We start from the raw sequence: 72,089 nt of genomic DNA, 5'->3' as shown, positions 1-72,089 counted from the left end.
GTGCCAGGCCTGGTCCCCACCCTACTGCTTAGACCAAGTGCCATGCCTGCCCTACCACCATATTCTGGGTATGCCCCCACCTTACCCCACACAGGGGAGGGAGGAAGTGTTCCCATTGGGCTGCTGGGTCTAGGGGTGGGTGAAGTGAGGAATGTCCTCAGTGACTATAGAGAGGGGGAGCATAGTGGCCTGTGTGCTCTGCTGCCTATGAACTTTCCACTGTATGCTCCCATTGGGCTGCTGGGCAGAGAGCTGGGGGATGTGAAAAAAAAATGTCATCAGGCACAGTAGAGATGGAGAAGGGAACATCTCCATCTGTGTCCCTCTGCTCTTTCTGGTAACTAAATCTGGGGATGAGGATGGAGGATGGGGGTGGCTGAATGTCCACAGAGGGTATTCTGGGTGCCATTTTTGGCACCCAGGCCATTGGTTTGCCATCATTGCCATAGGTACTGCCTCACATTTACAAAAATAGGTAATTGATTGATTTACACTCCCAACCCTGAAGTCTTGTGGAAATTTTCTTAAAACTTAGGTCTTGGTTCATGTCTTTGTTCTCCCCAGATGGTGAAATAGAAAGGCTTTTAGATATAGGACAGCTATTTATCTCTTCTATCAAAAAGAAACATTGAGCACATATGATCCACAAGAGCATGTTGACAGAAAAACTTAAAGCACATCAATCATAAACTCCTATAACGTTGACCTGCAGCTCAGTCTGCTCCAGACAAAATGAGCATTGGAATCATCCTGCAAACTCTATTAGTAGCCAGGAAGCTGAGAGCAGATGGGACCAAGTATGGTGGTATGGAGCAACTCAAGATATAACATAGCAAAGGGGGAAAAATTGTCATGAGGAGTTAACAATGAACCATACAATCAAGGGCATAGGAAAATTTCCATCCTTTCTCTCTCTCTCTCTCTCTCTCTCTCTCTCTCTCTCTCTCTCTCTCTCTCTCTCTCTCTCTCTCTCTCTCTCTGGCAGGAATTGACACTTAAATGAAAACAACAGAAAAAGTAGGGAGAAGGATGAAATTATAAGACAAAAAAATTTGAAGAGAAAACTCAGAATAGGTACTTTACAAGCTTTAATTCTAAGAGGAATGGAAAATATAAATAGGCATAAGGGACATGACACTAAGAATAAAAGTCTAAAATTGACAGAAAAGGAAGAAAATTAATAAAATAAAGGAAGAAAAATATTTAAGATAAAAAGAAATTATTTCAAAAACAAGAAAAGTTGATGGGGAGGATGAGAAGGGAGATTTTACTTATATGAGAGAAAAAAGAGGGGAAGAATTAAATAACTAGATGAAAGAAAAAAGAACTAGTAAGTTAAGTAAAACTCCAAAACTGAAGAAAGAAGTGACAAATAGGATAGAAGTATGAGGGGAAGAGAGTCTTTGGAAGTAGGGTTAACAAAGATTAAGGGGGAAAAACTGGAGCCAAAGTATTGCCTTTAAAAATGATGATAAAAATATGAATTTAGAGAAAAGAATAATCAACAAAATAAATGGAGTAAAAATCTAATTTTCATAACAGCAAATGTGAATGAATTAAATAAACTAATTTTTAAAAATATTAAGGCAGAAGGAGTGGCAAGGGGAAGGCAATTGTGGTTAAGTGACTTGTCCAGGGTCATTCATGGGAATGACCTCTAGGAATTGATGCAAAGTGAAAAGAGCAGAACCAGGAGAATCTTGCACACAGAGATGGATACACTGTGGTACAATTGAATGTAATGGACTTCTCTACTAACAGCAATGCTATGATCCAGGACAATTCTGAGGGACTTATGAGAAAGAACACTATCCACATCCAGAGAAAGAACTGTGGGAGCAGATACAGAAGAAAAACAACTGCTTGATCACATGGGTCATTGGGGATATGATTGGGGATGTGGACTCTAAGTGATCACTTTGGTGCAAATATTAATAATATGGAAATAGGTATGGATCAATGACACACATAAAACCCAGTGGAATTGCTCATTGGCTATGGGAAGGGGGTGGGAGGAGATGAGGGAAAGAACATGAATCATGTAGCCATGGAAACATATTCTAAATTAATACATTAAATAAAAAAATTTTCAGGAAAAAAAAAAAACATTCCAAACCACATGATTATTCCAATACATGTGAAAAAAGTTTTGGCAAAGTATGATACTCAAAAAGAAAAACCTACCAAGTGCTGATGTATCTTTTTTAATATCGTAAAAGTATCTATCTAAAATAAAAAGGTATGATATATAAAGAGGATGCATAAGAAGCTTTCCCAATAAAAGTGATAGTACAGCAAGAATGCTAACTATCCCCACTATTATGTAGTTCTGAAAATGGTAGTGATAACCAGAAGACAAGAGAAGGAAGTTAAAGATGTAAAGATAGGGAAAGAGGTAATAAAAATGTTTCTATCTGCTGATGACATCATGGTTTACTTTTTAAAAATCCTAGGAAATCAGCAAAGATGCTAATTGAGATGATTAAAAGCTTTAGCAAAATTGCAGGCAGCAAAATAGGCTCTCAAAACTCAACAGCATGCCTGTATAATAATAATATAATCAAGGCAGCAATAGCAGAAAGGGAACTCTTGTTCAAAACAATTATGAGATGCATAAAATATTTGAGAATCAGTCTACCAAAGCACACAAAAGACTTGCAAAGATTTAATTACAAAATTTTTCTTGAAGTAATAAAGAATAATTTAAATAGTTGGAAGAATATTGCTTGCTCATGGCTGGGCCATGCCAATATAATAAAATGATAATACTACCAAAGTTAATCTACACTTTTATCACGATGCCAAATGAACCATAAAAAGGATACTCCACAGAATTTAATAAAAATAATAATGAAATTCATTTGGAAAAGCAAAAGATCTGGATAATGGTCAAAGAATATATGAACAAGCTATTTTCAAAAGAAAAGTTGCAAACTATTAACAAATATATTTTTAAATGCTCCAGATCTCTAATAATAAGATAAGTGCACAATAAAGCAACCTTAGGCTTAAGTAGGCAAAGATGGAAAAAAGATGTCAATATATTATGCAAAGATAGGCACACTAGTGCCTTGGTGATGGAGTGTGAATCAGTACAACTCATTTTGGAAAATAATTTGGAATTATATAATGACTAATAAATATACAAATAAATGACTGAAAAGTAAAGATCCTCTGATTCAGAGATTCCACTACCAGATTTATACTCCAAAGAGGTCATTAGAAAGAAAAAAATAATAATGGTATCATTTTTATCATAGCAAAGAATTGGACATAAAGTAAATATCCATCAATTGGGCAATTACTAAACAAATGTGTGTGTGAATGAAATGGAACATTATTGTGCTGTAAGGAATAATGAAAATGATGACTACAGAGAAGCATGGAAAGATTTATAAAATCTAATGCAGCATGAAGGAAGCAGAGACAAAAAATAGTATAGATAATTATAACAATATGAAAGGAATGAACAACCCTAAAAAACCAAGAAGGGAACAAAAAGGGAGGGACCAGAAAGGGAAGTATATCAAGGGAGGGGACTAAGGGGATTGATTAAAAGTAAACCACTGGTTTAAAAGGATATAGCAAAAGAAGAAAGGACAGAACTAGGAGAGGATATCAAAATGCTAGGGAATTCACAAGTGACAATCATAACTTTGAACATGAATGGGATGAACTCACCCATAAAATGTAGATGAATAGGAGAATGTATTAGAATCCAAAATCTTACCATATGTTGTCTACCAGAAACACACCTGAGGCGGGTAGATACTCACAAGGTCAGAATTAAAGGTTGGAGCAAGACCTATTGGGCCTCAACTGATAGAAAAAGGAAGGAATTGCAATCATAATATCTGGCCAAGGCAAAGTAAAAATAGAGTTGATTAAAAGGGATAGGGAAGGTAAATGCATCCTGATAAAAGGGAGCATAGACAATGAGGAAATATCACTAATCAACATGTATGCACCAAATGGTATAGCACCCAAATTTCTAATGGAGAAACTAGTAGAATTGAAGGAGGAAAGAGATAGTAAAACTATATTAGGGGAAAACCTGAAACTACCACTATCAAATTTAGATAAATCCAATTAAAAAAATAAATAAGAAAGAGGTAAAAGAGGTGAATGAAATCTTAGAAAAATTAGAGTTAATATATGGAGAAAAATAAATGGGTACAAAAAAGGAATACACCTTCTTTTCAGCAGCACATGGTACATTCACAAAAGTTGTCCATTTAGTAGGTCATAAAAACATGGCATATGAATGCAGAAAAGCAGAAATAATAAATGCAACCTTTTCAGATCATAAGGCAAGAGAAATGGAGTCATGATGGTGGCATAGAAGCAGCAAAAGTTCAGACCTCTGAAAACCCTTCCTTACTGATCACAAACTGAATGCTCCTAAGGGACTGAAAATCAAACCTAACAACAAGACAGAGCCAAGGAAACCTCCTGCTAGACTCAATTCCAAAGGTATGACCCCCCCCCCAAAGCTGGAATCTGAGAACACTTGGGATTAAGGGGAAGGCAGAAGGAAGGTCCCAGGACCCCTCCCTTCCCACCTAGAGCACTAAGCCTCCAGTGGCAGCAGGAACCACTGGGTGAGCAAAGGCATTGATCTGAAGGGTTTACCTTGTGGGCAGGGCTGTGCCAGGCTCAGAGCATCGAACACAGGAGGAGGGGAAGGAGCTGGAGAGGGAGCACATAGCTGGCAGCCTGGACAGAGTGGCAGAGACCCTCCATATTACTCCAGCCTACCAGGAGGTTTTGGCCTCAGAGCACATCCAGACCAACCCAGCTGAAGTAATCCCATCAAAAGTCTTCAGAGCTCAGGGAATCCCAAGTTCCAACACCCCTCCCTCACAGACTGCTGGACTTTAATTAAATCAAAAGCCTCCAGAGGACAGGGAAACTCAAACTCCAACACCCCTCCCCCACAAACTGCACCGAGAGATCTGACAAAGCTCCAAGAGGGGAGACTGACAGAAAGCCCCCAAACCAAAAAAAATGAAAGGAGCAAGAGCACAGACAAATACAGGGAGCAAAGAAGGGGGTAAATATAAGCAAACAACAGAAAAATAAGAAAGAAATTAAAATCGACACCGTCTGTATGGGCTCATCAGAACAAAGAGCAAATGAAACAGAGGAGGAGGGATCACCAAACCATAAAGCAGAAATCCCAGCAAATTGGATACAGACTTTGGAAGAACTCAAAATGCAATTCAAAACACAATTAAGAGAGGCTGAAAACAATTGGGAAAAGAATTTAAAAACTAAGATAAGTCATCTGGAAACAGAAAATAGTGTCTTGAAAGTCAAAATCAACCAGCTTGAACATGAGGCAAAGGAGATGAGAGATGAATGATGGAGAGAGAATGAAAGATGACCTCCAAAGAAAATCAGACCAGAAGGAGAAGGATAACCAAAAAGCCAAGGATGAAATCCAGTCTTTAAGAACCAGAATACAACAACTAGAATTAAGTGACCTCACAAGGCAGCAGGACACTATAAAACAAAACCAAAAGAATGAAAAAATTGAGGAAAATATAAAGCATCTCATTCACAAAACAGAGAATTTAGAAAATCATTCAAGGAGAGACAATTTAAGAATCATTGGTCTACCAGAAGACTATGACAAAAGAAAAAGCCTGGACATAATACTATGTAAATCTTGAAATTTCTCAGACTTGTGAATGTTAAAAATTTTCCCCAATGGGGAATTCTTAATTGGAACAATTCCCTACAGGGAACATTCCCCATTTTGACTGTGAGAACTCGCCAGGATCAGAAATGGGAAGACCTCTACTCCACCCGTACTTAAGACTGCTTTAGGGGAGAAAACTCCTTGCTAAACAATGAAAGTACTTGGACCCATGCTTATGATGAGGCAGGGAGTTCTTTGAGCCATGCCTGTTTTTAGAATTGATACAATGGGATGCTAGGTACCTATAAAGGTCGGGCAACTTGTAAACTTGCCAGGAGCAAAGAGGTGAAAACTTAGTTAGAGGTATTCTCTTGAGGGGATTAGTCAACTCAGCTGTGTTTTCTCTGGTTCAGACTTACTGAGGGGATTAGTCGACCCAGCAGTGTTTTTTCTGATTCAAACTTACTAAAGGGATTAAGTTGACCCAGCAGTGTTTTTAGAATGGGTTGTCCTTTGGAAAACGTCTACAGTGATTGGTAGATGTAAGGACTTAGGGAAGGTGACATAGGAGAAAAACCCCTATATAAGAAAAAGCAAAATCTCTTGAAAGGGAATCCTTTTGGAGAAAGCTCTTATGAGGATCGCTTGGGAAGAATCTCTTGAGAGAGGCTCTGGAGAAGGGAAGCTCTTGGAGGACAATCTCTAAGGAGGTCTTGCTGGAGCTCCTCTGAGGGGACTCTGTCCCTCTGGAGGCTCTGGAGAGAGACCCTTTGAAACAGTCTCTGGCTGGATCTGTCTTTGAGGAGGACTCTGGCTAGAACTCTCTCTGGTGAAGTCAGCTGAGATGGAGCTGGCCTGGTGTCACTAGAATCCTTGCTTAGACAGACCTTGTGGTGAGTGATAAAAGACTGACTGACTGATCTCTCTTAAGATTCAGGTCTAGGCCATGTTGGCTTAAGGCCCTTCATACTTATTCCTTTCTTACTCTTTCTCTCTTTCTTTAATTCCTTATTGTATTATTAATTAAAGTCTCTATAAAACCCAGTTGACTTGGGTATATTCATAATTGGGAATATTTCCCTGGCAACCACCTTATATTTGATTTTAAACAAAATACTGTAGTGAAAACATATTTCCTGTGGTCACAATTTACTCACTCACCCTTATATCTATCATAATTTGTATCTTCCACCATTTTAACTCACTACAGTTTATAACCACAACAATTTTAAATCTAACAACTACAGGAAATTATCCAAGAAAACTGCCCCGATATTCTAGAACAAGAGGGAAAAGTGGAGATTGAAAGAATTCACAGATCACCTCCTATACATAATCCCCAACTAACAATGCCCAGGAATGTTATAGCCAAATTCAAGAACTATCTGACCAAAGAAAAGATATTACAAGCTGCCAAGAAGAAGTCATTCAGATACCATGGAACCACGGTGAGGATGATGCAGGATCTGGTTGCATCCACACTGAAGGACCGAAAGGCTTGGAATATGATATTCCAGAAAGCAAGAGAACCTGGTCTACAACCCAAAATAAACTACCCAGCCAAACTGACTATATTCTTACAGGGGAAAGTATGATCATTCAACAAAATAGAAGAGTTCCAAAAATTTGTAAAGAAAAAACCAGACCTGAACAGAAAATTTGATGCCCAAGCACAGAACTCAAGAGAATCATCAAAAGGTAATTTAAAAAGAGGGGAAAAAGAAAAACAAAAACAAAACCTTTTTTAAAAGACTCAACAAGTTAAAATAATATGTATCCCTATGAGAAAAGAGGTCATTGGTGACTCTTAAAAATTGTTATTATCACCTGGGCAACTAGAAGAATTACACTTAGAAGGATCAGTGACAAACTGTAGAGGATGAAATGACAAGACATAAATAGGTACATAGATATATGTATGCATAAATGCAAATACATTACATATATATGTATATATATACAACTAGAGCTAAAAAGAGGTTAATACTAAAAGAAATGGGGAAAGAAACAAAAGGGGGTAAATTTATATGTCACAAAGAAGCTCATGGCAGGAGGGGGGAGAACATCAATACACTGGAAGGGTCAAGAGGTTGGAGATAGGAAATACTCAACTCTTACGTGCATTGAAATTGACCCAAAGAGGGAAGAACAATACAACCCATTGGAGCAGAGAATAGATTTGCACCCTTTAGGGGAGTAGAAGGGTAACAAATGGACTGGTGGGGAGGGAAGCAGTACAAGGGAGAGAGAGGGTGGGGGTTAGTTTTAGAAAGACTACAGGGAAAATAAGGGAAGGGTATAAGAAGGGAGGGGGTAGAAAGGGAAGTAAAATAAGGGGGGATCTAGGGGGACTGATTAAAAACAAACACTGGTGTAGAAGGAAATAGTGAAAGAAGAAAAGGCAGGACCAGGAGTAGAAATCAAAATGCTGGGAAATACTCAGCTAGTAATCATAACTCTGAATGTGAATGGAATGAACTCACCCATAAAACGCAAGCTAATAGCAGAGTGGATTAGAATCAAAAATCCTACCATATGCTGTCTACAAGAAACACACATGAGGAAGGTAGATACACATAGGGTGAAACTAAGAGGATGGAGCCAAATCTCTTGGGCATCAACTGATAAAAAGAAGGCAGGAGTCACAATCATGATATCTAACAAAGCCACAGTAAAAATAAATCTAGTTAAAAGAGATAGGGAAGGTAATTACATGCTGATAAAAGGCAGTATAGACAATGAGAAAATATCAGTACTCAACATGTATGCACCAAAAGGCATAGCATCCAAATTTCTAAAGGAGAAAATAGTGGAGCTCAAGGATGAAATAGATGGAAAAACTATACTAATGGGAGACCTGAACCTTCCTCTATATGAACTACATAAATCAAACAAAAAAATAAATAAGAAAGAGGTAAGAGAAGTAAATGAAATCTTAGAAAAATTGGAGTTAGTAGATATGTGGAGAAAAATAAATAGGGACAAAAAGGAATACACTTTCTTTTCAGCAGCCCATGGTACATTCACAAAAATTGACCATGTAATAGGGCATAAAACCATTGCAAACAAGTGCAAAAGAGCACAAATAATGAATGCAACCTTCTCAGATCACAATGAAATGAAAATAATAATTAATAAGGGTACATGGAGAGGTAAATAAAAATTAATTGGAAATTAAACAATATGATTCTCCAAAACCAGTTAGTTAAAGAACAAATCATAGAAACAATTAATAATTTCATTGAAGAAAATGACCAATGATGAGACATCCTTTCAAAACCTATGGGATACAGCCAAAGCAGTCCACAGGGGGAAATTTATATCCTTGAGTACATATATTAACAAATTAAGAAGGGCAGAGGTCAATAAATTGGGCATGTTAATTAAAAAAACTAGAAAGTGAACAAATTAAAAATCCTCAGATGAAGAATAAATTAGAGATCCTAAAAACCAAAGGAGAAATTAATAAAATTGAAAGTCAAAGACCTATTGATTTAATAAATAAGACTAGAAGCTGGTGCTTTGAAAAAACAAATAAAATAGACAAAGTACTGGTCAGTTTGATTAAAAAAGGAAAGAAGATAACCAAATTGACAGTATCCAAGATGAAAAGGGAAACCTCACCTCTACTGAAGAGGAAATTAAGGCAATCATTAAAAACTACTATGCCCAATTATATGGCAACAAATATGGCAATCTATGTGATATGGATGAATACTTACAAAAATATAAATTGCCTAGACTAACAGAGGAAGAAATAAGTTACCCAAACAACCCTATATCAGAAAAAGAAATTAAACAAGTCATCAAAGAACTCCCTAAGAAATAATCCCCAGGTCCAGATGGATTCACAAATGAATTCTATCAAACATTCAAAGAACAACTAATCCCAATATTACACAAACTATTTGACAGAATAAGCCAAGAAGGAGTTCTACCAAATTCATTTTACAACACAAACATGGTACTGATCCCAAAGACATCAGGTCAAAAACAGAGAAAGAAAACTATAGACCAATATACGTAATGAATATAGATGCAAAAATCTTAAATAGGATACTAGCAAAAAGACTCCAGCAAGTCATGATGAGGGTTATTCACTATGACCAGGTAGGATTCATACCAGGAATGCAAGGATGGTTCGATATTAGGAAAACCATCTGCATAATTGCCCATATTAACAAGCAAAATAAAAAATCACATGATTATCCCAATAGATGCAGAAAAAGCCTTTGATAAAATATAACACCCATTCCTATTGAAAACACTAGAAAGTATAGGAAAAGAAGGGCCTTTCCTAAAAATAATAAACAGTATATATCCAAAACCATCAGCTAATATCATCTGCAATGGGGATAAACTAGATGTATTCCCAATAAGATCAGGAGTGAAACAAGGATGCCCATTATCACCTCTACTATTTGACATTGTACTAGAAACACTAGCAGTAGCAATTAGAGAAGAAAAAGAAATTGAAGGTATTAAAATAGACAATGAAGAGACCAAGCTATCACTCTTTGCAGATGCTATGATGGTTTACTTAATGAATCCTAGAGAATCAACCAAAAAGCTAGTTGAAACAGTCGACAATTTTAGCAAAGTTGCAGGATACAAAATAAACCCGCATCAATCATCAGCATTTCTATATATCTCCAACCCATTTCAGCAGCAAGAATAAGAAAGAGAAATTTCATTTAAATCACCCTAGACAATATAAAATACTTAGGAATCTATCTGCTGAGACAAACACAGGAACTATATGAACACAACTACAAAACACTCACCAAACAATTAAAACTAGATTTAAGCAATTTGGAAAATATTGATTGCTCATGGGTGGGGCAACAATCCTACCCAAATTAATTTACTTATTTAGAGCCATACCCATTTAACTACCAAAAAATATTTTTTTAATTTTTAAAAAATAAAACCCTTACCTTCCATCTTGGAGTCAATACTGTATATTGGTTCCAAGGCAGAAGAGTGGTAAGGGCTAGGCAATGGGGGTCAAGTGACTTGCCCAGGGTCACACAGCTGGGAAGTGTCTGAGACCAGATTTGAACCTAGGACCTCTAGGCCTGGCTCTCAATCCACTGAGCTACCCAGCTGCCCCCCCCCCAAAAAAAAACTTTTTTATTGAATTAGAAAAAAAATCACAAAGTTCATTTGGAAGAACAAAAGATCAAGAATATCCAGGGAAATCATGAAAAAAAATGCAAAGGAAGAATAACTTGCAGTTCCAGATCTCAAACTATACTATAAAGCAGTGGTCATCAAAACAATTTGGTACTGGCTAAGAGATAGAAAGGAGGATCAGTGGAATAGACTTGGGTTAAACGACCTCAGAAAGACAGTCTATGATAAGCCCAAAGATCCTGGTTTTGGGGACCAAAACCTACTATTTGATAAAAAACTGCCGGGAACATTGAAAGACAGTATGGGAGAGATTAGGTTTGGATCAACACCTCATACCCTACACCAAGATAAACTCTGAATGGGTGAAAGACCTGAATATAAAGAAGGAAACTATAAGCAAATTAGGCAAATACAGAATATACTTGTCAGATCTATGGGAAAGGAAAGACTTTAAAACCAAGCAAGAGCTAGAAAAAAATCACAAAATGTAAAATCAATAATTTTGATTACATTAATTTAAAAAGGTTTTGTACAAACAAAACTAATGCATCCAAAATTAGAAGGGAAGCAACAAATTGGGAAACAATCCTCAGTACAGAAACCTCTGACAAAGGTATAATTACTCAAATTTATAAAGAACTAAACCAATTGTACAAAAAATTAAGCCATTCTCCAATCGATAAATGGGCAAGGGACATGAATAGGCAATTTTCAGTTAAAGAAATCAAAACTATTAATAAGCACATGAAGAAGTGTTCTAAATCTCTTATAATCAGAGAGATGCAAATCAAAACAACTCTGAGGTATCACCTCACACCTAGCAGATTGGCTAACATGACAGCAAAGGAAAGTAATGAATGTTGGAGGATATGTGGCAAAGTCGGGACATTAATGCATTGCTGGTCGAGTTGTGAATTGATCCAACCATTCTGGAGAGCAATTTGGAATGATGCCCAAAGGATGATAAAAAACTGTTTGCCCTTTGATCCAGCCCTAGCACTGCTGGGTCTGTACTCCAAAGAGATAATAAGGAAAAAGACATGTACAAAAATATTCACAGCTGCACTCTTTGTGGTGGCAAAAAATTGGAAAATGAGGGGAAGCCCTTCAATTGGGGAATGGCTGAAAAAATTGTGGTATATGTTGGTGATGGAATACTATTGTGCTCAAAGGAATAATAAAGTGGAGGAAATCCATGGAGACTGGAACAACCTCCAGGAATTGATGCAGAGTGAAAGGAGCAGAACCAGGAGAACATTGTACACAGAGACTGATACACTGTGGTACTATCGAATGTAATAAACTTCTCCATTAGAAACAATGCAGTGATCCTGAACCACTCAGAGGAATCTACAAGAAAGAACACTATCCACATTCAGAGGAAAAACTGTGGGAGTAGAAACACGGAAGAAAAACAACTGCTTGACTACATGGGTGGAGGGGGATATGATTGGGGATGTAGACTCTGGGTCAACAACGTGGAAATAAGTTCTGATCAAGGACACATGTAATACCCAGTGGAATTGCATGTCGGCTACAGGAAGGGGTGAGGAGAGGGGAGGGAGGAAAAGAATATGATTCTTGTAATCGAGGAATAATGTTGAAAATTGACTAAATAAAAAAAAAGAAATATTAGTCATTTCATATTGCCATTAGGATTAATTAATTATGAAGTTGAATTACTACAATAACAGCACTATTTTGTTGTAGTCAAAACTTTGAAAGACTCAAGAATTCTGATCAATGCAATGGATTAGTGGCAAAGCATGCTGCCCTTGTAAACCTCAAATTTCCTTAGACTTATAAATGTTGGAAATTTCACCATTGGGATATTTCATACTTGGAAAATTTCTTACTGATTGTCTATTGGAATGGGAACTCCATTGGCATGGGAGGTTCCTTCTCTTCCCTTCTTAAGATTACTTTAGGACAGAAACCCTTTGCTGAACAATGGAAAGGACTTTGACCTATGCTTAAGCATAGAACAGGAATTTCTTTGAGTCTTGATTGATTTTAGAATTGATACAATGGAGATACTCCACCCTATTCAGTCCTAATAGGATTGAGTAAGGGCTGCAGCCTAGATCAAAATTTAATTATTCCAATCTCTACCATACTCAAGTTAACAGGATTTAGAAAGGGCTGTAGCAAAGGAGTATAGATTTAATCATTTGAAAAATATGACCTTCAACAGACATGTGCAAAAGCCAGAAACCTCTGGGCGGTCCTGGGTTAAGCGAGAGCCTCCATTGACAGGGAAATTGATGAAGAGTGATTGGTAGATGTGAGGACTGAGGGGAGGCAACTTGGATGGTTTCCTTAAAGATAGGAGGGTCTGGAGACTCGGAGGGGGTTGATTTTTTGGTCGGTGTGGTTCCTGGGCTCTGAGGAAGCTTGCTCTGAAGGAAGCTGAAGGTGGGGGCCTCTGAGACTGTTTCTCCATTTTGGACACGTGAGTAATAGGGACTGATCTCTTTTCTTTGCCCCAGCTATCTAAGGGCTTGGGCCTTTTGGCCCAGCCTAAACAGAAGGGGTATTTAAGCCCTATTCCCTTCTCTCCCCTTTCTCTCTCTCTATATATCTCTAATTCCTTTCTTTTTCTTTTTTTTTAATGTATTTTATTTGATCATTTCCAAGCATTATTCGTTAAAGACATAGATCATTTTCTTTTCCTCCCCCCCCCACCCCCCATAGCCGACGCGTAAGTCCACTGGGCATTAGATGTTTTCTTGATTTGAACCCATTGCTTTGTTGATAGTATTTGCATTAGAGTGTTCATTAAGAGTCTATCCTCTGTCATGTCCCCTCAACCTCTGTATTCAGGCAGTTGCTTTTTCTCGGTGTTTCCACTCCCATAGTTTATCCTTTGCTTATGAATGGTGTTTTTTTCTCCTGGGTCCCTGCAAGTTGTTCAGGGACATTACACCACCACCAATGGAGAAGTCCATTATGTTCGATGATACCACAGTGTGTTTGTCTCTGTGTACAATGTTCTCCTGGTTCTGCTCCTCTCGCTCTGCATCACTTCCTGGAGGTTGTTCCAGTCTCCATGGAACTTCTCCACTTTATTATTCCTTTTAGCACAATAGTACTCCATCACCAACATATACCACAGTTTGTTCATCCATTCCCCAATTGATGGGCATCCCCTCGTTTTCCAGTTTTGGGCCACCACAAAGAGCGCGGCTATGAATATTTTTGTACAAGTCTTTGTGTCCATTATCTCTTTGGGGTACAGACCCAGCAGTGCTATGGCTGGGTCAAAGGGTAGATATTCTTTTAGCACCCTTTGGGCATAGTTCCAAATTGCCCTCCAGAATGGTTGGATCAGTTCACAGCTCCACCAGCAATGAATTAATGTCCCTATTTTGCCACATCCCCTCCAGCATTCATTACTTTCCTTTGCTGTTATGTTAGCCAATCTGCTAGGTGTGAGGTGATACCTCAGAGTTGTTTTGATTTGCATCTCTCTGATTATAAGAGATGTAGAACACTTTTTCATGTGCTTGTTAATAGTTTTGATTTCTTTATCTGAGAACTGCCTATCCATTTCCCTTGCCCATTTATCAATTGGAGAATGGCTTGATTTTTTGTACAATTGATTTAGCTCTTTATAAATATGAGTAATTAAACCTTTGTCAGAGGTTTCTATGAAGATTTTTTCCCAATTTGTTGTTTCCCTTCTGATTTTAGTTATATTGGTTTTGTTTGTACAAAAGCTTTTTAGTTTGATGTAGTCAAAATTATTTATTTTACATTTTGTGATTCTTTCTATATCTTGCTTGGTTTTAAAGCCTTTCCCCTCCCAAAGGTCTGACATGTATACTATTCTGTGTTTACCCAATTTACTTATGGTTTCCTTCTTTATGTTTAAGTCACTCACCCATTTTGAATTTATCTTGGTGTAGGGTGTGAGGTGTTGATCTATTCCTAGTCTCTCCCACACTGTCTTCCAATTTTCCCAGGAGTTTTTATCGAATAGTGGATTTTTGTCCCAAAAGCTGGGATCTTTGGGTTTATCGTATACTGTCTTGCTGAGGTCGCTTTCCCCCAGTCTATTCCACTGATCTTCCTTTCTGTTTCTTAGCCAGTACCAAATTGTTTTGATGACTGCTGCTTTGTAATATAGTTTTAGGTCAGGGACTGCAAGGCCCCCATCATATGTGTTTTTTTTCATTATTTCCCTGGATATCCTTGATCTTTTGTTCTTCCAAATGAACTTTGTTATGGTTTTTTCTAAATCAGTGAAGAAGTATTTTGGTAGTTCAATGGGTATGGCACTAAATAGATAAATAAGTTTGGGTAGGATGGTCATTTTTATTATATTGGCTCGTCCTATCCATGAGCAGTTAATGTTTTTCCATTTGTTCAAGTCTAGTTTTAGTTGTGTGGCGAGTGTTTTGTAGTTGTGTTCATATAGTTCCTGTGTTTGTCTTGGGAGGTAGATTCCTAGGTATTTTATTTTGTCTAAGGTGATTTTGAATGGGATTTCTCTTTCTAGTTCTTGCTGCTGAGCTGTGTTGGAGATATATAGAAAAGCTGATGATTTATGTGGGTTTATTTTGTATCCTGCAACTTTGCTAAAGTTGTTGATTATTTCAATTAGCTTTTTGGTTGAATCTCTAGGATTCTTTAAGTAGACCATCATGTCATCCGCAAAGAGTGATAACTTGGTCTCCTCCTTGCCTATTTTGATGCCTTCAATTCCTTTATCTTCTCTAATTGCTACTGCTAGTGTTTCTAGTACAATGTCAAATAGTAGAGGTGATAATGGGCATCCTTGTTTCACTCCTGATCTTATTGGGAATGCATCTAGTTTATCCCCATTACAGATGATATTAGCTGTTGGTTTTAGATATATACTGTTTATTATTTTTAGGAATGACCCTTCTATTCCTATGCTTTCTAGTGTTTTTAATAGGAATGGGTGTTGTATTTTATCAAAGGCTTTTTCTGCATCTATTGAAATAATCATGTGATTCTTGCTAGTTTGCTTGTTGATGTGGTCAATTATGTGGATGGTTTTCCTAATGTTGAACCAGCCCTGCATCCCTGGTATGAATCCTACTTGATCATGGTGAATGATCCTTCTGATCACTTGCTGGAGTCTTTTTGCTAGTATCCTATTTAAGATTTTTGCATCTATATTCATTAGGGAGATTGGCCTATAGTTTTCTTTCTCTGTTTTTGACCTGCCTGGTTTTGGAATCAGTACCATGTTTGTGTCGTAAAAGGAGTTTGGTAGAACTCCCTCTTTGCTTATTATGTCAAATAGTTTGTATAGTATTGGGATTAACTGTTCTCTGAATGTTTGATAGAATTCACAGGTGAATCCATCAGGCCCTGGGGACTTTTTCTTAGGAAGTTCTTTGATGGCTTGTTGGATTTCAATTTCTGATATGGGATTATTTAGGAATTCTATTTCCTCTTCTGTTAGTCTAGGCAGTTTGTATTTTTGTATATATTCATCCATTTCTCCTAAATTGGTGTATTTATTGCCATATAATTGGGCAAAGTAATTTCTAATGATTGCCTTAATTTCCTCCTCATTGGAGGTGCTGTCCCCCTTTTCATCTTTAATGCTGTGAATTTGCTTTTCTTCCTTCCTTTTTTTAACTAGATTGACCAGTACCTTGTCTATTTTGTTTGTTTTTTCAAAGTACTAGCTTCTTGTCTCATTTATTAAATCAATAGTTCTATCACTTTCGATTTTATTAATTTCTCCCTTAATTTTTAGGATTTCTAATTTGGTTTTCTGCTGGGGGGTTTTAATTTGATCGCTTTCCAGTTTTTTCATTTGCATTTCCAATTGATTGATCTCTGCTCTCCCTTGTTTGTTAATATAAGCATTCAGGGATATGAATTTACCTCTGATTACTGCTTTGGCTGCATCCCAAAAGGTTTGAAAGGATGTTTCGCCATTGTCATTTTCCTCGATGAAATTATTAATTGTTTCTATGATTTCTTCTTTAACTAAACGGTTTTGGAGTATCATATTGTTTAATTTCCAATTGGTTTTAGATTTGGTTTTCCATGTACCATTACTAATCATTATTTTTATTGCCTTGTGATCTGAGAAGGCTGCATTCATTATTTCTGCTTTTCTGCATTTGTGTGCTATGTTTCTGTGACCTAATGTATGGTCAATTTTTGTGAATGTGCCATGTGGTGCTGAGAAGAAGGTGTATTCCTTTTTATCCCTATTTATTTTTCTCCATATGTCTATTAATTCTAATTTTTCTAAGATTTCATTCACTTCTTTTACCTCTTTCTTATTTATTTTTTGATTTGATTTATCTAAATTTGATAATGGTTGGTTTAAGTCTCCCACTAGTATGGTTTTATTGTCTATTTCTTCCTTCAATTCTCCTAGTTTCTCCATTAGAAATTTGGGTGCTGTATTATTTGGTGCATACATATTGATTAATGATATTTCCTCATTGTCTATAGTCCCTTTTAACAAAATATAATTACCTTCCCTATCCCTTTTGATCAGGTCTATTTTTGCATTGGCTTTATCAGATATCATGATTACCACTCCTGCCTTCTTTCTATCAGTTGAAGCCCAGAAGGTCTTACTCCATCCTTTAATTCTGACCTTGTGGGTGTCAACCCGCCTCATGTGTGTTTCTTGAAGACAACATATGGTAGGGTTTTGGATTCTAATCCATTCTGCTATTCGTCTACGTTTTATGGGTGAGTTCATCCCATTCACGTTCAAAGTTATGATTGTCATTTGTGGACTCCCTGGCATTTTGATTGCCTTCCCTAATTCTAACCTTTTCTTCTTCCGCTCTACCTTTTAGTCCAGTGATTTACTTTGAAACAGTCCCCCTTGTCCCCTCCCTTGATGTTTCCCTTTTTAGTCCCTCCCTTTTTGTTCCCTCCCCCTCCCCCCTCTCTTTCCCTCCCTTTTTGTTCTCCCTCTCCCCCTCCCCCCCTTGGTTTTCCCTTCTCCTTACCCTTGTTGGGTAAGATAGAATTCAAGATCCCAATGGATCTGGATGTTTTTCCCTCTCAGAGCTGATTTCCCTGAGATTGAGGTTTAAGTAACCCCCCACCCTCTCTTCCTCTCCTTCTTATAGGAGTTTTCTTCCCCTCCCCTTCCCATGTGAATCTTTGTGTGAGAATGATTATTCTATTTGGTCTTTCTTTACCCCCTATTTATACATTACATTTTCCCCACATGTTAGTATACATAGGTTGATATAAATGTAGTCCTTATAGAAGAGAGTTTGAGTAAAAGAAGAAGATAACATTTTCCCCTTTCCTTAATATTTACCTTTTCAGGTATTCCTTGCTCTTTGATTTTCGGTATCAAACTTTCCACAGAGCTCTGTTCTTTTCTTTGCAAAAAGTTGGAAGTCTTCTATTTTGTTGAATGCCCATACTTTCCCTTGGAAGTATATAGTCAGTTTTGCTGGGTAGCTGATTCTTGGTTGGAGACCCAGCTCTCTTGCCTTTCTGAAGATCATGTTCCATGCCTTACGATCATTCAGCGTAGAACTTGCAAGGTCTTGTGTGACCCTGATTGGCATTCCTTTATATCTAAATTGTCTTTTTCTGGCTTCCTGTAGGATTTTTTCTTTTGTTTGATAGCTTTGGAATTTGGCAATTACATTCCTGGGAGTTGTCTTTTGGGGGTTTAGTGTAGAAGGTGTTCTGTGAGCTCTGTCAGTGGCTGTATTGCCCCCTTGTTCTAGAATCTCTGGGCAATTTTCTTTGATTATATCTTGTATCACCATGTCCAGTTTGGTGTTTATTTCTGGCTTTTCTGGGAGTCCAATTATTCTTAAATTATCCCTTCTCCCCCTATTTTCCAGATCTATCACCTTGTCGGTGAGATATTTTATGTTCTCTTCTAATTTCTTGGTATTTTGGCTTTGCTTTATTGATTCTTGCTCTTTTACACGATCGTTGTCTTCCAGCTGCCTGATTCTGGCCTTTAAAGCCTGGTTTTCTTTTACAGTTTGGTCAAACTGGTTTTGTAGATGCGTGAATTTCTTTTGCATTATTTCCAACTTTTCCTCCCAGAAGGCTTCCATCTTTTTGGTCATTTCTGATTCAAATTCTTCATAGGTTTGTGGAGAGTTTCCATTTCCTTTGGAAGGTTTTGGAGCATTTTCTTTTATATTATCTTCTGTCTGCTCTGTATTTTGTATTTTGGCTCCATAGAATGTGTCCAAAGTCGCCCCTTTCTTCTTATTTTTCTTGGTATTTTGGGGCTTCTGTGGTTCTGTGGAGTTTGCCATTTCTGAATGTGGAGGATTAGCTTTTCTTATCTCTGGTGATCCGAGGCTTTAGTCCTGGGCAGATGTTGGTTCTATGAGCTTTCCCTGGGTTAAACTGAATATGCCTCACTGGAACTGGAATGGAAGGGTCAGACCACGAGGCCACACTCTCCCCCTAGCTCGCTTTCAGGAAGTTGCCTTCAGAATCGCTGGCCGTGAGGCTGTTTCGTAGGCCTGCGGGGGGATGGGCTGCAGCTTTCCCAAGCTCTAGGGCAAGGACTTTCACTGCGACTTGGATAGCAGGATCCAGCCCGTGAGGCTGTCTTGCCCGCCCTGAGGGTTGCTGTTGTTTCGACCAGCTCTCTGCAGCGGAAGCCCCAGGCAGTAACTTTCACCGGGACTGTAGAAGGCCCTGAGGGTTCTGCTCTCTGAGCCCGGCGGGGCTGCGGCTTCCGGGAGCCTTGGACTCTGCGCTCCTACCCCTGAGGTCCGAGTGATCTCGGGTTCTGGCTTTTAAGGGGAGCCGTACCTTTTGAACCGGGTCCAGGTCCAGGAGGAGGGTTCCCAGGGTCTGTGCTGTTGATCGTTTTGAATTTCGGCGCCTTAGGAGCTTATCGTTTGAGATCGGTCGGGAAGGGTTTTCAGGAGATCTGAGCTTTAGCTTTCTCTAAGCCGCCATCTTAACCGGAAGTCTCTAATTCCTTTCTTGCTCCTATTGTAATTAAACTCCAAAAAAGGCTGACGGCTGACTTGAGTTTTTCATTTAGGAATTACATAGCTGATTCCTTGGCGACCTTAAATTAATATATATCAGTCTTTTAAAGTGATTCCCTTGTAACACCCTCCAGGTCCATGATTTTCTGTCATCTGCATTCAATGGAAATGCTGTTTTCTGGTTTCCCTCAAATCAGCTCAGCTCCTGCTGGTCAGCACCCTCTTCCCAATCAGTCCTGGGAGTTTATATTTGTAGGGGGCTCTCTTTGGCTGAACTGGGACCTCAAGAGGCAGCCTGGATGGGAAATAAATTTAGATCGTGTTTACTAAGTGCCAGGCTCTGTCCTAAGCACAGTCAACTGGATTTTGGAGGACTCCAAATGTGCTCCTGTCCCTTGGGAAAATGCCCTATGGGTAGAGGGTGTGAGATATGGTAGTGATTCTTAAATGGAAATAAAGACTGAAAAACAAATACAGACAAGCACAATCTAGTGCAGCAACAGAAACTAGAGCTCAACTCTCTATTGCACCAGCCCTGTTCAGGAAAACGAAACTGATCTAAGAGGCGGAGCCCTTGGAAGGGTAAGTGACCAGGGTGGAGCAAGAGGAAAGAAGGAAACAGCACAGTTCTCAGCCATCTAGACACTGAGCTCTCTGTCCCCTCACTCTCTCTGTGCAAATGGCAGATGAAGTGCATCTCTGGAACACCCGGCCAAAGAGCTTGGACAAGTACATTGAGGACTATCTCTTACCTGACACGTATTTCAAGACTGAGCTCAAAAAGGCCATTGACATCATCTGCTCCTTCCTAAAGGAGAGATGTTTCCAGCATACAGGGACGCCAGTTCGGGTGACCAAGGTTGTGAAGGTGAGTCCAGGACTGCTTTCTTTTTCTGCTTGTCTGAGGATCTGGGCAGAACGATGCTAAAGGTAGAGAGAAGTCTGAGGCAGGAGGGCAGGAGGAGTATCCTCTGGGAGCCCTAAATAGCCAGGCTTAGTCATGGTGATGAGTAGAGCTGAGGTGGGATGTCCAGGTTTGGAATTCCGGGGGAGGGGACATTTGGTTTTCCATGGCCATCCTCTGTCCCCTGGCCTCACTGCTCACTTTCTTTTTTTTTTTATTTAGTCAATTTAGAACATTATTCCTTGGTTATGAGAATCGTATTCTATCCCTCCCTTACTGCCACCCTTCCCTTAGCCCTCACTGCTCACTTTCTGACCCTTCCAGGGAGGATCATCTGGCAAAGGCACAGCCCTGAGAGGCCTTTCTGATGCAGATCTGGTGGTGTTTCTCAGCAATCTCCAAAGCTATCAGGACCAGATTGATCGCAGAAGTGAGTTCATTAATGAAATCAAGAAACAGCTGGAAGCATGTCAGCATGAGCAAGGGTGGATGTTTGAAATAGAATTTGAGAAAACCCGTTTTCTCAACCCTCGAGTACTCGGCTTCCGACTGAAATTTCCTGGCATCAGTCATTCAATGGACTTTGATGTACTCCCAGCCTTTGATGTTCTGGGTAAGAAGCCCCCAATCTGGTCCCTGGGTCCCCCCTCCCCAGTCCAGGATGAGGAGACCCTGATTCCAACCTCAGCCTTTCTGCAGTCCAAAGACTCTACCCTTGGCCCACAGGCCCAGGGGCTGGAGTTTCTGTTCCTATCCTGGGGGATGGGGGAGGCCTCAGGGAAAAGATCAGTGGATTTAGTATCAGAAAAGAGGGCTTCAGATTCCAGCTCCTACACTTCCTGTGCCCTCTGGCCAGGCACTACCTCTCTCTGCCTCTCAGTTGTCCAGGAAGTAAAAGGTAGGTATTAGATTAGATGAAAGGTTCTTGAAAGACAACTGGTTGGTGCAGTGGGTAGAGCACTGGAATGGCAGTTAGGAAGACCTGAGTTCAAATTTAGCCTTGCTAGCTGCATGACCCTGGGCAAATCACTTGACCTCAGTTTGTCTCACTTTGCTCATCTATAAAATGAGAATCATAATTGCACCAATTCCCCAGAGTTGTTATGAAGTAGAATTTGAGGTCAACAATTCATGGACCAACTCTCAAGGTCTTAGCTTCAGTCTGAAGCCAACCAAGGTCAATCAGCAGGTGAACTTTGCTGCATTTCTAGTCTGGATTGTTCCAGGTGAGAAGCTCCCAACCTGGTTTCTGAGTCCTCCAGCCCAGAATGAGGAGACTCTACCCTACCCAGGTCTCTTGCCTCAGTCCCAACCCCAGCTGATTTCTATCAGCAAAGTTTCCTGTCTTGGCACACAAGCCCAGCTGGGCTGGGCTGGGGGAATGTGGTCTGGGAGAAAATCAGTGGATTCTGCTTCAGAAAAGAGGACTTCAAATCCCATCTCCTGTACACCTCCAGCTCTCACAAAGCTCAGTCTAATGGAGAAGACAAACTTTGGGCAATTGTGCACAAAGCAGGAGAAACTAGAAATATCAAACGGAGGGAAGACATTAGCATTGAGGGAGAATGAGTCCGCTGAAGCCTATGGATCCCTTCTCAGAATAAGTTTTTTAAATGCATGAAATAAAATACTTAGAATTATCAGGAAATCAATTAGATCAAAATAGTCATTAAAAAAAAATTCTTAAGCTTTGTGGAACCCCAGTTAAGAATCCCCAGCCTAGATGATCTCTCAGGCTCCTTCTAGTTGGAAAATCTCATAACTTAGGGCCATACCCAATTATGATCTAGGTTTTTAGGTACAGAGGGACATAAATAGACACCATGGAGTTTGGCAGAGAGCCAGATCTGCTGATTTAGTGGTTGAGTCATTCAGTCTCACCAGACTTTTTTTTTCACGACCCCATGGACCATGGTAAGCCAGGCTCTTCTGTCCTCCATTATCTAAGTGTCAAAGCTCATCTTTGGGGTTTCCATGACACTCTCTATCCATCTTATCCTCTGCTGTTCCCTTTTCTTTTTTGCTGTCCAGATTTGCCATCGCTTTCTTCCAAGGAACAAGTGTCTTTTCATGGTCACAGTCTCTATCTGCAGTAATCGTTGAGTCTAAGAACATAAAATCTGACACTGCTTCCTCCATTTTTCTGCCTCTATTTGCCATGAAGTAAAGGAACCAGTTGTCAAGAGCTTAGTTTTATTCCTAAACAAAAGGCAGATCCTCAGCTTTATCTTCCTTTTTCTTTGCCTCTTCTCCAGTGTTCCCTCCTCTGCTCCCATCAGGTGGGTTCCCTCAATGACCCATAAAAAATCCCTAAACACCCCCATCCATAGCCCCATGTTCAGCTTATGCTGACCTTCAGGAATGCCTTCTTTTACTCCATTTATCTAAATTCTTCTCATCCTTCCATACCTCATAAAAATCCTGCTCCTCTGGGAAGCCTTCCCTGATGCCCTCAGACCACAGTGATCTTTTCCCCATGGATTCCTCCAGCACTCACTTTCTGTGCCCTTCTTGTCAGCCCTTTAATGTGTAAGTTTCTTTTTTTCTAATTCCAACTCCTGGTGGGTACAGCCTGCTTTTATACCCATCTCTCCCCCAGGATCCCACCCCACTGGCCTTCTCTACTCTGAACAGAGCTGGTGCTAATTAAACACTGACTGAATTGCACACATTTTCCTCAACAGGTCAACTAACCAGAGATTTCAGAAAACCTGACCCTCGGGTCTACATTGATCTCATAATGGAATCCTCATGGAATGGGGGAGAATTCTCTACCTGTTTCACAGAACTGCAAAAGCGCTTCCTCAAAGAACGGGTTACCAAGCTCAAAAGTCTGATCCGATTGGTGAAACACTGGTATAAAATGGTAGGAAGCTTCTTGGTTATCTGGGAGGTCTAAACATTCTACTGCTTGAGTAGGAAGGGCCAGGAGAGGAGAATGAACACTCAGTGTGCCTTAAGCACATCCCCTAGCCCCTTCCTCAGCTCTAAAATGAAAGCTAATAGATGACTTCTGCCCTGTTGGTTGGGACAAGACTAAAAGTCAGGACAGGATGAACATGGTGCATAGGGACCATATTTCATTCCTTTATTCAAATGCATTTAGAAGATTTCTGGTAGGTGTCCCTGGGAATACAACCTCAAGAACCTGAAACAATTCCTGCTCTCAAGTAGCTTGCATTCTATTGGGAGAGACATGTGGACACATAGGGTTGTGACTAGCTGCCTGGGGGGTGAGGAGAGATAGAAAGAAGGGAGGAATGCCAAACTTATGGATTAAAAGAGTGGTCATTCTCCGTTATTTCTCCTTCCTTTTCAGTGCAAGAAGAAAGTGGACTCACTCCCACCTCAGTATGCCCTAGAGCTCCTGACCATCTATGCCTGGGAACATGGAAGCAGGGAAACTTCTTTTAACACAGCTCAGGGTTTCCGGACAGTCCTGTACCTGATCCAACAATACCAACAGCTTTTGGTCTACTGGACTGTCTACTATGACTTTGAGGATGAGATCATTGGAAATTACCTCCGTTTTCAGCTCCAGAAATGCAGGTACCAGAGATAGGATCCACCCCATCCTCAAAAATCTGCAAAGCTTCCAAGCTGATTGCTCTGGTCCCCTGAAGCTTTCTGCCCTGGCTCAGGCCATCACCTTGGAAACAGGAAGCTAAGCCTATTGCTGAGCTTTTGACTCATCATGGCCTGCCCATAAGATGGCCCCATGTGTACATCGAATGCCAGATTGACTTCATGACATGTTATCAGAACTCCTAGGAAGACTCATGGATCACCCCCAATTTTTTTCCCTAGGATGCTATCTGAAATTCCAGTAGTCAAGCTTTATTTTGGGGGGTTAAGAATTCTCTCTCAGGTTCTTAGAGTTCTTTTGGTTGAATCTAATCCATCCTCATTTTTCAGGAATCCACTGAGACCCCATGGGAACTTGAAAGATAATCAGATTCAATGCATGCACAGATGAGATACTGTACAGTGGTTAGTGTGTGCTCTATCTCTCCCCAGCCTTTACCTCTGTGTCTGACTTTGGATCACAAGCCACATCCTTAAACACTTCCTACATGGAAATCTAGTTTTCCATGATCCCTCCCTACTCACTCGTTGTATGGGTATGGGCAGGATTCTTCCCTGGGCCTTGATATCCTCCTTTGTGGCACACAGAGCAGGTCCTATGGGAAGAATGATTGTGATCCTGAAGGCAAAGGCTTTGGAACCACAAAACATGGAAATGGTGACTATTAATTCTGCTATAGGCTAAGGTTCTTGAAGATTTAGAGAGGGACAGACTGAGAGCAAATAGTTTCTTGGCCTTGGCTCCCTGGGAGGAGCCCTTTTCTTTAGCCTCAAGTCTCTGCCTTACCTTTTAGGCCAGTCATCCTGGATCCAGCTGACCCAACTGGAGATGTGGGGGGCGGAACTCGATGGCAATGGGGCAGGCTGGCACAACAAGCTCGAATGTGGTTATCTGCCCCCTGTTTTCAAAACTTGGATGGAACCATGGTGGAGCCATGGAAAGTGCCAGTAAGTAATAGCCTTTTTAAAAATCTTTCTGCGTGTCATAACCCCAGGGAGAACACCTATGGGATCCTGCAATCTTTGCGTTTACATAGCATCCTTCCTCCTCCTCTGGTCTCAGACCCTCTATCAGCTGAGACTTGGTCTGAGCTTTGAGAAGGGGATTTGAGCAGAACAAGAATATTTAATCCGGGCTCTGAGAATCCTACAACACCATTAGACTGGCATTTCCTACTACCTTTGGAATTTGAAAAAGTTCAGTGTTGTCTTCTTTGATTCCTCAGCTGCCTATTCTCCTTTCAGGTGAAGCAGACTCTGGATGGAAGGAAGGGTTTTTTCCTATTCTATGAATCAGTAGAGACATTTCCTACTCACAATCTAGTCCAACAAGGCAGACATCCCTTCCACAATGAAATGCCCAAAGAAGAGGAGTCTTACTGCACAATTCTATGAGTCTTCTCCTTCCATCTCATGGCTCTCTGTGACCTCAGAGGGAGCACAGGAAGAATTAGATAAGATGGCTGGGAAATTCCTTCTCAACTCTAAAATTCTGTTATTCCAAGGGGATATTAAATTTTATATGGTTGTGATGAATATATAATTGGTGGTTGCCAGTGATTTAATTTCTAAATCCCAAAATGAATTACTATATTGAAATAGAATTTATGGTAATTAGTTTTAAAATAGAGGGAAGATATTAAGGAAGTGAGAAAAGAGGAGAGAGAGAGAGAGGGAGAAAGAGCTCTGGCTTCCTCAGAGCCAGGTAGAAATTCCAAGCCCTAGCCAGGGGAAAAGGAGTCTCAAGACAACGGGCCTTTTCCAGAGGCCCACATCTCCATAAAGGGCAAGGACATCAGCCTTCTCACTCACCAAGGTGGCCATCTAAAAGAAAAGCAGTCTGAGTTCTCCTGCACAAGCTCCTACAGGGGATCCAAGTGTCTTCACTCCAAGTGTGAATGTCTGTCTTCCAGTCTCTCCTCAAGTGTCTCTCTTCCAGTCCAACTCTAAGTCCCAGATTGTGTGCCTCTGTTTCCTCTATTTAAAGATCTTTTTCTCTTGTGTCACCTTCTTTAAATTTTTATGTCTACCAATCACAGCAGATGCTCCTCTCCAGGATTGCCCACTCAGTGTATGAAATGGGTGTTCACATCTTTTGTGGTTAGATCGCACCTTTTGTAGTTAGTTTGCACCTTCAGTGATTTGTTAATACCTTTTTGTCCTTAAAAATGGGTAGATCTACTTTAAATATTGAGTTAACACTTTGGGGATTAAATCTAAAGATAGACAGGGAATTAAAATTTAATCTTCACAATAAAAGAAGAGCTAAGCATCTTCATTTTTGCAATCAGGAGATAGTAAAATCCAACCTTCACAGAGATTAGAGGCCATTAGGGGACTGTGAATGCAACAGTTTTATCAGAAACATGTACTAACATCTTTATATGGATAACACATATCATTGGGCAAGGACAGGTTGAGCCAAAAAGAAAATGGGATCTTCTAGATCTACATTTGTGATAGTATGATCCTGTAATGCCTAGATTGGGGTACAGCTCAAAATTCAATCCAATTTGTCCTGTCTAGATCTCATTTGTGTGCAATATTTAGCATGTTGTCTACCCTGTTAGACTGTGAGCTCTTTGAGAACAGGAACTGGGTTTATCTTTTATTGGAGGTGGTGGTTTTGTGTGTTAGCCTTTAACACAATGCCTCCTGGCACATTGTGAGGGCTTGTTGATATGTGGGACTTAGGAAATGCTCTGAAACAGTAGACTATGGTGCTTTGTTTGTCTCAAGCTTAAGTTTCAATGCTTACATTGGAGATGATACATGGAAGTTAAACAGAATAAACAGTTATGCCCACAAGGGCAATTCACCCTTTGTGGGCTGCCCTAGCAGTCCCTTTTAGATGTCATCTCCATGAGGTTTAGGGAGTCAAGGGGAGATCAGGCAGTCCCCAGAATAAGCAGCATGTATCCTTGATCTGTATGTACCAATTGAATGCTTACTGAATAAAATTGACTTTGATCTCCTTTGCTAGTGTCTCCTCAGTCATTTATACCAGATTGAGAACTAGATTTGAAGCAGATGTAGGCAGCCTTTAACAACCATAGTAAATGCTTCATATAATTTATCTAATTCTTCTCCCTGGGTCTCAGTCTCAATTTATAAAACAAATGCTTACTTTAAACAATCTTGCAGGGACATATGAAGATTCCTTTCATAGGTACTTGTAGTGACCCCTCCAGAGCTGCCATCATGAATTGCTATCAGTGATGGTGAACCTTTTAGAGATGGAGTGCTGGATATCATGCCCACCCCACCCCAGACCAAGTGTCATGCCCCTTCCCCCCAGTTCTTGGTATACTTTGCCTCTCCCCTTACCCTACACAGGAGAGGGAGAAACCTCACCATTGGGCTTCTGGGTGCAGGGACAGGTGAAATGAGGAACATTCTCAAAAGTATAGAGAAGGGGAGATGAGTGCCCGGAGAGCTCCACTCCTTTCCAGCTCTGCCACCTGTGAGCCTCCCACCTTACCCCCTGTGAACTTCCATTGGGCTGCTGGGCAGAGGGGGGATGTGAAAAAGTGTCATCAGGTGTGGTGGGGAGGTGGAGGGGAGCAGCTCTGCCCAATTCCCTCTGCTTTTCTAGTAATGAACTGGGAGGGGGGTTCCCTCAAAGAGCATTCTCCATGCCATCTTTGGTACCTATGCCTTAGGTTTGCCATCACTGGTCAGTATGAGTAAAAGACTCCATCCCTTAGTGACCAACTTTATGTTAATGTTCCCTTCCAAACTCAAGTAGACTGGCCCTTGGGCAACAGGTATCCATACTCCAGATATGGAGCTTATATAGGGTAAAAGGAACTTGTCATATCTGGAGTTCTATTAAAGGCAAGTCCTTCAAGAGCCTAGGTTCACCATGCAGCAATGGGGCATCAGAAAGGGACTTCAGGGGGGATGAAATGTATACAATAAGTGTTAAAGGGGATAAGAGGTGTCTGTCCTTAGGATTAATTATAAAGTTGAATTACTACAATAACAACATTATTTTGTTGCAAACAAACAACTTTGAAAGACTCAAGAACTCTGATCAATACAAAGGATTTGTGACAAAGCAGACTGCCCATCTTTCTGATGTGGTTGGATACTAGAGACAGAAAGATTCATGCATTCCTTGACATAGTAATATAGGAATTAATTTCACTTGATTATACACATTTGTTATAAGGATTTTGTTTTTGGTTTTGCCTTTTTAAAAATCATAGCAGAAGAGAGAGATGGGAAGAAAAGAAAATGATCCCCTTTTGGCCCACTCTGAAGCTGGTCATGCTTTGGGAATCCCTCTAAATCTTGCATCTTTCATGAAGCCCTCCTTGACTACATATTGATTTTACTTCCTTCTGAACTCCTAAATTCTTATTTCCTATTTCCCTCGGTTTTATGACCTCAAACCTTTTCTTCCTCCCCATTGCAAACTCAAATTCCTCCATCCCTCATTTCTTCCCATCATCTCTAAACTAGATTCCTTCTCCTCCCTCCCTATCTCACTGAATCAGTTTAATTTCATAATATCCTGGTTCAGATGAGTTAGCATGCATAAAATGTCTTGCTAACTTTAAAGAGCTATATAAATGCTAGCTATTGTTGGTATTCTTACATTCCAGTCCCTTATCCTCTTGCCCTATCTCCAATTACATCTTGCCAAACCGCACCTACTATTTATTACCTTAATTCCTATTCATATGCTGCTAAACAGAGCTGCAGAAAATCATTAAAGTAGGCAATTACACTGACTTGGTCAATTCATCCCACCCTTTTACAATGATGGTGTCATACATTTTCCTTCATCCCTCTCAAAAAAAAAAAGGAAGTGGAATCAAGATAGTGGCATAGAGGTAGTGAAAGTTCAGACCTCTGAAAACCCTTCCTCGCCAATGAAAAACAAAATGCTTCTAGGGGACTGAAAACCAAATCTAACAATAGGACGGAACTAAGGAACCCTCCTGCTAGACTCAACTAAAAAGGTATGCCCCCCAAAGCCTGAATTTGAGAACACTTGGGTTTGAGGGGAAGGAAGAAAGAAGATCTCAGGACCCCTCCCCCACCTACAGTACTGAGCCTTCAGCAGTGGCTGGAATATCTGGGTAGACAAGGGCCCTAATCTGGAGAGAGTACCTTGTGTGAAAAGCTGTGCCAGGCTCAGGTCTTTGAATACAGGCTATGGGGAGGCAACTGGAGGAGAATCTCAAAGAAGGCAGCCCAGTTGCAATCAAGACATTCCATATTGCCCCCCATTCCTGAGGTTTTTGCCTCAGGGCACATCCACCTCTGCAAGAACAACTCTGCCCTGGTTTAATTTTATCAAGCCTTCAGAGGGCAAAGAAGCTCAAGCTCTAACACCCCTCCCTCACAGACTGCTCTGAGACCCTTGCTGATCAAGCTCCAAGAGTAAAGGCTGTAACTACTACAGAACACATTAATAAGAAGGTGGTAAGCCCAGCTACTCTTTAGCTTCTGCTGAAAGCTGGGGAAGATCTGACATCAGGACTATGAATTTTAAAACTACTCCACCCTACTCAGACCATACTTTAGAAGATTTGATTTAGATATTTCCTGATTTGTAACAATGGAGATATTTGGTCTAACAGAATCAGGTCTTGGGAACTCTACATTGCTCCACCCTACTTAGTTTAATGAGGTCAGTAATGTCTGCACCCATACTCAACAGTCATGTGCAGAAACAGCTGACAGACCCCCGGGCTGTCCTAAGTCAAGCTAAGCTAACATTGGTACAGATGAGACGCAGGAAAGTGACATAAAACCATCTATATAAGGCACGCCACTTCCTCTCTTTGGCCTCTTTCCCTGGAGAGGTGACTCTGGCTGGCAGCATGCTAAGTGTTCCAACATCTTTGTCTGGGTTTTGGCAGTGAGTTTGCCCTTGAGCTGATTCAGGTTCAGGCATCTTGGCTGAGTCCTCTTGGAGTTCAAGCTGATTCCTTCCCCCTTTACTCTCTAAAACCTTACTTTCCTAGAGCCTCTGGTCTTCCTCCTGGCACTAGCCAGGCGGGAGAAATCCTATAACCTTTCCTTCTTCCTTCTTCTTAATTTCTTTCCACTATATCAATTAAATTACCATAAAATTTTAGACTGACTTGGGTATTTTTATTTTATAATTTGGGATATCCATTGTGACCAATAATTAATATAATTTAGGTCACAAAGCTAAAATTATCCTTTAAAGTTTTGGCTGATCACTTTGGTTGTGACAAAATACCCTCAATCTTCTTAACTTTCCTAAACCTTTTCTCTTCTGTGACTATCCCTAAATTCAGCTTTTAATAGCTTATTTTGATCAGTTGTAGAGGTAAGCAAATTTGGATTTTTCCCCCTCTGTCCTTAAATTAGATAGAATACAGCTTTTTTTCTTTTTTTTTTAAATCCAAAGTGGCAGAACTGGAAAAACTGTTTAGCTATGAATCCCCTTTCCCTCGGGGAACAACTGCCTAGATTACTCTTAATTAGGAGTGAAGGGGACCTAAGGAGAGTTTTGGCCTTGCCCTGCTCCCCACATGTTTTGTGAAGCCCACTAGGAAAATAACTACAAAACATTTATATATATGTGTGTGTGTGTGTGTGTGTGTGTGTGTGTGTGTGTGTGTGTATAAATTAATACTAAATTCTTCGACATTTATATGGCAGTTGAAGAATTAGGGACACTGAGGAATTCAGCATACCTCAATTTTTTTATATTATTAGGTAATGTCATTTTTGTACTCCTCAGTACTGTGTTTAGAGATACTAACATAAAAAAATTATTTGAAGCTGAAATTCATAAAAACATGCAACATTCCAAAGATAAAATAAAAGAAATTATGCAAGAATCTGAAGCTAAAATACAGAAAATTATAAAAAAACATGCAAGATACACAGGAAAATATATTTTAAAAATTGAGGCTAAAATGTAGGAGAATATACAAGTCCAATTAGATAATTAAAAATGTCTCTTACAGTATCAATTGGCAAACATCCACCCCACCAAAAACAGATTTGGACATGACAGACCTATTTCTTAACCGCTAAATGAGGAAATTTCCTTCCCCGAAATAGAGATGGAAAACATGTTCCCTATAGCTCAGTTAACAGACTTGTTCTCTCATGGTCTGCAAATCTTGGCTGAACTTAATCCCCAAGACCCTTCCCCTGCAATCCCAGTTTCTCATGTTCCTTCTCCTACACAAAACCAAATTCCAGCCCAAAGGAAATCTCAACCTTCTAATGAAACTCGTCTTAGTCAAACTGACCCACAGGTAACAAATTCAATTAGAGGCCTGTTTTACCTAAGAGAAGTACCTGAAATAGGATGGAATGGGGATGTGGTGACTTTAAGGCACAATAAACCCTTTACTCCCCAAGAAATAAATGAATTTACATGAAATGTTCCCACATATGAACAAGATCCCTTTCTGGTAACAAAAAAGATGACAGACATATTTTTTTCAATATAATCCATCTTACAAAGATGTTGAAAACTTACTACAGGCTTTTTTAACTGAACGTGAGAAAAATAAAATAATTGCTCATGTCAACAAAACCCCGGGGCACAATGCAGCACATTGGCCACTTCAGGATTCCGAATGGGACTATAATGACTCTAAGGATTTTTTACAACTATACCATTGTAGAGAGGCCATCCTAATAGCAATGAGGGAATGTACAGACAGTACAGATAAGTGGACAGAATTTGAAAAGATTAAGCAAAATGAGGAAGAGACACCCTCCAGATTCATGGGCAGAATAATTGCCTTTGGGGATAGATACCTGGATTTTGACCTATCTAAAGAAAATAGCTTAAGAACAATTATAAAGCACTTTGTCACTAACTCTTGCAAAGTTTTGAGAGGTTATTTTAGAACACATTGTCCAAGATGGCCAGAGATGGACCTTGAAGAATTGCGGAAAACAGCTTTATACATTTCAAAGGGAAACAAAGAAAAGGAGGAAGAAAACAATGCTATCATAGAAAAAATAGAGAAACGATTGACATTTTTAACAGATAAGATTGAAAAACTGGAAAGAGGGCATGATACTCAACCAATGGCACTTGCCCCTCTCCAGGAATCTAATTATTGATTTGCTACCTGCCAATTCTGTGAGAAGAAGGGACACAGAATGCCAGAGTGTAAAACTTTACTCAAGGCACTCAGAAAGAATCTGCAGTTTAATAACAACTACAGAAGTGATAATTATAGAGATAACTCTAATAATGATAATGGAAACCACAACTTTAGGAATAACTATAGGAATAGACACTGGGAAAATGATAACTCAAACCAAATGACTCCACAACAATATAATTTAAGTGGTACTCCTCCAAAAAATACTTGAGGCATTAATGCCTCAGGGGGGTGCCCTTCATGGGGGTGCCCAAGGTACTTCCCGAACACAATGAAGGTGTGTGTGGGGGGACTGGGGAATCGGAATCAGAGGATACAACCTTTGATTTTCCAGACCCTGATGTCCTACTAGCTGTTGTCCTTATCCACTACACTCCCATACTAATGAACTCCATGTTACATTAAAGGTGGGTAACACCTATTATGATTGTCTTTTAGACACTGGAGCTTCCTGGTCTGTATTAAAGAGAACACTTGATTTACATTGTTATTCTGTTGGCTCAGATAATGTAATGGGAGTGTCAGGAATACCCCAAAAGGTTAAAAAACTTTCCCCTAGAATGGTGTCTGTAGGACCCCTAGAGGTACAGCATTCCTTCATTTTGATGCCTGACTCCCCTCTAAATTTTCTGGGGAGGGACCTTCCATGCAAACTCAGAGCCACAATAACTTGCTCCCCAGATGGTTCCTTATCATTGGAAGTACCTGAGGAATCTTTAAATTTACTCCCTGTGATTGTTTCAGAGATTCAGGAGGGAAAAGAACATCCCACGTTTGCAATACCTGAAGATATACCGGAGTCTCTTTGGGCCACATCTTCCTTCAATGTAGGCTTACTTAAGTTGGCTGTTCCTGTGCAGATAAAAACTAAATCTAGCCCACTTCCTTCCATTCCTCAGTATCCCCTCTCGAAAGAGGCAATTGAGGGAATTACCACAATAATTAACTCATTAATTTCACAAGGAATAACAATCCCTTGTAAATCTGAATACAACACGCCCATCCTGCCCGTTAAAAAACCAAAAAGAGGGCCTGATGGCAAACACCTCTATAGATTCGTACAGGATTTGAGAACTGTGAACAATCACATTATAAAGAGACACTCCATAGTTTCCAACTATTATTTCTTCTATTCCTAGCACAGCTACATACTTTACAGTAGTAGACTTGTGCTCAGCCTTCTTTTTCATACCCATACATGAGACCTCCAGGCATATCTTTGCTTTCACCTGGAAGTATTCCTGGAGTTATCTGCCACAAGGTTTTGTAGACGGCCCAAGCTTATTTGTGCAAATTTTGAGCCAAGATACAGATAATAAAAAATTTAAAAACAGCAAATTAATCAAATATGTAGATGATCTATTCTTGGTTTCAACAGATGAAGAAGCATGTCAAGAAGATAGCAAACATCTCCTTTTGGAATTGCACAAAAAAGGGCATAAGATCTCGAAGGATAAGGTTCAGTGGTGCCTCCCTAAAGTAGAATATTTGTGGTTCATCCTGACTAAGGGTGCCCTATTTCAATTAAATCACCATAAAATTTGGCAGCTGACTTGGGTATTTTATTATTTGTTTTTTTTTAATTAGGATTTTTATAAATAAAATCCTTGGTGACCAAAAATAATTATACATTCAGTCTCAGCCATAATTTCACCCTTTACAGAGGTCTATAGATGCCCTGAGTAGGAGCGCCTAGCACACTGCCAGCTAGAGTCGCCTCTCCAGGGAAAGGGGAAGAGACAGGAAGTGATGTGCCTTATATAGATAGTTTTACATACCTTTCCTGCATCTCATCTGTACCACTGAGGATTTAGCCTGACTTAGGACAGCTCAGAGGTCTGTCCTTTTTTCTGCACATGTCTGTTGAAGGCCATCTCCTCAGATAATTAAAACTTGAGTGGGATGCAGACCTTCAAAATCTTGTTAAACTGAGTAGGGTAGAGAAAAGTGGACTTCCCAAGACCTGATTCTGTTATTCCAAGTATCTCCATTGTTACTGATAGGGAAATAGGCAAATCAAATCTTCTAAAGAATGGTCTGGACTTCCGGGTAAACATGGCTGCAATCTAGACACAACTTGCTTCCCCTCCCCGGCACCAAAAGAAATAGATTACCTCAAAAGAGCATAAAAATCACCTTTAGAAGAACGGAGGGGCTCTCCAGTACCCCACAGAAATGAAGGTACATGGGGTTTGAACATTTCCACACTATAAGGAGGAGGAAAAGCTCACACAAAAACTTGAACTGAGCTGTCCCCTCCCCTAACCAAACCAGAGTAAGCTATCAGAGCACTCACTGGGTCAGCGAGTGAGTGAAGATTGTCTCTGTCTGGGGGGGCACACCAGGGTCCTTGGGATCTAAAGACTGTAAGGAAATGATCTCTCAGGGTGGTTTCATGGGAGAATCCTGCCCTGAGCACAGGGGGCTGAGGAACTGAACTCCGGGGAGGTTGCGCTGAGCACCTGGGTGGAACTGAACACCTGGGCAGGCTGGGCTGATCGCCTGGGTGGGCTGCTCTGATCGCCTGGGCGGGCTGCGCTGATCGCCTGGGCAGTTGGGCTGAACACAGGGGCCCGTGCTCTAAGAAACCTCGGAGGCTGGGAAGAACTAGTCTGAGGCAACCTATATTCACAGAAAACCCACCCATATCACCCAGACCCCACACCAAAAAAAGAAAGTGGAATAAAACCACCAAAAGGATGGCTCACATGTCCCAAAATCAAGCCTCCAAAAAGAAAGGGGGGGGGGGAGTGACTATTGAAAACTTTTATGGAGGGAGTACCCAAGGAAAAGAAGAGAATGAGGATGAAATCCAAACAAAATCAGAACATGCCTCCCAAAATGGAAACTATCCACAAGCTCTGGAAGATCTCAAATTGGAGCTTACCCAAAAGATGGAAACATTTTGGGAAAAAAATGGGAGAAAGAGATGAGCAGTCAGATAGACAAGACTTCACAATTGGAGAAGGAGCTGGAAGCATCTAATAGAAGGGAAGACAAAGCTGAAAAGCAAAATCAGCCCCTAACGACCAGAATTAAGCAAATGGAAGACAGCGAGATTACAAAACAGCAAGAATCAATAAAGCAAAGCCAAAAAATTAATGAATTAGAAGAAAACATGAAATATCTCACTGAAAAGGTCACAGACTTGGAAAACAGAGGAAGAAGAGACAACCTCAGAATTATTGGTCTCCCCGAAAAACCAGAGATAAACAAAAGCCTCGATGCTATTCTACAGGAGATTATAAAAGAGAATTGCTCACATGTTCTGGAGCAAGGGGGCAAAATAGAAATAGAAAGGGTTCATAGAAAACCCCCTATACTAAACCCCCAAAAGACAACCCACAGGAATGTAATCACCAAATTCAAGAGCTTCCAAGAAAAGGAGAAAATCCTACAAGAAGTCAAGAAGAGGACCTTCAGATATAGGGGTCTCCCATAAGGATCACACACGACTTAGCGGCTAACACACTAAGAGACTGCAAAGCATGGAACACGATATTTAGAAAGGCAAGAGAGCTGGGTCTCCAACCAAGAATCAACTATCCATCAAAACTGACTATATACTTCCAGGGGAAAGTATGGACATTCAACAAAATAGAAGATTTCCAAGCATTTGCTAAGAAAAGACCAGAACTTAGTGGAAAATTTGACATCCAATCACAGAAAGCAAGAGAAACATGAAAAGGTAAATATGAAAAAAAGGGAAAAGGAGATAAATCTTATCTTTTTCTTTAAGTCAAACTCTCTTCTATAAGGACTACATTTATATCACATTATATATATATTAATATGTGGGGAAAATGTATTGTGTAACTCTCAAAAATTGTATGCATCATAAGAGTAGTTAGAAGAATCATGCATAGGGAAAGATTGGGGCATCAAGAAGATTTGGTGAAGGGGGGGGCAAAGAAAGAAAAAGGGAGGGGGGGAATCATCGATAATACTAACATTTACTTCAAGAAATATGGGGGGACTAAATAGAATAATATTTCCCATTCAAAGATACACATGGGAAGAGGAGGGGAAGAACTTTCATATGAGAAGGAGAGGAAGAGAGCGTGAAGTAGAATTACTTAAACCTGACTCTCAGGGAAGTCAAATCTGAGAGGGAAGAACATCTAGATCCAGTGGGATCCTAAATTCTATATTATCCAACAGGGTAAGAAAGAAAGGAAAATCAAGGAGGGGAAGGGGGGAGGGAGTATAAAAAGGGAGGGAAGGAGAGGGGGGAGGGGAAGGGAGCATAAAAAGGGAGGGGCTAGAAAGGGAAGCATATCAACGGAGGGGACTAGGGGGATGGACCTAAGGTAACTCATTGGTTCAAAAGGATATAGCTAAAGAAGAAAGGTCAAAATTAGGGGAAGATATCAAAATGCCAGGGAATCCACAAGTGACAATCATAACTTTGAACGTTAATGGGATGAACTCTCCCCTAAAACGTAGAAAAATAGCAGATTGGATTAGAACTCAAAACCCTACCATTTGTTGTCTTCAAGAAACACATATGAGGCGGGTTGATACTCACAAGGTTAGAATTAAAGGATGGAATAAGACCTTTTGGGCCTCAACTGATAGAAAGAAGGCAGGAGTTGCAATCATGATATCTGACAAAGCCAAAGCAAAAATAGACCTGATCAAAAGAGATAGGGAAGGTAAATATATTCTGTTAAAAGGGAGTATAGACAATGAGGAAATATCACTAATCAACATGTATGCACCAAATAATATAGCACCCAAATTTTTAATGGAGAAACTAGGAGAATTGAAGGAGGAAATAGACAGTAAAACCATATTAGTGGGACACTTGAACCAACCACTATCAAATTTAGATAAACCAAAAAATAAATAAGAAAGAGGTAAAAGAGGTGAATGAAATCTTAGAAAAATTAGAGTTAATAGACATATGGAGAAAAATAAATAGGGACAAAAAGGAATACACCTTCTCAGCACCAAATGGCACATTCACAAAAATAGATCATATACTAGGTCACAGAAATATGGCACTCAAATGCAGAAAAGCAGAAATAATAAATGCAATCTTTTCAGATCATAAAGCAATAAAAATATTGATCAGAAAGGGTACATGGAGAGCCAAATCAAAAATTAATTGGAAATTAAATAATATGGTACTCCCAAATCGGTTAGTTAGAGAAGAAATCATAGAAACAATTATAGTTTCATTGAGGAAAATGACAATGGTGAGACATCCTTTCAAGCCTTATGGGATACAGCCAAAACAGTAATCAGAGGAAAATTCATATCCCTGAGTGCATATATTAACAAACTAGGGAGAGCAGAGATCAATGAATTGGAAATGCAAATAAAAAAACTTGAGAACGAACAAATTAACAACCCCCAAAAGAAAACCAAACTAGAGATCCTAAAAATTAATGGAGAAATTAATAAAATTGAAAGTGATAGAACTATTGAGCTAATAAACAAGACCAGAAGCTGGTACTTTGAAAAAATAGACAAAATAGACAAAGTACTGGTCAATCTAATTTAAAAAAGGAAAGAAGAAAAGCAAATTAACAGCATCAAGGATGAAAAGGGGGACCTCACCTCCAACAAAGAGGAAATTAAGGCAATCATTAAAAACTACATTGCCCAACTATATGGCAATAAATATACCAACCTAGGTGATATGGATGAATATCTACAAAAATATAAATTGCCTAGACTAACAGAAGAAGAAATAGATTTCTTAAATAATCCCATATCAGAAGCAGAAATCCAACAGGCCATAAGAGAACTTCCTAAGAAAAAATCCCCAGGGCCTGATGGATTCACCAGTGAATTCTATGAAACATTCAAAGAACAACTAGCCCCAATACTATACAAACTATTTGACATAATAAGCATAGAGGGAGTTCTACCAAACTCTTTTTATGACACAAACATGGTACTAATTCCAAAGCCAGGCAGGCCAAAAACAAAGAAAGAAAATTATAGACCAATCTCCCTAATGAATATAGATGCAAAAATCTTAAACAGGATACCTACAAAAAGACTCCAGCAAGTGATCAGAAGGATCATTCACCATGATCAAGTAGGATTTATACCAGGGATGCAGGGCTGGTTCAATATTAGGAAAACCATCCACATAATTGACCACATAAACAAGCAAATCAACAAAAATGACATGATTATTTCAATAGACACAGAAAAAGCCTTTGATAAAATACAACACCCATTCATATTAAAAAGACTAGATAGCATAGGAATAGAAGGGTCATTCCTAAAATAATAAACAGTATATATCTAAAACCATCAGCTAATATCATCTGCAATGGGGATAAACTAGATGCATTCCCAATAAGTTCAGGAGTGAAACAAGGATGCCCATTATCGCCTCTATTATTTGACATTGTACTAGAAACACTAGCAGTAGCAATTAGAGAAGAAAAAGAAATTGAAGGCATTAAAATTGGCAATGAGGAGACCAAGTTATCACTCTTTGCGGATGACATGATGGTCTACTTAAAGAATCCTAGAGATTCAACTAAAAAGCTAGCAGAAATAACCAGCAACTTTAGCAAAGTTGCAGGATACAAAATAAACCCACATAAGTTATCAGCATTTCTATATATTTCCAACACAGCTCAGCTGCAAGAACTAGAAAGAGAAATCCAATTCAAAATCACCTTAGACAAAATAAAATACTTAGGAATCTATCTCCCGTGACAAACACAGGAACTTTATGAACACAACTACAAAACACTCTCCACACAACTAAAACTAGACTTGAGCAATTGGAAAAACATTAACTGCTCATGGGTAGGACAAGCCAATATAATTAAAATGACCATCCTACCCAAACTCATCTATCTATTTAGTGCCATACCCATGGAACTTCCAAAAAATTTTTTTGCTGATCTAGAAAAAACCATAACAAAGTTCATTTGGAAGAACAAAGGATCAAGGATATCCAGGGAAATAATGAAAAAAAAAATACAAAGGAAGGGGGCCTTGCAGTCCCAGATCTCAGACTATATTATAAAGCAGTGGTCATGAAAACAATTTGGTACTGGCTAAGAGACAGAAAGGAGGATCAGTGGAATAGACTCGGGGTAAGTGACCTCAGCAAGACAGTATATGACAAACCCAAAGATCCCAGCTTTTGGGAAAAAAAATCCATTATTTCATGAAAACTGCTTGGAAAATTGGAGGACAGTGTGGGAAAGATTAGGTTTAGATCAACACCTCACACCCTACACCAAGATAAATTCAAAATGGGTGAATGACTTGAACATAAAGAAAGAAACTATAAGAAAATTAGGCGAACACAGAATAGTATACATGTCAGACCTTTGGGAAGGGAGAGGCTTTAAAACCAAGCAAGACTTAGAAAGAGTCAGAAAATGCAAAATAAATAATCTGGAATATATCAAATTAAAAAGTTTTTGTAGCAGTCCACCCCTAGCTATGGGCAAGGGGAACAGTTGGGAAAGCCTCTGACCCTTGACCCCAGCTTCCCCCAGGTTAGGCGGGAACACAGGTTTCTTTGTGCTCACCTGGTTAAGGGAAACCACACCTATACCTTGTCATTAACCAATGAGAATCATCCCTATGTACTGTGTATATTTGCATATCAAAGACTATATTTGGCCCAGCAAACTCCGCCTCTCTCTCTCTCTTTCAGGAGCTGATGGCTGGCCAAGCTCCATCTTTAAATCTTCTCTATCTCTCTTTCATCCCTCCGACCTGTGTGGTATTAAATGTGGATCTCTGGACTGGTAAAAGCCTTTGAAGTGGTCCTTTGATCAAAGCTTGGCTGTGGCTTATGGAAAATTAATAAAGACTCATTCCTGCCACCTCATATCTCTAATTTGACTCCATCATCCCCCTCATGGTATTTAAAACTTCTATCCTGTCTCTATCTTCCTACCTTAAAGCTTCTCTCCCCTCTGAGGAAGCTTTATATGGCGCCTCAACATGACCAGGACTCACCTGGCACTTTCTAGTGGCATTCAACCCTTTTATTTCGCACAGCTGGTGAGAGGACGCGTCCATTCACGTGAGGGCACAAAAGGAAGGCTGGTGGTGGCGGCAGTGTGAGGGAGTTTTCCAGTTCTCTTGGCCAAGAACGGTAAATCTTCCTCTGCTCGAGGTGGGTCACTCCTCTAAACCCTGCTCGACTCTTAATGTCGTTGCTTGATGGGGGAGGAAGGGAAGTCTCAAGAGCTTAACTGCCTGAGACTAAGATTGGATCAGGATGAGGAAAGCACATGGTCAGTCAGAGCATGATTCTCAAACTATCTCTGTGGGGGAGTGCCATTTCCCATCCCCCACCTGGGCCTGCTGGTACAATGCTATGCCGTGGTCGCCTCTCCCTGACCTGGATCTCCGGAGGTTAAGAAACACCTGAGGAGCTGTCAGAGGGGGAGGGGGAGATAAAAAAATCTGACCTAGAAAAACCCTCACCAGGGGCGATTGGTAACTTGGGAAATCTCAGTCTTAAACAGACAGTTGCTAGAGCATAGTGAATTTCGAAAGGAGCAACTGGGAAAAGAAAAAGCAGAAGTTAAGATTTCATCAGGAAAGTGCAAAGTCAGATTTACTGGTTCCTAAGACAAAACCTCGGAGAGCCAGGCTGCTATTCATATGGAAAAACAGGCAGTGTAGCCCAAGTGGGAAAAACTAGAGAAAAGAAGCAAGGAGCAAGCTAATCTTCACAGGCAGATTCCTGAGCCTTTTCAGGAGAGGTCTGACTGGGATGCATTTGAAAGGCTTAGCAGGAAGTGGTTGCTTTGACTCAAAGCAGGGCACTTAAAGGATCAGAATCATTTGGCAAAAGGGATAAAAAAAACTTTTTCTAATAAAACCGTAGGTCTCAGCAAAATTAATGAATCAAGGTAATAATCCTGAATTAGGTTAAATTCAGAACAGCCTGGGTTGTAAAAAGATATTGCGATTCTGTAACCAAAGGCAGAAGATTAAAAAAAAAGCCTCTATACTCATTTAGTATTTGAAAAAGATCCTCGGAATTCTTTTGTTTGAGTTCCGGCCAGGTAAATACAGGCTTTACCTGGGTGATTGCAAATGATAAGAAGCACAGTGAGGTGAGATCTGGGAATTTGAATCGTTTTAATTTGGGTTGGATACAGGCAAAATTATAAAGGAATGTCTGCTTATATTTCTTCATAGAGGAAGTTAAGAAAGAGAATTAATGATCTTTCTCTGATTTTGCTATATGCCACAGAATATCAGGACTAGAAATGTTTTATCTGTAGAGAAATTTTGGTATAAATCACGAGGTAATTAAGGTGCAAACAGAAAATTTTTAAGGTTTGGGCTTAAATCTGAAGCTGCTTGAATTTTTTCCCTCTATCTTCCACATGGCTTGAGCCACGTGGAAGATAGCATCATAGCAACTGAGGTTCCAAGTTTTATCACTAATGTTGTAATTGGCTAGAAGGAAAATTTAATACTAAGATATAATGAGCATGAATTGGAATATGATTTAAAGGAATTTCTAAGGCTTTCTAATTTTAACTATGGAGGAATTATTAACACTTTTCTAAGCAGGAAATAAAAGCAACAATATTGAACAGAGATTATTTAAACAGCCTGTATGCAGTTCAGAAACTTTTTATGAGGCATATTAATATACCTGTATCCAGACAGCAAATGATTTATAACTAGAATAGCTTTTACTATGGAAAAATAAGACACATGCTCAGCAGAGTAAAAGCATGGTTAGAAGGATTCAATCTGTTTACCAGTGGTTAATTATTAAAGTTATCAAGGAATCTGTTCCTCAGTACAGTGATTTATTAAGGATTTGAAAGAGGCAATACTATCATTTATTCAAATTACAGATATTGAAGCTGATCATGATATTGAAAAGAGACCTATGATAATAATGCAAATTCAAAGGTTACTGGCACAATTTGATTTATTGCTGCAGTGAAGATTTGCAGAATTAGCAGATGAAAGTAATGATTTTAGTCACAGTATCAAGATCTTTTCAGTTATGAAGTTAATTGCAGTAGTTCAAAAACAACTCCTGTGCAACGGTTTGATAATTCTGTGCATACTTTTACAGCATAAGACAATGCTATAATTTTAATAACTGCACAATGGGAAATTTTTCAAAAAGCAAAAATTGTGTGCAGGCAGACAAAGGTCCAAGATCCCAGCACACATGGGTCAAATCATAAGTGATTTATAGTATGATATTTTTATGATTATGGGTTTGAAAAAGCAAATATTCAAGCATCTATACATGCTGTTTTGCAAAGTCAAAAGTAAAAACTGCTGTTTTGAGCAAACAGCTGCTAGCATTCTCTGCTCTAGCAGAGGGCCAGATCTATTGTACATCTATATCCTGTGACAAGGAAATCACTTTAAAAGACTGATATATATTAATTTAAGGTCGCCAAGGAATTCAGCTATGTAATTCCTAAATGAAAACTCAAGTCAGCAGTCAACCTTTATGGAGTTTAATTACAAACAGGAGGAAGAAAGGTATTAGAGATAAAGAGAGGGAGAGAGAGAGAGAGAGAGAGAGAGAGAGAGAGAGAGAGAGAGAGAGAGAGAGAGAGAGAGAGAGAGAAAGAAAGAAAGAAAGAAAGAAAGGGGAGAGAAGGGCATAGGGCTTAAATACCCCTTCTGCTTAGGCTGGGCCAAAGGTCCAAGCCCTTAGATAGCTGAGGCAAAGAAAAGAGATCAGTCCCTATCACTCACGTGACCAAAATGGAGAAACAGTCTCAGGGGCCTCCACCTCCAGCTTCCTTCAGAGCAAACTTCTCAAAGCACCACCTCTCAGAGCAAAAACCTCTCCAACCAACCACCTCTAGTCCTCAGACCCCGCTATCTTTAAGGAAACCATCCAAGTTCCCTCCCCTCAGTTCTCACATCTACCAATCACTGTCCATGTCTTCCCTGTGCCAATGGTGGCTCTACCTTAATCCAGGACCGCCCAGAGGTCTGTGGCTTTGCACATGTCTGTTTGTAACAAGGGAATCACTTTAAATAGACTATCAGTAAGAAATTTTCCAAGTATGAAATATCCCAATGGTGAAATTTCCAACATTTATAAGTCTAAGGAAATTTGAGGTTTACATGTTGAAGGTCATATTCTCAAATAATTAAATTTTGATCTATGCTGCAGCCCTTCCTAAATCCTGTTAGGACTGAGTGGGGTGGAAATTGTATTTTCCAAGACCTGGTTCTGTCATTCCAAGTATCTCTATTGTATCAATTCTAAAATCAATCATGACTCAAAGAACTTCCTGTTCTATGCTTAAGCATAGGTCAAAGCCCTTTCCATTGTTCAGCAAAAGGTTTCTGTCCTAAAGTAATCTTAAGAAGGGAGGAGGAAGAACCTCCCATGCCAATGGGGTTCACATTCCAATAGAGTTCCCATTATCAATAGGAAATTTTTCAAGTATGAAATTTCCCAATGGTAAAATTTCCAACATTTATAAGTCTAAGAAATTTTAAGGTTTACAATCCTGTACAAGCATGTGATATTGCTTATCAATGCAAACTGTTGTGGATTAATTTCACCCCTGATAGATATCCACTGTATATTCTGGAGCAAAGGATGCATTTCAGCATGCTCCTGGCATAAAGGTTGAACTGTGAAAAGTGATGGGAGATACTTACTCTCCTGGTTTATGGGTTCAAACTCACATGAAGAAGTGAGCAAAGTGATTACAGATTTTATAAATAACTGTGCACTACTGTCTATTCCAAACAGCTTGGAATAACAGGGCTTTTAACAGCAATGCAAGGGCTGAATTGCATAGCTCATGGCTTACATGCAATCTATGGTAAATAGAGCTCAAGGGAATTAATGAGCCCCAAGGTTCAAAAACTGAAAGTATATATGTTCTGTCACTTTCTAACTCTCTGAGACCCAATGAGGCTTTCATTTGGGGTCGAGGTTTTCTGTTTCTTTTCTCAGATACATGAAGTCCATGGAAGATGACCAAGAGCTTCGGATGGCAAGAAAATCTGCCCAGAAGGAGGACAGATGGCAGAGGTGTCTGGCACAGGACACCTGAAAAGCAGCACATGAACTGTAAAGGCAATGACACTGCCCCATAGGCAGATTTAACACACTATCCACACAAATGTACTTGAATGAAAAACAATGTACATGCAGAAGAGTATCACTAAGTCATGGACAGATATTCTGTTCTATGAATATATGGGTATTTGTTAAAAGATCTAACTTTATTACATGCCTGAAAATTTTGAATGGTATTGATACAATGTGTACCTGACAATCATTATATTGGGATTGTTCCATGTTAGCCAAATTTGATCAAATATCAAAGGGTACAATTGGGAATGTTATGACAGTATAATAAATGCTGTCCACTTGTAGCACAAAAGGGTATTACTATCCAAAATGTAATTATGATTATTGTCTTAAAGGGTACATTATATTGCAAACAACATGTCTTTAAGCAACAAATTGGGAAACAATCTTCATAAAAACCTCTGACAAAGGTTTAATTACTCAAATTTACAAAGAGCTACAGCAATTGTACAAAAAATCAATCCATTCTCCAATTGATAAATGGGCAAGGGACATGAACAGGCAGTTCTAAGCCAAAGAAATCAAAACTATTAATAAGCACACGAAAAAGTGTTCTAAATCTCTTATAACCAGAGAGATGCAAATCAAAATAACCCTGAGGTATCACCTCACACCTAGCAGATTGGCTAACATGACAGCAAAGGAAAGTAATGAATGCTGGAGGGGATGTGGCAAAATAGGGATATTAATTCATTGCTGGTGGAGTTGGAAATTGATCCAACCATTTTGGAGGGCAATTTGGAACTATGCCCAAAGGGCGATAAGAGACTGTCTGCCCTTTGATCCAGCTATAGCACTGCTGGATTTATACCCCCAAAGAGACAATATGTAAAAAGACTTGTAGAATATTCGTAGCTGCACTCTTTGTGGTGGCCAAAAATTGGAAAATGAGGGGATGCCGTTCAATTGGGGAATGGCTAAACAAATTGTGGTATCTGTTGGTGATGGAATACTATTGTGCAAAAAGGAATAATAATGTGGAGGAATTCCATGGAGACTGGAACGACCTCCAAGAAGTGATGCAGAGAGAAAGGAGCAGAACCAGGAAAACATTATACACAGAGACTGATACACTGTGGTACAATCAAAGATAATGGACTTCTCCATTAGTGGCGGTGTAATGTCCCTGAACAATCTGCAGTGATCTAAAAAACATTATCCACAAGCAGAGGATAAACTATAGGAGTAAAAACACCGATGAAAAGCAACTGCTTGACTACAGGGGTGGAGGGGATATGACTGAGGAGAGACTCTAAATGAACACTCTAATGCAAATACCAACAACATGGAAATGGGTTCGAACCAAGAATAAATGTGATACCCAGTGGAATAGTGCATCGGCTATGGGAGAGGTGGTGTGAAGGGGGCTGGGGGAGGAAAAGAGAATGATCTTTGTTTCCAATGAATAATGTTTGGAAATGACCAAATAAATTAATGTTTAAAGTGAAAAAAAAAAAGAATGGTCTGATACTTTGTATGTACATGAGCAAAGAGTTGTAGCTTCAGGTGTTTTAACTCAGACTTTGGGGCCTTTTCAACACCCAATTGCTTATTATTCTGCCGAATTGGACCCAGTAGCATCAGGAGCACCACTATGTCTTAGAAGAGTAACTGCTACAGCCCTACTAGTGACAAAAACTGTTGATCTAGTATTGGGATGCCAATTAACAATGATGTGCCCATGTGAGGTAGAAGCATTGTTGCTAAGACATAGAACACAGGCATTTTCTGATCAGTGAATTACAAGGTATGAAATAACCTTGTTAAACAATGAAAACATTACCTTGAAGGGCTGTTCAACTCTTAACCCTGCCACCTTGCTTCCAGATTTACCAACATTAGGAGAACCATTACATAGCTGTGAAACACTATGTGGCAGAAAAGCCTTGAGATGATCTCTTGGACACTCCCTTAAACAACTCAGAACTGGTCTTATTTACTTATGGTTCTTCTTTTATGAGAGATGGCATACACTACATTGGAGCTGCTGTAGTCACAGAATTTGCCACTGAGTGGTCAGCTTCGCTGCCCTCTAATATTAGAGCTCAAGGGGCAGAACTCATAGCTCTGAGACATGCCTGTATAATTGCCAAAGGTAAAAAGGCAGCAATTTATATGGATTCTAGATATGCTTTTGGCATTTGTCACTCAGTCGGGATGCTATGCCTCCAGAGAGGAGTTTTAACCTCAGCTGGAAAATCCATAGCTAATGCAGAAATTATTAATGAAGTTCTTTCTGTTCTCAAACTGCCTGAAGCCTAACTGTAGTTCATTGCTCTGCCCATACAAGTAGCACTGACCCTGTCTCTAGAGGAAATGATTGAACAGATATTGCTGCAAAGCTAGCAGCTATAGAAGGGCCTGAATTAATTTTAACATTAACAACCACTGATGTTTATCACATTCCTATAATGAAAAAGAAGTGGAAAAATGGAAACAAAAATTCAAAGCAAAACAGATTAATGGAGTGTGGGTGTCATCTGAAAGGAAACCCCTGCTCCCTAGAAGTATCTATCACCAAATTGCCAACCTATTCATAAAAATGGTCACTTTGGTACCCAGGGCATCGTGGACTCTGTCAAGAGAGTATGGATATCCCCTGGTATAACTACCATAGCCTCTAAAGTGTGTTCAGCCTATTCTACCTGCCAGGCATATAACCAACATGCCTTTTGTGGAAAAGCCTTTGGTGGGAGTCCTCTGGCTTACACACCTTTTGAGCACCTACAGATAGATTTCATAACAATGGCAAAGGCTGGACATTATGAATTTTGTCTAGTCATAGTAGATCAACTGACCAGATGGCCGGAAGCATTTCCTGTGATCTGAGCCACAGTGACTTTTGTTGCTAAGGTGCTTTTAAAAGAAATTATTCCTCACTTTGGCCTGCCAGCACATATTGATTCAGAGAGGAAGTCATTTTGCTGATTCTGTCTTAAATCAAATATATTCTTGCTTGGGGATAACTCCCAAATTCCATGTTCCATATCACCCCCAGAGCTCAGGCCAAGTTGAAAGGATGAATAAAGAACTTAAAACTATGATTGGCAAATTATGCACTGAGACCCATTTAAAATGGCCTGAAATTCTCCCTCTGGCCCTATTTTATCTTAGAAGCAGGCAGAGAGGAGACTTACACATCTCACCCTTTGAGATGCTTTTTGGACATCCACCTATACAGGCTAAGCCTTTCTCCCCAGCATATACATCATTATTAGGGGGAGATACTACTATTACTTCCTATATACAGGAATTATAGCATAAACTGCGTGAACTCCATGAATCCAGAACTGCAGTACAATTCGGACCACCAGACTTTTCAGTTCACGACCTGAACCCAGGAGACAAGGTGTATAATAAGAATTTCCAGCATCCTGAAGCAACTCAGCCTTCCTGGGAAGGACCATTCCAAATATTGTTAACTACTCCAGCATCTATAAAGGTTGGAGAAAAGGACTCTTGGATTCACTGATCACATGTAAAGAGAGCATCTTCTGTTGAGACTGATTGACTCTATCCTATCACATGAATTGGAGATAATAATCCATTGACAAGTGGATACTGTTTTTAGAGAACACATTAAATTCCTGATTTTTTCCTTTTTTTGCTTTTATTTTATTTTGATTAGAATATTTGATTCCCCCCCTCATTTCTTATACTAGATGCAGTTAAATTTTTTCTCTCTCTCTGCAGTAATATAAGTTTAATATATATGTATATATATATATACATATATACGTATATATATATATATATATACATATATACTTGTTATAATATCAATGCATACCCAAAAGCTTTAAACTGTGGGAACCTGCCATTTATTGATAAATTGTTATGGGGCTGTGATTGATTTTTTTGTCTGATTCCAGGAAATGGGATAAAAACAAGGAGCAGAGACTTAATGTGAATAGTGTCAAAAAGAGCACACAGGAAATACTAATGTGGACTTGAGGTTGCAACACTTGACATACGTTAAATTGTAGGACTTCCTTGTATCTACACTCTTTGTGAAGTACTCAGACAAGCACCAAAATTTGACTATAATGCTGGCTCCCTATATCCCCGAGAATGAAAAAAGTCAGACCAGGGAATGACGCTTCCCTATCAAAATACTATTCTAGTTCCTTTCCTTCTTATAGTATGGCAATTTCCTGTAGTATTGGCTGCAAATGTGTAAGTGAAATATTACTGCATTCTGTCCTACAGACTTGTGGGATAGAAATTACTTTAAATTGCACCTGTACAAGGGCTTATTATGAATTTATTCTTGCTTATTCAACATTTTATATAGATTTTAGTATTTTGATTCTGATTTAAAATTTTTTCCTTTCTTCCAAAAGATTAACTTTCTTCCATATTTTCCCCTTTATAATATATTTTTTGTTTTGTTTTTATTTGTTTTTGAATTCTTTTAATAATTGACTCATACACCCCCATAACTCAACAATGCATCCTGAGCTGAACTGGATGTTTTTAACACCCATTTCAGGGGGGATTTTATTTTAATAAAAATCCAAGATTTTGATCTTTTTTGTTCGAGAAAGATCTTCAAAGAAGAAGCTTGCTAACTCCTAAATCCAGAGAATGAACTGTTGCAGAAAGATGCCAGAAAACCTACAATACATCAAGATAAAAAATGAACCTTGGGGTGTGGTTGATTGAACTGATGGTTGATTGAACATTTATTTTGAATGTACACTCTTATGCCAAAGGGGACTGCCCCCTAATTGGCTTTTGTCAATGCACCCAGCAAAACATTGGTTTTGGGGGAAGATTGTAATTTTTAAAACTAATCAATCCTAATCAGACCATTCTTTAGAAGGTTTGATTTAGCTATTTCCTGATCAGTAACAATGGAGATACTTGGAATAACAGAATCAGGTCTTGGGAAGTCCACATTTCTCCATCCTACTCACTTTAACAAGATTTTGAAGATCTGCATCACACTCAAGATTTAATTATCTGAGGAGATGGCCTTCAACAGACATGTGCAGAAGAAAGGACAGACCTCTGGGCGGTCCTAAGTCAAGCTAAGTCCTCATTGGTACAGATGAGACACAGGAAAGTGATGTAAAACTGTCTATATAAGGCACATCACTTCCTGTCTCTTCATCTTTCCCTGGAGAGGTGACTCTGGCTGGCAGCATGCTAGGTGTTCCAACATCTTGGGAGTGGTGGAAGTTATTTGTCTGGGTTTTGGTGGTGAGTTTTGTCCTTGACCTGATTCAGGTTAAGGCATCTCAGCTGAGCCCCTTTTGGAGTTCAGGTTGATTCCTTCCTCCTTCACATTCCAAACCCTTACTTTCTAGATCTTCTAATCTTCCTGCCTGGTGTTAGCCAGGTGTGGGGGGGAGAATACTTCACCCTTTCCTTCTCCCTTCTTAATTTTCTCTACTATATCAATTAAATCACCATAAAATTTGGCAGCTGACTTGGGTATTTTATTTTTTTTCATTAGGATTTTTATAAATAAAATCCTTGGCAACCAAAAATAATTATATATTCAGTCTCAGCCATAATTTCACCCTTTACAGAGGTCTATACATGCCCTGAGTAGGAGCTGAGATCCCATGTTGTAAAATACATACTTTTATAGTTTCATATCTATTCTTTTAAAAATTTATTTAATTAATTAATTTAGAATACTTTCCCATGTTGACAAGATTCATGTTCTTTCCCTTCCCTCCTTGTGAAGCCAATGAGCAATTCCACTGGGTTTTACATGTGTCATTGATCAAAATCTATTTCCATATTACTAATATTTGCCATAGCCATATGTCATAATAGGACAGCTCCAAACCTCATTTCTGAGACATTCTCAATGCCCTTAATATCTTTTGAGACCTTTCTGGGCTCTGAGTCCTTTTTCTATGAATCAATTTAATATAAAGAATATTATAATGCACAATCACACATTTTGGAATAATATAGCCACACACATGATTGTTAATCGGCTCCTAGTCTGGTTCTACACTCTTAATCTCACTGCATGCACAGACTGCTATCTGAGTCCATGTTCTGGCTATAATTCACACAGTTAAAGGTATCACATGAAGAGGATTCTTAAGCTAATACAAATGAGAGGAGGCTTAATTAGATTTCCTTCATGTAATGCTCATGACATGCCAGGACATGAGCAACAATTAGAGAAGCTGAGGCTGCCCTGCCTCCATGAGGTCAATATGGGCCTGAAACCCAGAGAAGAGTGTGAGGTCATTGTCCCTGGAGGATCCCAATGTGAAATGGATTGTACACTCTGCATGTTCCAGAAGAGGTTACGATTCAGTGCACATGTGTGTGTGTGTACTCATATGTATTGACTTATATACATTCATGTGGGTTTTTCTGTGTTCTGTTTATATATGGGTGTTCGGAATTTGTGTGTGCGATGGATCATCCTTTCCCTTGTTTTGACCTCAATGAGGTTCCCTCAGTCATGTGACACCCCTACAATCCACCCCCCCTCATATAGGGACCTCATCAGGAACTGAGTCATGAAGAGTGAATGATTGGAACAGAGGCAGTCAGAGACAAAGAAACACTGAGACAGGGAGAGAAACAGATAGAACCAGAGAGGATCCTGAGCCCCAACCTTGACCTAGAGAGGCCGGGATCTTGTCTCCTCTCCTAGAAAGGCAAAGTCAGCAGGGGTGGAGGAAGGCTGGTCATTGCATGGGCTCCCTTGTCTGAGCATCTTGTTCTCATCCTCAGGATAATTCATGCAGAGTGTTGGGGTGGGACGTGCCCCTCCCCCCATCCCCTCCCACCTGCTCCTCCCCCAGGGCCCTCTGCAGGACCACCCTGAGCGGCTCCCTCCCTCTTCTACGCCACTGGCTGCCCAAGAAGAAGTAAATGAAAGGGTTTGCGCTGCTGTTCACACAGGCCAGGAGCCTCGAGAGCCAATAAGGCATTAAAGAGGAGCCGCTAAAAAGCTGAACTGCATCAGCAATCCCCCAGGGCAGGCCGCAGAGCAGGAACACGAGGACTGTGAGCAGCACCAGGAGGTAGAGCCTGGGAGGGCGCCTGCGCTGGGAGCTGCACTGGACCCTCAGCACAAGCGTCAGGCTGGACACGCCCAGCACAGGGGTGAGGAGGGAGAACCAGCAGAACCTGACAAAGTACAGAAGGACGTAGAGATAATCGAAGACGTGGTCATTATCAAAGGAATAAAGAGCCACAGGTGCTCCCCAGAACAGGCCCTGCAGAGCCCACAGAATGGCGCACACAGCCACAGACGTGTGCTTGGGCCGGTGACATCTGTACCAGAGGGGGAAGAGCACAGAGAGACAGCGCTCGGTGCTGATCGCAGCCAGCAGGCTCAGACCCACATAGTAGGGTATGTATAGGATGCAGACCAATAGCAGCTCCAGCACAGCAGCATCGAAATCTCCAACAATTGCCCACATGCATATCCCAAAGTAGTTGCCAAGGAAGAGGGCATCGGCCGCGGCCAGGTTGAGGATGTAGACAGAGAAGGGGCTCCTCCGGGTGCGGAAGCCCAGCAGCCACAGGACGATGCTGTTCCCCACCAGCCCGACCAGGGCAATGACCAGAGAGGGGATTGTTATCCTGTAGTCTAAGACAAATTTTCGATATGCCTCAGCCAGAGGATATGAACTGAAATTTATACTCCTCGGCACTGTGGCATCAAGAACAGATTCCAGCTGCTCATCTGTGGGGGACTCAGCCATGGTAGGTGGTTCCAGCCTCAGAAAGTTCTGCTCCTCTCAGTTGACCTGGAGACACCAAAACATGGAAGTGAGTGAGAGACTGTTCCAGAGTTATTGATTCTAGGTTGCAAGATAAGAGTTTTCTATTTTTAAAAAGGAAGGGAGGGGGCAGCTTGGTGGCTCAGTGGATGGAGAGTCAGCCTAGAGATGGGAGGTCCTGGGTTCAAATTTGGTCTCAGACACTTCCTATCTGAGTGACCCTGGGCAAGTCACTCAACCCCTATTGCCTAGCCCTTATCCCTATTCTTCCTTGGAACCAATAGACTAATGATTCTAAGGCAAAAGTTGAAGGTTAAAAAAAAAGAAAAACAAACTTATCTTCTTTCTTAGAATTGATATTAAGTATTGATTTGAAAGCAGAAGATCAGTCATGGCTAGGCAATTGAGGTTAAGTGGCTTGTCCAGGGTCACACAGCGAGGAACTGGCTCAGGTCAGATTTGAATACATTTATTCCTTCCTCCTAACCTGGCACTATATCCACTGTGCTACCTAGCTGCCCATGGGATTCTTTGTTAGACATGGTTTGGAATATGGTATCACTGTACTCATTTCCACATGTGAAATCATATTGTATTGTTATACCTTTATTTCAATAGTCCAGGGAAGGTGGCTCTGGGATTGTCCACTGTTCAGTTTAAAAGAGACTGTGGACAATTCTGCCATTTTTCTTTTTCAGGGTTGCATGGACTCCAAAGGGAAGACTCCCATGTAATACCTGATTTTTCTTTCTCCTGCCTCTCTGACCAGCCTCTATTTGGCTAGAATGTAGCCTGTCTCAGACAAACACTTTCAGAACTGGGACAGAGAAGTAAGAGTGGTCATGAGTTCACTCCAAGCTGAGACTTTCTGAACACTGGTAAGGGTTAAAAAAGGGGGTAGATTCTCTCCTGGACAGAAGCTGAGGCCCTTTAACATCTCCTTAAATATTGCTTCATTTTCTGAATCTTCTCATTCTTCTGCCAGGTCAGGAAGCAGGAATAAACATATTTGAATCTGGCCTTAGCCAGTTCCTAGCTGTGTCACCCTGGACAAGTCACTTAACCCCAACTGCCTAGCCTACCTCCTCATTTTTCACTGATTGCCAATCTGGAGCTCATTTGTGAGAACCCAATCAAAACATGGTATAGAAAAGAACAGAAAATATCCTACCTTATCTCCCATGTCCACTATATAGAGCAGAAGAAGGAGTTGAGGCAATCCCTTGAAGGGCTCAGGGTATAGAAGTCCAGCTCTTCTTAACTTTGGTTCCAGTTATTAGATTTCAAAGATGGCTCCAGTTCCTGTTGTTCTCTTTAGAATGTTGCCTCTTCTTCCATCATTGATTCACCTTAATTGTTAATGCTCAGTGTGCCTTTCTTTAAACTCTAAATAAAAATGACAAAGTTCCTAGTCAAGAGATGCCTAGGTGCCCTTCAGTGGACACTTCCTACTAAGCTGATCTCAAAAGATTAATAATGATTTCTTTTGTGCCTGAGATCTAAGGTTTGAAATCATGTAACAGGGCTGTCAGTCATATAACTCTTCATCTTAAAAAGGAGACTTTAAAATGATTTGCTGAAGTAGAAATGAACCCTCTTGTGCTCACACCCACCCCTTCAAGGATCACACATCTTCCCATATGTGTGTTACTATCTACCTATTGTCCCTTTTGACTTGCCTCTTCTTACTTGCCCTCAACTTAGCTGTTCTAACTGGGTGGCCTCACTGTTTAATGCATTCAATATCTGAGGGAAGTGGAGGCAGGCATTTAGAGGATCTTGGCTGGAAAACCTGTGAGGGAGAACATTTACCAATTGGGGCTTAAGGCTCTGATGTCCTCCATCTATTCAGAACCCCCTGAATCACATGAAAGTGCTTCTCTGCTCACCACATGACCTCCAATGCTCAATCTTGTCAATGAGATAGATTTCTGTATATTGAAACAGCCTTTATAAACTCATTCAATTTATATTGATGCCTAAAGGAGAGCTTAAGATATTTTGCCTCTTCATGTGACCACTATTCTTGAAAGGCGGTTTTGCAAACCTCATCAGACTGGTGATTCCTGGGCTCTACACAGAAGACCAATCAGTTCTCCATTCCTCTGCATTCCTTATGGATCAGCTAGTGTGACAGCCTTTACCTAGCAATGGCTATGTTCCAGGCCTACAGTTGTGTCTATGGGTAAATCTGGGATACGGTGAAACACACACACTCACACACACACACACACACACACACACACACACACACACACACACACACACACAGTGTTCCTGCTCTCATGGAACTCTCAGTATAATGTAGCTGGTAGAATTGAATATGTATGCAAAAACAAGATATAGAGAGGACATATTGGGAGTAGTCACAGAGTGAATGGAGGAAGAAAAAGGGAAAGGTAGGAAGATAAAGGGGAAGCAAGAAAGGATTCTTACAGAAAGTGGAACTTTAACTGAGATTTGAGGGAAGAAAACATACAAATGAGATGATGGAGGCATAGAAACAGCAAATTTGGACAACTGGATGACTAGATGGTGTGTCTTTGGGAGAGGAGTTGAAGATGACACTATATACAAGGTGAAAGTTCAGCAGATGGTTGGGTTTGTGTAGAGGTAAGACAATTAGTTCTATTTTAGACATTTTAAGACACCTCTGGGATATTCAGTTCAAAGGTCTAAAAGCAGTTGATAAAGAGAGGATGTACATTAAGAAAGAGGTTAGAGGTTTGTTTGTGTGTCTGTATGTGTCTTTGTGTGTGTCTTTGTGTGTGTCTGGGTGTGTATCTGTGTCTGTATGGGGGAAGGGAGATAGAACTAAAGTGATGGGAAGTGGGAGATTGAGGATGTTCCTTGAGCAATGGCAAGGTGATGGTCATAATCAACAGGATAGGATTGGATATGGAGCAGAAGTATGTTAATCATTGAGAATTGGTTCAGAAAGTTGTGAGGTACTTTACAAAAATAGATTTTCCTCCTTCATATGCTTGCCAATCTGGCTCTCGTTTTCAATGTCAGCCTTCCCTTTCCCATGGATCCTGAGTCTGAGACATTGTTAAATATCCACTGATAGCTAACCACAATTTTACTTTAGTAAATTGTAGCCATTCCCCTTGGACTACTCTCTGTGGTCAAGAAGATCAAAACAAATCCCACTTCTAATTGACAGCTTTTTAAATACTGCTTAAAATACTTTTTAATATTTATATACAAAAGGAATTATATATTTTATATATATTTTGTATATATTATATAAAAAGTAATTATGGACTTCCAGTCAAGATGGCGGCTTAGAAGCTGCGAAAGTTCAGACCTCAGAAACCCTTCCTTACCAATCGCAAACTGAGTGCTCCTAGGACACTGAAATTCAAGCTGAACAACAGGACAGATCCAGGGAACCCTCCTCCCGGACCTGGATCAAAAAGTATGGCCCCCCAAAAGCCAAAACCCTAGATCACTCGGATCTAAGGGGCAGGCAGAAGGAAGGTCCCTGGACCTATCCCCCCCCAACCCAGAGTGATGAGCCCACAGCAGCAGCGGGAACTTCAGGGCCGGGAAAAGGGCCCCAGGGCTGGCTATTTTGAAGGACTCACCTTGAAAGCAACCTGAGCCAGTCTCCTGGACGCCCAACACAGACTGCAGGGAAACAGAGAGAAGGGGGAAGCCTGTAGCCCCCTGGCTAGGTCCTTCCAACTGAGTCTCAAGGGAGGTCCCAGCTTTAGGGCATCAACTGAACCCAATCCCATCAGGAGCCCTCAGAGCTACTGAAAGGAGAGAAACCTTAGGGCTGGCAAAGGGGTTGCTCCGAAGAGCTTACCTTGAATGTAACCTGGGCCAGTCTCTGGGCATTCAACACAGATTGTGGAAGAGGAGGTTGTTTTTTTTTCTTTTTTTTTGGCTCGGGGATCATTCGGCCCACAATAGCTGAACATAATCCCATCAGGAGCCCTCAGAGCTTCTGAAAGAACAGAAACAGGGCTGGTGAAGGGCTTACCTTGTAAGCAACCTGGGCCAGTCTCCAGGCATTCAACACAGATTGTGGAGGAGGAGGTCTTTTGCTTTAGGGCTCATTCAGTCCAAACCAGCTGAACCTAATCCCATCAGGAGCCCTCAGAGCCCAGGGAGGCCATGACCCCTCCCCCCTTAGAGAGCAAGTCTTCTGAAAGAACCAGCTGAACATAATCCCATCAAGGGCCCTCAGAGCCCAGGGAGGCCATGACCCCTCCCCCCTTAGAGAGCAGAGTCTTCTGAAAGAACTAGCTGAATCTAATCCCATCAAAAGTCTTCAGAACTTGGGGAAGCCCAGGCTCCCCACCCATCCTCATTGACTGCTGGACTTTAAGCCAATCAAAAGCCTCCAGAGGACAGGGAAGCTCAAACCCCAAACAACCCTCCCCCAGAGACTACAACAAGAGATCTTCATTAAACCTCCAAGATGGGAGACTGATAGAAATCCCCAAAAAACAAAGAAAATGAGAGGAACAAGAGCACAGACAAATATGGGGAGTAAAGAAGGGGTGAATTTGAGCAAACAGAAAAAGAAGAAAGAAACTACAATAGACAGCTACTACTCAGCAAATGGAACACAGGGGGAGAGATCAGCAAACGATAAACCAGAAATCCCAGCGAATTGGATACAGGCTGAGGAAGAACTCAAGACACAACCAAGAGAGGCTGAAGACAATTGGGAAAAGAACTTAAAAATTAAGATAAATCATCTGGCAACAGAGGCACTTGAACTAAAACAAGAAAATAGTGTCTTGAAAGCCAAAATCAACCAGCTGGAAAATGAGGTAAAGGAGATGAAAGATGAGGCAAAGGAGATGAAAGATGAGGTAAAGAGGATGAAAGATGATCTTCAAAGAAAATCAGACGAGAAGGAAAAAGACGACCAAAAAGCCAGAGATGAAATCCAATCTTTAAGAACCAGAATATAACAATTAAAATCAAGTGACCTCACAAGGCAGCAGGACACTATAAAACAAAACAAAAAGAATGAAAAAATTGAGGAAAATGTGAAGCATCTCATTCACAAAACAGACGATTTAGAAAATCGTTCAAGAAGAGACAATTTAAGAATAATTGGACTACCAGAAGACCACGACAAGAGAAAAAGCCTGGACATAATACTAGAAGAAATTATCCAGGAAAACTGTCCTGAGATCCTAGAACAAGAGGGAAAAGTGGAGATTGAAAGAATCCACAGATCACCCCCCCCATATTTAATTCCCAACTGACAACACCAAGTAATGTTATAGCCAAATTCAAAAACAATCAGATGAAAGAAAAGATATAAGCTGCCAAGAAGAAACCATTATGATACCATGGAAACACGATGAGGTTAACACAGGATCTGGCTGCATCCACACTGAAGGACCGAAAGGCATGGAATATGATATTCCGGAAAGCAAGGGAACTAGGTCTACAACCAAGAATAAAATACCCATTAAAACTGACTATATTCTTACAAGGAAAAGTATGGCCATTCAACACAACAGAAGAGTTCCAAGCATTCATAAATAAAAGACCAGACCTGAACAGAAAATTTGATGTCCAACCACAGAACTCAAGAGAATCATCAATAGGTAATTTAAAAAGAGGGGAAAAACAACAACAACAACAACAACAACAAATTTTAAGAGACTCAATAAGTTAAAATGATATGTATCCCTATAAGAAAAGAGGTCATTGGTAACTCTTAAAAACTGTTGCTATCACCTGAGCAGCTAGAAGAATTACACTCAGATGGAACAGTGACAAACTGTATAGGACGAAAGGACAAGACATAAATAGGTATATAGATATATGCATACATAAATACATATACATGTGTATGTGTATATATATATATATATATACATGACTAGAGCTAAAAAAAGAAAAGAGGTTATGACTAAAAGAAATGGGAAAAGAAACAAATGGGGGTAAATTTATATGTCACAAAGAAGCTCATGGTGGGAGGGGGGAGAACATCGATACACTGGAAAGGTAAAGAGGTCGGAGACAGGAAATACTCAACTCTTATGTACTTTGAAACTGACCCAAAAAGGGAAGAACAATCCAATCCATTGGGGAAGAGAATAGATTTGCGCCCTATAGGGGAGTAGAAGGGTAAAAAACGGACTGGTGGGGAGGGGAGCAGTACAAGGGAGGGAGAGGGTGGGGGAAAATTTCAAAAAGACTACAGGGGAAAATAAGGGAGGGAATAAGAAGGGAAGGGGAGTAGAAAGGGAAGTAAAATAAGGGAGGGAACGGGGTGGGGGGCTGATTATAAACAAACATTGGTATAGAAGGAAATAGTGAAAGAAGAAAAGGCAGGACCAGGAGTAGAAATCAAAATGCTGGGAAATACTCAGCTAGTAATCATAACTCTGAATGTGAATGGAATGAACTCACCCATAAAATGCAAGCGAATAGCAGAGTGGATTAGAATCCAAAACCCTACCATATGCTGTCTGCAAGAAACACACATGAGGAAGGTAGATACTCATAGGGTGAAAGTAAGAGGATGGAGCCAAACCTATTGGGCATCAAATGATAAAAAGAAGGCAGGAGTAGCAATCATGATATTGGACAAAGCCAAAGTAAAATTAAATCTAGTTAAAAGAGATAGGGAAGGTAATTACATCTTGATAAAAGGCAGTATAGACAATGAGGAAATGTCTGTACTCAATATGTATGCACCAAATGGCAGAGCATCCAAATTTTTAAAGGAGAAACTAGAGGAGCTCAAGGATGAAATAGATAGAAAAACTATACTAGTGGGAGACCTGAACCTTCCTCTATCTGAACTAGATAAATCAAACAACAACAAAAAAAATAAATAAGAAAGAGGTAAGAGAAGTAAATGAAATCTTAGAAAAATTAGAGTTAGTAGACATATGGAAAAAATAAATAGGGACAAAAAGGAATACCCATTCTTCTCAGCACCATATGGCACATTCACAAAGATTGACCATTTACTAGGGAACAAAATCATTGCAAACAAGCGCAAAAGGGCAGAAATAATAAATGCAACCTTCTCAGACCACAGTGCAAAAAAATAATAATTAGTAAGGGTACATGGATAGATAAATAAAAAATTAATTGGAAATTAAACAATATGATTCTCCAAAAACAGCTAGTTAAAGAACAAATCATAGAAACAATTAATTACTTCATTGAGGAAAATGACAATGGTGAGACATCCTTTCAAAACTTATGGGATGCAGCCAAAGCAGTACTCAGGGGGGAATTTATATCCTTGAGTTCATATATAAAAAAAAATTAAGAAGGGCAGAGGTCAATGAATTGGGCATGCAAATTAAAAAACTAGAAAGTGAACAAATTAAAAATCCTCAGATGAAAACTAAATTAGAGATCCTAAAAATCAAAGGAGAAATTAATAAAATTGAAAGTCAAAGAACTATTGATTTAATAAATAAGACTAGAAGCTAGTACTTTGAAAAAACAAATAAAATTGACAAAGTACTAGTCAGTCTAATTAAAAAAAGGAAAGAAAAAACCAAATTGACAGTATCCAAGATGAAAAGGGAGACCTCACCTCTAATGAAGAGGAAATCAAGGCAATCATTAAAAACTACTATGCCCAATTATATGGCAAAAAATATGGCAATCTATGTGATATGGATGAATACTTACAAAAATATAAATTGCCTAGACTAAAAGAAGAAGAAATAAATTACCTAAACAACCCCATATCAGAAAAAGAAATTGAACAAGCCATCAAAGAACTCTCTAAGAAAAAATCCCCAGGTCCAGACGGATTCACAAATGAATTCTATCAAACATTCAAAGAACAGCTAACCCCAATACTATACAAACCATTTGACAGAATAAGCCAAGAAGGGGTTCTACCAAATTCTTTTTACGACACAAACATGGTACTGATCCCAAAGCCAGGCAGGTTAAAAACAGAGAAAGAAAACTACAGGCCAATCTCCCTAATGAATATAGATGCAAAAATCTTAAATAGGATACTAGCAAAAAGACTGCAGCAAGTCATCACAAGGGTTATCCACTACAATCAGGTAGGATTCATTCCAGGAATGCAAGGATGGTTCAATATTAGGAAAACCATCCACATAATTGATCATATAAACAAGAAAACTGTAGTCGAGGCACTGCCATAAAGGCAGGGCCGTAAAGGCAGAGCTGTAACTGTTAAAGCCTCCTCTTCTCCCTGCTTGGGCTGCATAGTCAAGGTCGTGAGTTGAACTGTGTACGACCTGCCCAGCTACATGCTCAAGGTTGGAATAGTCAGCAGAAGGAGGATTGATAAGGTTTGTGAGAAATTGTGAGAGACTGTGGGAAACTTGCTTCTCTATCTTTGTTTGGAATCCTCTCGGTTCTTCTTGGTGCGTGGCAGGTAACATCATGAATTCCTATGAATCTGCCCAATTATTGGTTCCTGCTGTTGCTGGGCAGTAACATATCTTCCTGTGTGTCTTAACCTATATATGCTTTGTGTGAACCTAATTAAGCTTTGTTGCTATCCATTTTCATATAGTGTCCATTCTACTCTTCATTTCGTTACCTCAAGTAAGGTCACACAGGGCTGGCCGAACCTGGCACTGAGCCTTACAAAAATGGCATCCGGATTCAGGTACATATGCCTCGTAACCCCGATTCCTTTGCTGGTCATAGGATGATGAAGAGTTGATGGCCTCTGCCGTGAGACTGCAGCTTGGGTGGGCAGGGGATCAAACAGAGATAAGAGTGCCGCATTGGCGGGCCTCCTCTGTTCCCCAACTTTGTCTCTCTCTTTCTTTCGCTTTTTAGTTTATCTTTTAGCAGTAATGGGTAATTCAATTCCTGTCCTTTTAAAGGACAAAGATTGGCAAACAGCTCCAAGATCTCCTAGGAATGGGTTAACTCCCCTGTTAACACTGGGGAGGATTGGGGAGGATAGGTTGTGTCTCTCGAGAAAACGTCCATTATCCTTTCTTTGATAATGTTCTAGTCTTGCTTTCTTGCAACTCTGTAGCTTTTCTTGGACAGCTATAAGCTGCCCCCCGACAGTTCTAAACTGTCCCATATTGCGACTCCATAGATGTTCCCAACAGCAAACCAACAAAAATCACATGATTATTTCAATAGATGCAGAAAAAGCCTTTGACAAAATACAACACCCATACCTATTGAAAACACTAGAAAGTATAGGAATAGAAGGGCCTTTCCTAAAAATAATAAACAGTATATACCTAAAACCATCAGCAAACATCATCTGCAATGGGAAAAAACTCAAAGCCTTCCCAATAAGATCAGGAGTCAAACAAGGATGCCCATTATCACTTTTATTATTTAATATTGTACTAGAAACATTAGCAGTAGCAATTAAGGAAGAAAAAGAAATTGAAGGTATTAAAATTGGCAATGAGGAGACCAAGCTGTCACTCTTTGCGGATGATATGATGATTTACTTAAAGAATCCCAGGGAATCAACCAAAAAGCTAATCGAAATAATCAACAACTTTAGCAAAGTTGCAGGATACAAAATAAACCCACATAAGTCATCAGCATTTTTATATATCTCCAACCCAGTTCAGCAGCAAGAATCAGAAAGAGAAATTCCATTTAAAGTCACCCGAGACAATATAAAATACTTGGGAATCTATCTGCTGAGACAAACACAGGAACTATATGAACACAACTACAAAACACTCTCCACACAATTAAAACTAGATCTAAACAATTGGAAAAACATTGATTGCTCATGGGTGGGATGAGCTAACAGAATAAAAATGACCATCCTACCCAAACTTATTTATCTATTTAGTGCCATACCCATTGAACTACCAAAAAACTATTTTACTGAATTAGAGAAAAACATAACAGAGTTCATTGGGAAGAATAGAGGATCAAGGATATCCAGGGAAATAATGAAAAAAAAATACAAAGGAAGGTGGCCTTGCAGTCTGTTTTAAAAACATGTCAAGAAGATAGCAAACACATTCTTTTGGAATTGCACAAAGAGAGAAAAAAATAATATCGTCTCTCTGGCTAATGAAAAGCGAGATAGAAGAGGACATTATTGGCCAACTGAAGATCCACATTGGAACCCCAATGTTGAACTAGATTACACAAAACTAAACCAGGCCATAGAAGCATTATTGACAGCCATGAGAGCTTTCTCTGATAGACCTGAAAAATGGTAAAAATTTGAAAAAACCCGACAACATATTGATGAAACACCCTCCCAGTTTATGGACAGACTTATTGACGTAGGGAATACATATATGGACCTTGATTTATCCAGAGAAAGAGACATTAGACTACTATGTAGGCAATTTGTTAAGAATTGTTGTTCAGTAGTAAAAGACTACTTTAGAACTAGCTGTCCTAATTGGGACTATATGGACCTCGAAGAACTGAGGAGAGTAGCAACCTATATTTATAAAGGTAGTGTAAAAAGATCTGAGGAAGAAGATACATCAGTGGAAGATTTAAAGAAAGAAATTGAAATGTTAAGGAGACAATTGAAAAATAAAGGACAGACTATAGCCCCTTTGCGGGAATTCACAAATAAATCAGTAATTTGCCACTTCTGTGAGAAGAAGGGCCACAAAATGATGGAATGTAGAACCTTTCTTACGATGATTGGAAGGAATACACAGTTTAATAATAGCTTTAGAAATAATAACTATAGAAATGATGATAATGGTCATAGAAACCACAACAACTATAGAAATGAAAATGGTCATAAAAACCAGAATTTTAGGAACTCTAGAAATTATAATAATGATTATGGAAGTAACTATAATGAATATAGAAATAAGGACTTTAGAAACCAGAATTATAGACATAGGAACTGGGAAAAGAATGACAATGCTCAAAATGAAGAAAATGATAATAACCAACAACAATATATGAGAAATGGAGCTCGTCCAAAACATACTCAAGGTGCTAATGACCCTCAGAGAGGTGCCCTTCAGGAGGGTGCCCAAGGAACTTCCCAATATAATGAAGATGATTCTTCTTATATTGTATTTATTTTGTTGATATTAATTAACCTTTTTCAGTTTTGTCTCCACTCCAAATAGCAGAAGAGGATGAAGAGCAGATGCCGCTGCAAAACTAGCAGCCATAGAAGGATCAGAATTAATTTTAACATTAACAACCACTAATGATTTAAATCTACCACTTTCCTATAATGAAAAGGAAGTGGAAAAATGGAAACAAAAATTCAAAGCAAAACAGATTAATGGAGTATGGGTGTCATCTGAAGGAAAACCCCTGCTCCCTAGAAGTTTCTATCACCAAATTTGCCAATCTATTCATAAAAATGGTCATTTTGGCACCCAGGGCATCATGGACTCTGTCAAGACAGTATGGATAGCCCCTGGTATAACTACTATAGTCTCTAAAGTATGTTCAGCCTGCTCTACCTGCCAGGCATATAACCAACATGCACTTCGTGGAAAAGCCTTTGGTGGACATCCTCTGGCTTACACACCTTTTGAACATCTACAGATAGATTTCATAACAATGCCAAAGGCTGGAAGTTATAAATTTTGTCTAGTAATTGTAGATCAACTAACCAGATGGCTGGAAGCATTTCCTGTGACCTGAGCCATGGCGGATTTTGTTGCAAAGATACTTTTAAAGGAAATTATTCCTCGCTTTGAACTACCAGCACATATTGATTCAGATAGAGGAAGTCATTTTACTGATTCTGTCCTAAATCAAATATATTCTTGCTTGGGAATAACTCCCAAATTCCATGTTCCATATCATCCCCAGAGTTCAGGACAAGTTGAGAGGATGAACAAAGAACTTAAAACTATGATTGGAATATTATGCACTGAGACCCATTTAAAATGGCCTGAAATCATACCTCTGGCCTTATTTTATCTTAGAAGCAGGCAGAGAGGAGACCTACACATCTCACCATTTGAGATGCTTTTTGGACATCTGCCTATAAAGGCTAAACCTTTTTCCCCTGCATATACATCACTATTAGGGGGAGATACTACTATTGCTTCCTATATACAGGAGTTAAAGCACAAACTACATGAACTTCATGAATCCGGAGCTGCAATACAAGCTGGACCATTAGACTTTTCTCTGCATGACCTGAACCCAGGAGATAAAGTTTATATCAAGAATTTCAAGTGAACTGGAGCAACTCAACCTTCGTGGGAAGGACCATTCCAAATATTGTTAACTACTCCAACATCTATAAAGATTGGAGAAAAGGACTCTTAGATTCACTGCTCACATGTGAAGAAAGCATCTTCTGCTGAGACTGATTGACTATATCTTATCACATGAATTGGAGATAATAATCCATTGACAAATGGATGCTGTTTTTTGAGAACACATTGAATTACTAATTTCTCCTTAATTTTTTAATTATTTCTTTTCTTTATTTTGATTAGAATATATGATTTTTTCTCATTTCTTGTACTAAAGGTACATATAAATTAATATTAATGTTTTTTTCTGCAGTAATACAAATTAATATATATATTCTTGCTATAATGTCAATGCATACCTTAAACTATGGGAACCTACCATTTATTGATAAAATATTATAGGACTGTGATTAATGTTAATGTATCTGATTCAAGAAAAAAGGGATAAAATCAAGGAGCACAGACTTAAACCTGAATAGTGCCAAAAAGAGCACACAGGAAATAATAATGTGAGACTCGAGGTTGCGACACTTGACATACGTTAAGTCGTAGGACTTCCTTGTATCTACACTCTTTGTGAAGTACTCATACACATACAAAATTTTACTATCATGCTGGCTCCCTATATCCCTGAGAATGCCAAAAGGTCAGATGAGGGAATGACACTTCCCTATCAAAAAAGAATTTTAATTCTTTTCTTTCTTATATTATGGCAACTTCCTGTAGTCTTGGCTACAAATGGCTAAGTGAAATATTACTGCATTCTGTCCTACAGACTTATGGGATAGAAATTACTTTAAATTGGACCTATTCAAGGACCTATTTTGAATTTTTTCTTATGTTTTTTATTGTTTTTTCTATTCTTTTGATAATTGACTCATACACTCCCATAACTCAACATTGCATTCTGAGTTGAACTGGATGTTTTTTTAACACCTACTTCAGGGGGGATTGTATTTTAATTTAAAATCCAAGAATTTTGATTTTTTGTTTGAGATTGTATTTTTATGAAAAATCCAAGACTTTGAATTTTGTTCGAGAAAATATCTTCAAAGAAAGAAGCTTGAAACTCCTAAATCCAGAGAATGAATTGTTGCAGAAAGATGCCAGAAAATCCACACTTCATCAAGAAGATCAAGAATGAACTTTGGATATGATTGATTGAACTGAACTTTGATTGAACATTTATTATAAATGTACACATTTATGCCAAAAGGGACTGCCCCTAATTTGGCTTTCTGTCAATGTGCCTAGCAAAACATTGGTTTTTCTTTCTTTTCTTCTCTATTTCCTCCCTCACTATTATAATTCCTCTTAGAAAGTTGAATATTATGTATATCTATAGTTAGAAGTGCATTTAGGATTACAAAATGATTATGTTAAATGATCAATGGGGAGACGTCTTCCATGATCATCAGGGGGGATTGTAAATCTTGAAATTTCTCAGACTTGTGAATGTTAAAAATTTCCCCATCGGGGAATTCTCAATTGGAACAATTCCCTACTGGGAACATTCCACATTTGGATGTGAGAACTCTACTTGGATCAGAAATGGGAGGACCTCTGCTCCACCCATACTTGGGACTGCTTTGGGGGAGAGAACTCCTGGCTAAACAATGAGGGTACTTGGGCCCATACTTATAGTGAGGCAAAAAGTTCTTTAAGCCATGCCTATTTTTAGAATTTATACAATGGGGTGCTAAGTACCTATTAAAGATCAGGCAACTTGTAAACTTGCCAAGAGCAAAGAGGTGAAAACTTATTCAGAAGTTTTTCTGGTTCAAATGTACTAAAAGGATTAGTCGACCCAGCAGTGTTTTTTCTGATTCAAACTTACTAAAGGGATTAGTCGACCCATCTGTGAATTCAGAATGGGCTGTCCCTTGGAAAATGTCTACTGTGATTGGTAGATGGAAGAACTTAGGGGAGGTGACACAGGAGAAAACCCCCTATATAAGAAAAAGCAGAATCTCTTATGGGACAAGCCTTTTGAGGAAGCTCTTATGAGGATCGCTTGAGAGGAATCCTTTTGAGGAAGATCTCTAAGGAGGCTCTGGAGAAGGGAAGCTCTTGGAGGACAATCTCTAAGGAGGTCTCGCTGGAGCTCCTCTGAGGGGACTCTGTCCCTCTGGAGGCTCTGGAGAGAGGCCCTTTGAAACAGTCTCTGGCTGGAAGGCTCTTTGAGAAAGACTCTGGCTTGAACTCTCTCTGAGGAGACTCTGTCACTAGAATCCTTGATTAGACAGACCTTGTGGTGAGTGATAAAAGACTGACTGACTGATCTCTCTCTCTTAAGACTCAGGTCTAGGCCATGTTGGCTTAAGGCCCTTCATACTTATTCTTTTCTTACTCTTTCTCTCTTTTCTTTAATTCCTTATTGTATTATTAATTAAAGTCTCTATAAAACCCAGTTGACTTGGGTATATTCATAATTGGGAATATTTCCCTGGCGACCACCTTATATTTGATTTTAAACAAGACACTGTAGTGAAAACATATTTTCTGCGGTCACAATTTACTCACCCACTCTTATATCTACTATAATTTGTATCTTCCACTATTTTACACACTACAGTTTATGGCAGACAACTAATTTAAATGTAACAAGTCCCAGATCTCAAACTATATTACAAAGCAGTGGTCATCAAAACAATTTGGTACTGGCTAAGAGACAGAAAGGAGGATCAGTGGAATATACTTGGGGTAAATGACCTCAGTAAGACAGTCTTTGACAAACCCAAAGACCCCAGCTTTTGGGACAAAAATCCAGTATTTGTTAAAAACTGCTGGGAAAATTGGAAGACAGTGTGGGAGAGATTAGGTTTGGATCAACACCTCACACCCTACACCAAGATAAACTCAGAATGGGCAAATGACTTGAATATAAAGAAGGAAACTATAAGTAAATTAGGTGAACACAGAATAGTATACATGTCAGAACTTTGGGAAGGGAAAGATTTTAAAACCAAGCAAGGCTTAGAAAGAGTCACAAAATGTAAAATAAATAATTTTGACTACATCAAATTAAAAAGTTTTTGTACAAACAAAACCAATGTAACTAAAATTAGAAGGAAGGCAACAAATTGGGAAATAATCTTCATAACAAAAACCTCTGACAAAGGTCTAATTACTCAAATCTATAAAGAGCTAAGCCAGTTGTACAAAAAATCAAACCATTCTCCAATTGAAAAATGGGCAAGGGACAATAATAGGCAATTTTCAGTTAAAGAAATCAAGACTATTAATAAGCACATGAAAAAGTGTTCTAGATCTCTTATAATCAGAGAGATGCAAATCAAAACAACTTTGAGGTATCACCTCACACCTAGCAGATTGTTCAACATGACAGCAAAGGAAAGTAATGAATGCTGGAGGGGATGTGGCAAAGTAGGGACATTTATGCATTGCTGGGGGAGTTGTGAATTGATCCAACCATTCTGGAGGGCAATTTGGAACTATGCCCAAAGGACAATAAAAGACTGTCTGCCCTTTGATCCAGCCAGAGCACTGCTGGGTTTGTACCCCAAAGAGATAATAAGGAAAAAGACTTGTACATAGCTGTGCTCTTTGTGGTAGCCAAAAACTGGAAAACGAGGGGATGCCCTTCAATTGGGGCTAAACATAGCTAAACAAATTGTGGTATGTGTTGGTGATGGAATACTATTGTGCTAAAAGAAATAATAAAGTGGAGGAATTCCATGGAGACTGGAACAACCTCCAGGAAGTGATGCAGAGTGAGAGGAGCAGAACCAGAAGACCATTGTACACAGAGACTGACACATTGTGGTACAAGAGAACATAATGGACTTATCCAGTAATGGCTTTACAATGTCCCTGAACAACTTGCAGTGATCTACGAGAAAAAAAACAAAACTATCCTCAATTATAGGACAAACTGAGGGAGTAAAAACACCGAGGAAAAGCAACTGCTTGACTACAGAGGTTGAGGGGACATGATCGAGGAGAGACGCTAAATGAGCGCCCTAATGCAAATACCAACAACACGAAAATGGGTTCAGAGCAAGGACACATGTGATACCCAGTGGTATCACGTGTTGGCTAGGGAAGGGGTGGGGGGGGTTTTGGGGGGGAGGAAAAGAAAATGATCTGTTTTCAATGAACAATGTATGAAAATGACCAAATAAAATAATGTTTAAAAAAGGTAATTATGTAATTACATATACAAAAGCAATACTTTATAATGACAATATAATTCCTATCTACAATCTTGAAAGGTAATACAATTATTATTACAGAAAGCCTCAAAGTGTATTGAGTATCATTCATCTCCTCTGAGATCCATTCCAATTCCTACTCTATGATCTTTAGATGCTAAGCTTCTAATGAGTGATTAATCCCTTCCCTCCTCCCCCCATGAAATTAGTGAGGCTAAAGAGATGCTGGTAGGATTTGTAGGATATAAAAGAGATTTCTTGATTGTGTGAAAATGTTACTGAATTATTTACTAACTCTGAGTCTTTTTAATTTTCAAAAGAGAGGCAGAGTGGAAAGTATTAAACTGATTCCTGAAAGGTGCAAAAGAGACAGGGATCAAATACATATTTTGTCTAAAAATCCTAAAATCTGCCTGGATATCTGTAAAATTACCCCCTTACATAATTTCAAATTATTCAGCTTTTCATTGTTCTGAGAGTAATTCTTTTTTTTTAACCCTTACTTTCTGCCTTAGAATTAATACCATGTATTGGTTCCAAGGCAGAAGAGAGGTAAAGGCTAGGCAATGGTGGTTAAGTGACTTGCCCAGGGTCACACACCTAGGAAGTGTCTGAGGTCAGCTATGAACCTAGGACCTCCCATCTCTGGGCCTGATTCTAAATCTATTGAGTCACCAAGTTACCTTTGAGAGTAATTCTTTTGCAACCACTGCCTTCAAAATGAATTTGTCTTGGACTTTTCACTCAAAGAGAAGAAAGTGACAACTGAAAAAGGACACAAAGAAGACAATGGAAAAGGAAATGATGCTGAGATAAGGAAATGAAAAAGGTAAAAGGAGACACACTTATTCCTCGGTTATTCCTTCAAAATTGTTCCCCTGGGATTCCAACCACTGTCACTCATCACAATCCCCAAAGGTGACAAAGTATCCCTGCTACTCCCTTCTACAACAAAACATTCCTCCAGGACAGAAGGAACAGGTCTATCCCCAAGGGAAGACATGTCCTTGGGAGACTTACCTGGAGATGTTTTTTATATGGATCTGAGTTGGGAGAACCTCTGAATGGAAATTCAGGGTACAGAAAGTGAAATCAAGATCTTAAATAAGTCCTTGTAGTTTGTGGTATGCTAGAACTGTCCAATCAGAGCACAGATGTATTAAAAGTATCCTATTGGGGGAATTATCTCAGCATCTCTCCATGACTCTACTTAAACTCCTCTTCGTCTGATGCCTTGTGATCTGCCCACTTCCACTCCATAGGATCACAATGGCTAACATTTTAAGGTCTCAGACAAGATTTTAAATAATTCTAAGTCTATGTAATGAAGAGGATTTCTCCCTGGGCTTTCTGCTTCAGGTGAAATCCTGACATAAAAGGAAGGCTCAGATCAGATGAGGGAAGACACTACTAAGTACCTAGATGATGGCAGGTATCACATGAGTCTGAAATTCCTGAGGCCCCTTTAGTTTCCTAAACCTCATGGTGGCATATACTCATTCTTTTTGGTTCCTTAGTCAATCTGATTGCTCTGACCCTCATCCCAGCAGATGCTCCTGGAAAATAGTGATCCCTAATTATCATATCGTCCATTTTCATAGCATATTGTTGATGTGCGTGTGTGTTTGCATGTGTTTATTGTACGTTTGTACTCATGGCTCCATGAGAATGTGTATGTGGATCCATCAGTGGCAGGGGTGATATATTTCAAGCAGTGTGCTCACCTCTTCCAAATCAGGGAAAGAGGAATACATTCAATTAGCTAAGAAGTGTCTGAGGTCAAATTTGACTTCTGGTCTTTGCACTCCAAACCATTGTACTCTACCACCTAGTTGTCTCTAAAACAATTTCTAGTCCTATGAGAAAATACTCTAAATCACTTGATTAGAGGAATGCAAATTTAAGTAGCCCTGAAATACCACCTCAAACTGTCTAACATGACAGTAAAGGATAATGACAAATGTTTGTGGAAAAAATGGGAAACTATTGCATTATTGGATAGAGTTTTGAAGTGATCCAACCATTCCAGAGAGCACTTTGGAACTATGCTAAATTGCTGTATATCTATGCTGAATATATCCTTTGACTCAGTAACATCACTACTAGCTCTGTAGCCCAAAGAGATGAAGAAGAAAAAGGGGAAAAGTGTATAAGAGTAATTACAACAGCTATTTTTGTGGAGGCAAATAATTGGAAATTTTGAGATGCCCATCAATTGTGGAATGGCTGAACAATTTCAAAGCTCTCCACTCCAGAGACAGAAGTGATGGAGTCTAAATGCAGATTGAAGCAAACTATTTTTTGCTTGCTTTATTTTTTCACTTTTTATATGTTTTATTTCATAGCATAATGAATATTGTAATAAGGAAATTTAATTAAGCAGTTCCTCATTTATAGTATCTTAGGAATCCTTTTAGTTGGATATCTTGTAACTGTGTGAGTTGTAGTTAAAATATAGTACTAGGCAAGAGTCTGTATATGTGACCAGATTAAGAATGTCAACCCAGCAGAATACCTGAGTTATAATTTCAAGTGTGTGTATTGTTATAGTAATGTTAAGAGTGTGTTATCATATGAATCCTAAATTACTATTTAATCCTACGTGTGTGAATCCGTTTCATGATGTATTTTATATCAAACAAATTCATGTAAGAAGTTACAGAGATAAGAAGGTCATCAAGACATAGTCTCATAGACCAGGAGATCTGGAAATGGTCCTAGAGACTATGAAGACTAGAAATGTTGTCAGAGACCTCTTGTGTGGGAGGGGGTTGGGGATAGATGGGAAACTAAAATTGTGTGGATTCCTCAATTTAGGGTTTTGAATTCAACTGGAGAATCTGAAGATCTCTGATTTGTTTGCCTTTTCCACCAAATAAAATTATATTTTGCTCAGAGACTACATTGCCCAGTCCTTTTTTTCCCTTCATATGAAAATATAGTTTATAAGACGGCAAATGTATGATCTGTATCGATTTGTTTGTCTCCTTAGGGAAGAGGGAGGGAAAGAGCGACACAATTTGGAGGCCAAAATGAAAAGAAAACAAAACTAAAGTTAAAGATATTTTTAAATATAATTAGAAAAAAACAAAGCATAGCAAATGGTGAATCTCATCTATAAAGCGAGTCATTTAAAAGGAAGGCTGATAGTTTCATACACATTCTTGTTCTTGAGATACTTTGCAATTGGAAGGTATTTTAGTTAGTTAAAAATAATAATAACAACAAAAATAAAATGACCAAAAAACCCTAGAGCATCTTAATCAAGAGAAATTCATAACAGACATGCATTTCCCCTTTAGATCCAATTACTAAAATGTAGGCTGGGGGCATGGTATACAAAAGATGAAGAAACTTTCATCAAAATAACTCAAAACATTTCTCTTGCTCTAAAAAATGGAAACACAGAGAAACAAATTACAAAATGGTAACAAAGCCATGGAGAGATGTTGGCTAAAAGACTTGTCCAATATGTCAACTCACCACTAATTGAATAGCAGTACCAAAGAGAATAGTTTGCTAATGAGTCAGTGACAAGTTGGAAGGAGATCTCTAAAGCTCTTCTCCAGGGAACACAAACAATTTATGTGTGATATATTTTTGTAAATCACTTGGGAAAAGAACATTATAACCTAATAAGTTTCTATGATGACACCAAGCATGGAGGAATCAC

General features: G+C 39.5%; 2 protein-coding genes across 2 annotated transcripts; one reads left to right on the top strand and one right to left on the bottom strand.

Moving 5' to 3' along the window:
- The first annotated feature begins 20,316 nt into the window (after positions 1 to 20,316).
- Positions 20,317 to 27,191, top strand: LOC100028903 (2'-5'-oligoadenylate synthase 1). The gene is made up of 6 exons (XM_001378771.4): positions 20,317 to 20,593; positions 20,954 to 21,242; positions 23,314 to 23,495; positions 23,949 to 24,178; positions 25,009 to 25,162; positions 25,460 to 27,191. Exons 1-6 carry the CDS (start codon positions 20,405 to 20,407, stop codon positions 25,607 to 25,609), a joined length of 1,194 nt encoding a protein of 397 aa, XP_001378808.4. The 5' UTR covers positions 20,317 to 20,404; the 3' UTR covers positions 25,610 to 27,191.
- A 13,109-nt stretch (positions 27,192 to 40,300) lies between these two features.
- Positions 40,301 to 52,089, bottom strand: LOC130458051 (mas-related G-protein coupled receptor member X4-like). Its single transcript, XM_056820946.1, has 4 exons — positions 51,166 to 52,089; positions 50,199 to 50,266; positions 40,765 to 40,842; positions 40,301 to 40,493 (listed from the first exon to the last, which is right to left on the bottom strand). Exons 1-4 carry the CDS (start codon positions 52,087 to 52,089, stop codon positions 40,301 to 40,303), a joined length of 1,263 nt encoding a protein of 420 aa, XP_056676924.1.
- Between the last annotated feature and the right edge of the window lie 20,000 nt (positions 52,090 to 72,089).

The sequence above is a fragment of the Monodelphis domestica genome, chromosome 3, assembly GCF_027887165.1.
Source record: "Monodelphis domestica isolate mMonDom1 chromosome 3, mMonDom1.pri, whole genome shotgun sequence".
NCBI lineage: Eukaryota > Metazoa > Chordata > Mammalia > Didelphimorphia > Didelphidae > Monodelphis > Monodelphis domestica.
The sequence above is the reverse complement of the archived record's forward strand: the minus strand, read 5'-3'. Positions and strand labels throughout refer to the sequence as shown.

Bases quoted from the DNA above. Each gene is read 5' to 3' on its own strand.
- LOC100028903 (XM_001378771.4), top strand. From the start codon at position 20,405: ATGGCAGATGAAGTGCATCTCTGGAACACCCGGCCAAAGAGCTTGGAC. The intron at 21,243-23,313 runs GTAAGAAGCCCC...TTTCCTCAACAG, and splicing joins CCCAGCCTTTGATGTTCTGG to GTCAACTAACCAGAGATTTC. The intron at 24,179-25,008 runs GTACCAGAGATA...CTTACCTTTTAG, and splicing joins TTTCAGCTCCAGAAATGCAG to GCCAGTCATCCTGGATCCAG.
- LOC130458051 (XM_056820946.1), bottom strand. From the start codon at position 52,089: ATGGCTGAGTCCCCCACAGATGAGCAGCTGGAATCTGTTCTTGATGCC. The intron at 40,843-50,198 runs GTTTGGAGCTGT...TTCTTTTCCCAG, and splicing joins GAGAATGTCTCAGAAATGAG to TTGCTCCTTTCGAAATTCAC. The intron at 40,494-40,764 runs GTGAGGGTTTTT...TCCCCCATCAAG, and splicing joins CAAGTTACCAATCGCCCCTG to CAACGACATTAAGAGTCGAG.